Source organism: Condylostylus longicornis, unplaced genomic scaffold (assembly GCF_029603195.1).
Source record: "Condylostylus longicornis isolate FDR11 unplaced genomic scaffold, ASM2960319v2 ptg000081l, whole genome shotgun sequence".
In the NCBI taxonomy this organism is placed as follows: Eukaryota; Metazoa; Arthropoda; class Insecta; order Diptera; family Dolichopodidae; genus Condylostylus; species Condylostylus longicornis.
In genome coordinates, this window is record NW_026578049.1 from 888,092 (window position 1) to 959,385 (window position 71,294).

At 24.4% G+C, this 71,294-nt stretch overlaps 10 protein-coding genes across 11 annotated transcripts; 2 read left to right on the plus strand and 8 right to left on the minus strand.

Moving 5' to 3' along the window:
* Positions 1-18,148: 18,148 nt before the first annotated feature.
* On the plus strand, positions 18,149-21,714 carry LOC129613134 (coatomer subunit beta). Its single transcript, XM_055527083.1, has 8 exons — positions 18,149-18,647; positions 18,707-19,980; positions 20,039-20,168; positions 20,223-20,913; positions 20,973-21,109; positions 21,169-21,305; positions 21,378-21,483; positions 21,542-21,714. Exons 1-8 carry the CDS (start codon positions 18,330-18,332, stop codon positions 21,605-21,607), a joined length of 2,859 nt encoding a protein of 952 aa, XP_055383058.1. The 5' UTR covers positions 18,149-18,329; the 3' UTR covers positions 21,608-21,714.
* Positions 21,715-22,301: 587 nt separating this feature from the next.
* LOC129613120 (replication factor C subunit 3) lies at positions 22,302-23,567 on the plus strand. The gene is made up of 2 exons (XM_055527062.1): positions 22,302-22,474; positions 22,538-23,567. The coding sequence occupies exons 1-2, from the start codon at positions 22,415-22,417 to the stop codon at positions 23,546-23,548; spliced, it is 1,071 nt and encodes a 356-aa protein (XP_055383037.1). The 5' UTR covers positions 22,302-22,414; the 3' UTR covers positions 23,549-23,567.
* Positions 23,568-23,575: 8 nt separating this feature from the next.
* On the minus strand, positions 23,576-28,806 carry LOC129613118 (nuclear pore complex protein Nup160 homolog). Its single transcript, XM_055527061.1, has 16 exons — positions 28,632-28,806; positions 28,451-28,562; positions 28,083-28,390; positions 27,842-28,031; positions 27,602-27,786; positions 27,321-27,536; positions 26,539-27,260; positions 26,343-26,478; positions 25,991-26,282; positions 25,707-25,925; positions 25,534-25,652; positions 24,900-25,466; positions 24,323-24,844; positions 24,103-24,266; positions 23,811-24,044; positions 23,576-23,756 (listed from the first exon to the last, which is right to left on the minus strand). Exons 1-16 carry the CDS (start codon positions 28,714-28,716, stop codon positions 23,628-23,630), a joined length of 4,200 nt encoding a protein of 1,399 aa, XP_055383036.1. The 5' UTR covers positions 28,717-28,806; the 3' UTR covers positions 23,576-23,627.
* A 795-nt stretch (positions 28,807-29,601) lies between these two features.
* LOC129613282 (uncharacterized) lies at positions 29,602-41,297 on the minus strand. The gene is made up of 10 exons (XM_055527281.1): positions 41,072-41,297; positions 36,940-37,203; positions 36,108-36,242; positions 35,799-36,033; positions 35,473-35,753; positions 31,449-31,617; positions 31,055-31,215; positions 30,298-30,432; positions 30,007-30,220; positions 29,602-29,927 (listed from the first exon to the last, which is right to left on the minus strand). The coding sequence occupies exons 1-10, from the start codon at positions 41,081-41,083 to the stop codon at positions 29,608-29,610; spliced, it is 1,926 nt and encodes a 641-aa protein (XP_055383256.1). The 5' UTR covers positions 41,084-41,297; the 3' UTR covers positions 29,602-29,607.
* LOC129613226 (glycerol-3-phosphate phosphatase-like) lies at positions 35,365-35,911 on the minus strand. Its single transcript, XM_055527209.1, has one exon. The coding sequence runs from the start codon at positions 35,770-35,772 to the stop codon at positions 35,431-35,433; it is 342 nt and encodes a 113-aa protein (XP_055383184.1). The 5' UTR covers positions 35,773-35,911; the 3' UTR covers positions 35,365-35,430.
* A 3,319-nt stretch (positions 41,298-44,616) lies between the features above and the next one.
* On the minus strand, positions 44,617-46,907 carry LOC129613283 (uncharacterized). The gene is made up of 4 exons (XM_055527282.1): positions 46,766-46,907; positions 45,418-45,681; positions 44,872-45,372; positions 44,617-44,660 (listed from the first exon to the last, which is right to left on the minus strand). The coding sequence occupies exons 1-4, from the start codon at positions 46,905-46,907 to the stop codon at positions 44,617-44,619; spliced, it is 951 nt and encodes a 316-aa protein (XP_055383257.1).
* A 2,464-nt stretch (positions 46,908-49,371) lies between these two features.
* On the minus strand, positions 49,372-52,821 carry LOC129613215 (uncharacterized). The gene is made up of 3 exons (XM_055527193.1): positions 52,791-52,821; positions 51,605-51,878; positions 49,372-50,258 (listed from the first exon to the last, which is right to left on the minus strand). The coding sequence occupies exons 2-3, from the start codon at positions 51,699-51,701 to the stop codon at positions 49,435-49,437; spliced, it is 921 nt and encodes a 306-aa protein (XP_055383168.1). The 5' UTR covers positions 51,702-51,878; positions 52,791-52,821; the 3' UTR covers positions 49,372-49,434.
* A 1,698-nt stretch (positions 52,822-54,519) lies between these two features.
* LOC129613232 (protein 60A-like) lies at positions 54,520-58,402 on the minus strand. Its single transcript, XM_055527216.1, has 6 exons — positions 58,087-58,402; positions 55,862-56,037; positions 55,331-55,767; positions 55,106-55,267; positions 54,914-55,030; positions 54,520-54,804 (listed from the first exon to the last, which is right to left on the minus strand). Exons 1-6 carry the CDS (start codon positions 58,326-58,328, stop codon positions 54,664-54,666), a joined length of 1,275 nt encoding a protein of 424 aa, XP_055383191.1. The 5' UTR covers positions 58,329-58,402; the 3' UTR covers positions 54,520-54,663.
* A 1,019-nt stretch (positions 58,403-59,421) lies between these two features.
* Positions 59,422-64,647, minus strand: LOC129613213 (synaptic vesicle glycoprotein 2C-like). Of its 2 annotated transcripts, none has more exons than XM_055527190.1 (6): positions 64,504-64,647; positions 61,437-61,770; positions 61,161-61,360; positions 60,662-61,088; positions 60,169-60,431; positions 59,422-60,110 (listed from the first exon to the last, which is right to left on the minus strand). In XM_055527190.1, the coding sequence occupies exons 1-6, from the start codon at positions 64,550-64,552 to the stop codon at positions 59,761-59,763; spliced, it is 1,623 nt and encodes a 540-aa protein (XP_055383165.1). In that variant the 5' UTR covers positions 64,553-64,647; the 3' UTR covers positions 59,422-59,760. The 2 variants fall into 2 exon arrangements, with proteins under 2 accessions (XP_055383165.1, XP_055383166.1); XM_055527191.1 differs by having other exon boundaries at positions 64,460-64,596.
* Positions 64,648-66,238: 1,591 nt separating this feature from the next.
* LOC129613233 (synaptic vesicle glycoprotein 2B-like) lies at positions 66,239-70,611 on the minus strand. Its single transcript, XM_055527217.1, has 6 exons — positions 70,445-70,611; positions 67,846-68,203; positions 67,570-67,769; positions 66,989-67,412; positions 66,659-66,918; positions 66,239-66,578 (listed from the first exon to the last, which is right to left on the minus strand). The coding sequence occupies exons 1-6, from the start codon at positions 70,482-70,484 to the stop codon at positions 66,247-66,249; spliced, it is 1,614 nt and encodes a 537-aa protein (XP_055383192.1). The 5' UTR covers positions 70,485-70,611; the 3' UTR covers positions 66,239-66,246.
* Positions 70,612-71,294: the final 683 nt, after the last annotated feature.

Here is a 71,294-nt window from a genome sequence, read left to right on the forward strand (position 1 = left end):
AAAATATTTTTAAAATACTTAAAAATTAGGAAAAAACAAACGCTAATAAATTTTTATAAAGAGTTATAGCTTGTTATCCAAACACCATTTTTCTTTTAGTTCTTATATGCTATTCAGTCACAATAGAATTAAACAAATCTAGTAATTTTAATTTTTTTTGAAAATATTGCATATAAACGGGCTCCTCATGAACCTTTTGCTATGACATATACAAAAAAAAAATCGATTACTATAATAATTTTAAAATTTTAAAATAAAATTATCAATTTAATTTGCAATCAATATTTTATGTGCATTTTTATCTATTTATTGTGTATGTACAACTACTTTACATACATGTACGCAAAATACAAGTACGAATATATAAAAATAATTTCCTGACCTTTGGAGATCTATTATAACATATATATAATCACTATAATGATGTTAAAAAAACAAAATTTAATAATATTTCATTATTTGAGTCTAGTTAAAAATCAATCAACTATATTGCAATTAAATATACATTTATATGTATATGTATATAATATTTATTCACTTAATAAATTGCAAAGTTATATTTGAATTGTGGATTGAATTTGGTATACATACGATTATAATATAAGTTTTCTAACACGATGAAATATTTTCATTCTTAAATAATTGCTATAATTCTGTTATTTTAAAATTAATTGCAAATATTTTTAAATTTTATTAAATATTATTTTGTTTATTAAAAAGTTTTTGATACCCTTTATGACCGCCTTGGATTTCTTCATCATGCTCTGCTAATTAGTTTACAATTTAATAATAAAGATTTTGAAAAAACTCCAAAAATTGTATAAATTAAAAAATAGAAAATGCAAGTTTTTTAATTCACTTAATTTTACGTAAGATGCTTATAGTATGTGGGTATGTACAAACTGTTATAAATTAGTTGTAAAATATCATGATAATAAAAAATATTTTTTTTTTTATAAACTGAATTTATATTCCAAAATAAGAATGTATATGTTCACTTTACTATTCGCCTTACACTATATGTTATGTACTTTATACTCCAGAGTAAACTTAGTCTTATGATTCCGTTATAATTTTAAGATTTTAAAGGTATTTTTTATGTTTTAGAGAATTGTTGCTTTTTCAATTTTCATTTTCTCAACAAATTCGAATCAAAAATAACAAACATTAATTAAATTTAGGCAGAATTTAAATTATAAACATAAAATGAAAAAAAAAAACTGTAAAGTTGACTTAAGTATAGTGATCACATTCGTGAAATTTACTAATTGACCAAATTAGTAAGATTCACATTTATATATTATTGGAATTGGCCAGATTTTTTCTCAAAAATGTAATATACTTTACAACGTAAGCTTATATAAGTTTTTAAAAATCCCTTAATAGGGCTGTGAGTAGAGGAATTAAATTAAGCCCCAAATTTGATCAACTTGATCATAGATACATTAATTTTTAAATTGATTATTTTGTATTTACTTATACCGTATATGTGTATGTATATAAGGTATATTTTATTATAACTAATATAGACATAGGCTATTGATGATGAATTCAAAATTTAATTAATACAGGGTGATTTATCTACCATATTTCTCTTTTTAAAAAATTCATATAATGTTATACAACATGTTATATAACATGTATGTTAAATTCTATTTTTGTCACAATATTAATTTTCTATGGTCTTTCAGTCCTTATAAAAAAATTTAAAAAATTACATTGAATTTCAGATGAAACATTGTTTAAGAATAATTTTCAAAAGACAATAATAAAATTCTCGTTAATCATTATATTGTAACCTTTTTTACATCATACCGAAAAAAAAATTAAAATCTACGCGCTTTTCATTTAGTAACTTTAAACAAATTTTACAGCAATAATTATGAAATTACAATTTAAAAATTAAAAATATTAATAAATTTTTATTTTCTTTTTTTTTTGCATTATACTCTATAATTATGTTTTTTATTAAGTCAACCCAAATATACGTATGTATAAACCCTTCAGATACCTTAAATTTCTCATATTGTATAATATTTATCCAAAAATTTATATAATATGCAATAAAAACATTATGCAAATAAATATCCAAATAGATATCATTACAATATATGTACGTGTATATATATATTTATGTTAAAAATTACAAAATAAAAGAAAAAAAAAATAAATTATTAAATGAAAAGAGCAAATGGAAAAAAAAAGAAAAGATATGAAAATCTTGATTAAATGCTAAAATTACATTAAAAATACAAAAGATTTTTATTTCAATAAAATCATAAGAGTATAAATATGTGAATGTACATAAATTATATATTTTTTTTATATGTATATACATATACAAATATTCATTATTTAAAATAATTATTCAAGCATATATACATACAAAGTCTATCCTATTACAAAAGCATATATTGACAATATTTTAGAATTTTTACCGGGATACTAGAGTATAATGGTTATTTACTATTATATGCGGTGTATATTTTTATCTATATTTATATATATATATTTATATATTACAGTCTTGTACATGATGTGTATGCACACCTTTATTTCCAGTTTTCATATAGTTGCATAATATATGCAATAGCGCATATGTTCCTTTATAATACATTACGTAAATATATACATTATGTATATTTAATAATATTCATTCACGTATACGTCATTACTATGCACATACCATTTTACTCTTGCAATATGTACATTCATAAATAAAAAGAAGAAAAAAAAATTTTTTTTTTACATATTTGCTTTTGTTGTTTTCCTCTTCTTCTTTTCTATATAAATATTTTATATATATATATGCATATATAACAAAATTATTATCATCATGTGCACAAAAAAGTAAATGCATCCCGGTTTACTGTTACATTGACACAAGCTACATTTTATTTTTTATTATTCTTATTATTATAATTTTTTTTTTTTATTCATTTTCACAATTCTTATGTTATTCTTGGTATCCTTAAATGTATGTATACATCGCATATACAGTCTAGTTTCTATATTTTAAGCACAAACTCTAAAGTTTGTAGATGTGTATATGCTTATATAATGCAAAAAATTTGATATATCTTCATTAGTAACATATATATCTTATAATGTATATATATATAGATATTTAAGAATATATGTACTAGAATTTATTCTAGAAATTTTACATTGCCAAAAAACGAAACAGAAAGAACAAAAAACAAAATGATAAAAGTCAAAACTTAAATATTTGAAGTTAATGCAAAAATTTGTACCATTTTAGGAATTAAATAAGAGCACATAAAAATAATAAAATAAAAGAAAATGTATGTATGTATATATAAAAGAAAAAAGGATCCTCTTAGAATAAAAATTCCAGGAACTGAAAATGACGAAATTTTTTCATTCTTAAAATAACAAATTTGTATATAAATTATTGCAATATGTATATATGTGTAGGTGTGTGTGTGAAATGCAATATTTTTGTATACTCAACTTATATATTACAAATAAAATAGTAAAAGATTCATGACATTGTGAGAGTCAAATAGAAAAGTATATTAAATAAATTTTAAGAGATTAATTACGAATTTGTATTAAAAATCTGAATTTTTTTTTTTAATTTTAAAATTTTTTCTTATAAAAACTTGAAATTTGGCAATTCTTTTTTAAAGCAAAAAAGTTAAAAGTTGCAGTTTTAATAAAATTATAAAAATTTTTCTATTTAAAAGAAGTAAAAAAGGTAAGCGGTTAGTTATGAGAAACAATGGCATATAAAATAAAAGTTGATGAAGTAGATTTAAGAAATCTTAAACTTACAAATTATGTACACCCACGGTTCCATAATGCAGTCATATAATTTTAAATTTTTAATTTAAATTGAAATTTTTTTAAAATTTTTCATGTATTGCTTTCTATATAGAGTTTGATTATACATTCTTTATTACATTCATATTTTTTTTCAATTATTATTTGACTTTATTTAAAAGAAGCGAGAAATTAGCCTGCTATACTGCATATATGTTTTGAAGTTTTGTTTACTCAATGCGACATTTTTACATTTCCTATAAGTGCATGCTCTTTTGAGGGTATTCGGATAATAGAAACCAATAATTATGATGTCGTGTAATTTAACAGATGAAGAATATAGTTTTGGTTTCAAATGTTTTCCACACAAAGACTTCAATATTTGTTCTTCGATTCCTATCGAAACATTTTAATTTTTCAAAAATTTTTCATTAAATCTCAAAATAACATTTAATTGGAACTGATTTCACTTTATATAATTTTAAATCTGAATTAATGCTGTATTACGGTACGTAATTAAGTAAATAGAATTTATAATCTGAATTGTGTGGTAATATTAAAAAATACTTATTAATGTTACTAAAATTAACCTTCTTTTTCTCATTTTTTTTTCAAAATAATTAATAATCATCATATAAATTTGTAAAATCGTAAATTTCTCTATTGAAAAAATTTATTTTTATCTTACGTACCAGTATCAATAGTCTTTTTTAAAAAAAACTTAAATCAAATCAAAATATTTGTTTTTCAGAACATATTGTGTGCTAAATTTTCGTTAAAATTCCCATAGATAATCTAAAGGAAAAATTTTTAGAACATTTGACTTATATAATATTATAAAAAATATAAATATGCACTTTGAATTTTTTTTACAAAACAATATTTATACAATTTATAGTTCATGATACTGAAATTGCAAAAAGAAAATTAATAATAATAATAGTGATGAACAGAATAAACAATAGTAGCAGTAGTAGTAGTAGTACAATTGTATAGTAGTATTGTAGTAGAATAGTAATAGTAGTAGTGATTGTGCTAGATAAAATCTATATAGTATATAAATATTTGTTATTAAGTGTGTATAGTATGAATAATTGTTATAATAGTGGTAATATCAAAAAATCAAAAGATAAAAGTAAAAAAGGAAAATAAACAGGACTAGATACTCATCATTTTAAAATATTTTTTTTTCTCAATTTTCAATTTCTATTTGAAAAAAAAAAGTACATGAGAATATTTTTTCAGATTTTTTATTTATTTTTTAACAGTTGGTGAGGTTCATTTTTTTTTTGGTGTTTTATAACAGGAACTTGCATTGTAAAGCTACATAAAAAAAAATGATCAAAAACAAAAAAATAAAATTATAGGGAGAGGAGGAGTACAAATTTGTAATCACAATGATGGCGTGTTTTTCTTTTTTGCATTCCATTTTTATTTTTATTATTTTTTTTATTATTATAAAGGAAGCATGTAGAGAAAAATCTGTTCCGCTATACACATATTATATAATTCTTATATATGTACGAGTACATATAATTTTTAGAATTTCTATTTTACAATCATAAATATATATTTACATTTTAGTATTATAGTGAATTTGAACTTATAATTATTTCATTATATACGTAAGAATGTATATTTTTTTTATACTATATACTCTTGAATTTTATTTAAATATATGTAGAATATAATCTATATTAATTTATCGGATCATAATGTACAATAATAGAAAATCCCATAAATATAATTTATGTGTACATTTTACATTGGAGATTTTAATATGGGGATAATATACCAAATAATGCAAGTATGTAAACATATTTGTTTTTTTGGTTTTAAGGGTATGTGTACATAATATATACATATATATAGATAATGAACTGGAGAATTTAAGATAATAAAAAAATTTTTAAAGAGTATACGAGTACTAACGAAAACAAGTCAAAAATCATGGGGATGATATGTACATATTGATAAACAAATGTCAATAATTTAAATATCAATTTAATAAATATTCATCTATATACATTTATGGAAAAATTTAATATTTGACTAAAATCTGGTTCTTTCAAATAATTTTTATTTGATTGATTTGCATTTATGATGTACAATAGAGTATAAATTATATTGTTGTTGTCATGCAACGTGACGAGAAAAGTAACGTTTTTTATGCCCTGTTTTCTGTATCCCCTCCGTAAATCAGCATTCCATATTCATCGAGAAGTCGGGAATGCCTTTCCTATGCCCCCTGTAGTCCTTGAGTCGATAATTTTACATTATATTTATACATACTTACACGTTTTACATGTAACATTTTATATAATACTACATTTTTATTTAGAAGAGTAATTAAGTTTTTTTGATAAAAAATTAATAAAAATAATAAGACTTATTTAAAAATAGGCTATCAATTTTCATAAAATTCAAATTTACGTATCTACATACATTAATATATTTTGGTGCTATTAATTTAGTTTAATCTTAAAATTATTTTACATACCGAAATAGAATAAAAAATTGCCTGTTTATGGGCGTATGTCTAGCTATTAAAAGTCCCTTATTTTATAATATACAAAATGTGTGGGTATTTTCAATATTAATAATATAGTATAGAATGAAAAAAAATGTTATAAAAAACTACTTTTTTCTGGCGGACCAAAAAGAAAATAACAAATAATTTTTCTTGTAGTCTAGTCTGGATCGGATTATACACAAGGTTATTCAATGGCACGCGTGTCAAGATTGGCACATTTGAAATTTTCTATGGCAGGTGGGAAGCTTTTAACTGTTTATACCTTTATCACTTAATTTTTTGGTACACTGAAATGTCAAAATGAATACATTTCTACTAACATTTACTTTAAAATATTTCTATCGAAATAAAGTCGGACTTTCAATTCAATTTTATAACCGTCACCTGTCATCTGCCATATGCCAACAGTAATCGCTCATTTGTAACCTGTCAGCTGTCAACTGTCACTTGAAAACTGTCATCTGTTAATTGCAATTCATAATTTGAACTCTTATTTCATAAATTACTCTTTATTTTTGAATATATATTTTTGACCAGATTTTTTAAAAAGTAACTCTTGTAGAGCTACTTTTGTATGATAAGACCTTTTCTGTAATATAAGAAGAACTTTTCTTAAATCTCAATAGGATTGCAGCTATCATCAAAACTTTTCCAACAAGCCCTTTCCTAGTTCTGAGAAAGAGTTATAATAGTTTTAAAATTTCAAAAAAATTTAATTATATCTAATTTCCGGACAAACGAACTAGAATGGAAGTAAAAACAAATGTACTAAAAAAATAAAATTGCCTTTAATTTAAATACATACTCGTATTGTCATTTGTCAATGATTGGAAAATGTTATACACGTACTAATGGAAGTAAAAACAAATGTACTAAAAAAATAAAATTGCCTTTAATTTAAATACAGATTGTCATTTGTCAATGATTGGAAAATGTTATACACGTACTAATATATAAATATTAATATGTTAATAAATTAGAAAATATTTCAAACAAAAATAATATGTATGCACATATAATATTTTGAAATATTTATATAAAATTTTTATTTAATTGAATTTATGCATGTTTTATAAATGCATTTTAAATTTAATTTAATTAGCTGTTATATTAATAAGTACTTTTACGATAATTGTTTTAGAGATGATGAAACTCTCCTTTAAAATCTCATCGGATTTGTTATGTGACTTGTATACATATATATATATTATTTGTTATTTTTGTATGTGATATTATTATTGCCCTCAATTTTATAATATTTGCATGAAAATACCTTTTTTGCTGTTCAACTTAACTTAGCGAAGTTTTAGAAGAAATCAATAATTTTAAATATATATAGAATATAATACGCTTTTATTTGCTATTCGAAACTTATATGTTTTTGAATATATTATTTATGGATAATATCTTTTTTATAATTAATATTAGAAAGAAAACAAGAATCTCTTAATTTAACCATCATCTAACCATTATAAAATGGTACAATTTTTGTAACAGTCACATTTTATGATATATTTTATAATTAAAATAATAAATGTTTGTTTGATGATAACGATATACGGTAAGTAATACTCGTATGTATATACAGTATTCTCCAGCTTATGAATTAAATAATATTAGATGTGGTTCAGATAACCAAATTGTTAATATGTGTAAAAGGGGTAATAAAGAGTATTTTTTTATTTTAAACATGTTTTCGTATATTAAGTACAACATTCATTGTATACTTTTAAAGAATATGCTAAAATTTTGTATTGTGGTTATATAATAAGGTATGGGTTTGTATATTAGAGCAGTTAATACAAATAATTTTGTTATGTCCTATGGTTGCATGGTCGTATATCTGTGATTCCCTTGTATAATGATAATTGTATTGATGATGCCAATAGAAATGACATTTACATATAATATTGTACTAATTCAAATTAAATTGACAGACAAATATCTTTATACAGCTATAACCATAATTTTTTAAAATATATAAAAAAAACTACGGTATTTAACAAATTATATGAGTGGGGGAAAACATTAAAAAAATAAAATGATTAAAATCTTCCATTTTTCATTAATTTTAAAATTACAAAAATTAACTAAAGGAAACCTCATACGTATAAGAACAGATATATATATATGTACATACTGTTATATGAATATAGGCTTGTTTTGTTTACATAATTTTTGTATTAAAAGGGAAAGGAGATTTTAAAGACAATAGAGACGAAAAATAAAAATATTTGGAAAAAAGTAACATTCGTAAAAATGTTACCTTCCGTACCATATGAAAATCAAATAAAAAGAAGAATAAATTGGTAAAAGATTTAGATGTAAAGCCGTTGTTACACTACGTAGAATTTCGCATATAAATTTTAGTAGTGTGAGTCTTTGCTCTAATGGAACATATAGCATAATCCTTTGAATGAGTAGCAGGAATAAGTATGCGTACAGTCCTTTTACCTGTATATTATATTGTCAAATTTCAGAATAATTTCAATGAATTTTATTTATATATAAATAAAATTCATTGAACTGTTATTCATTATGAATTCAATTCATTCACTGTTATTCTATATGTACATCAGTACATATAGAATAACAGTGAATGACCTATATCTATTTGTATACAAAGTAGGATGAACAATCAATTGCCTAAATCAATAAGCTCCAATTAACTAAGAAAAATCTATAATTTTTTTTATATTGTATACATAAACCTGTTGTATATTTTAGAAGACCCGAAGGAAAATTACACCTCCTTAATTAAGAGTTAAGAACAGAATGTAATGTGCGTGGACAGCTAAAACACTGACATAACTATATACATACATATGTTAGATTTTATATTCAAATAAAGTTACAAATGAAATTATAAAAAAATTAAGAATTTGTGGTGTAAGTATTTCTTTCTTTCCAAGTATACGAATATCTTACATAAAAACTTAAATAAACAAATAAAATTGTTGAAATTTATTCATTTTTAAATGCATTGTTTAGAATTCTAATACATTATGTATGTATGTATGTTCATGCACATCAATATCTATACTTATAATAAAAAATTTAATACATATAGTAGATATACATGCATTCACACATATACAAAGTTTTTGCACCCCTTTTTATTTTGTTAACGCATTTTTTTTTTCATTTCATTTTTCCCTTTTCAAATGTCCTTTTAAATTTGAAAATATTTTTGGAAATTTAATGCATAACACAATAAATACGCTTAACAAGCGAATAGGTTTTCTACATAATAATAAGTATATATTATTTACTTATGTACATACATATGCATTTATGTACATATATATTATTTAATGCAAATGTTATTGACCTCGCGTATCGTATATAAACCGGTGTTTTTTTTAGTATTTTTCCAAAATAAATGGAAAAAAGGGCTTATTAACTAGTCTCCGTTCGTCCGTGTGTCTGTTTACAAAATTTTATAGAACATAATTTCTATATACGTACAAAAAAATTTTTACATTTCTTTCATTTGTAAAATTTGAATTTTCGACAATGCAACCTTTCCCAAATTTCTATTAGAGCAAAAAACTAATCGTACCTACATATATGCCATACCATCAAAAATATATTATATGTATTTATGTAACTCATTTACTTAACAGTTCGATTCAACCAATCTTGAATGTACTTAATATTTCATAATATATTTATTAATAAATTTTTATGGAATATTAAAATATTTTTATGGTAAAACTGAATTATGCACATGAGTTATACATAATTTTGTATAGAGCATTCTTTTCAAATAAAAGACTGTATCTAATCAACACCATGACCTAATCAACAGATGTGCCAAGTAGTAAGGATATCCTTACTACTGTGCCACTCTAATACATCTACAACAGCCTAAATAAAAAATATAAACTTATTATATCAAAATTGCATACGGGAACTGGAATCTACCAGAAAGAACGGTAATAATTACAAAAGCTACAAATTGAGCATATAAGAAAAGCCTCAATTAAATATCTTCTTGTTTCAACTAGGACTAAAAGCGTCAGATTTATACGAGTGTCGCTTATATACACATCCGACTGTATTTGTTACTATTTATTATTAAAAGTGAAATATGTACGCCTTTGTTTTCAATACAGTCGCCAATTTTATTTACTATATATTAAAAATTATTAAAATAAAATTATTAAATAATAGTATTTAATACTTCAAAATAAATTCTAAAAATTAAAAATGTTTTAACATGATCAGTTCAATTATCAAAATATGCAAATTAAATTATAAGTTTTTACTTTACACAAAAAAAAAATATTTTAAGATTTATAAAAGTTCTTTTTATTTCATTTATTAATTAATTACACTTTAATTTCCAATTCCAAACTTATTAAATTAAACTATAAGTTTTTACTTTACACAAAAAATATTTTAAGATTTATAAAAGTTCTTTTTATTTCATTTATTAATTAATTACACTTTAATTTCTAATTCCAAACTTATTAACTTTATTTTTAAATCTTTATTTTCTAAACGGCAAAACGATTTAATAACTAACGAGCTACTGAATTACCAACCAAGCCAAGCTGCTATTGAATTTACTCTATTTATAAGAAATAACTGTTTAGTAAGCAAAAAATTGTTTAGAATAATTCTCATGGGAAAGTTTTAATATTGTAATTTGAATATTTGGAACTTTGCTTTAGTTTTGTCTGTAAAAGTTCAATCACGTTGCAATTAAATGATTTCATATAGGAGTTTAATTGCAATGTTGAATTTTAATTTTAATTTAAAATAAATATTTTGTTTTTGTCAAATCACGTTGCGATTAAATGATTTAGAATAGGTTTAAGTAATAAAGTATGGAAATTTGATCGCAACGTTCGATTTAATTTTAGTTATAGTTAAATTTTATTTTTTGGTGTTCCGGGCGTAAGCGAATATATAACTCCCCCCTCGTTAAGCTGGAAGCTCTCCTGAGCTCCAGAGATTATATTTCCTTTACTATTATTTTCATTTGTATCGTTTGGCCGTTTTTTACATTTATAAAATTTTTTCATATAGTATTTTGTAATAAAAATTATTAAAAGCAATACAATAGAGATATTTGACAGTATTAAAATATAATGGTTTTTAATTTCAAATTTTACAAATTCTATTTCATTGTAATTTTCAATTTGCTTCAAATTAATATTTTCTAAATTTGGTATATAACTAACATTATAAGGTTCTAAATAGTTTGGTATTATTATGTGGTTGTTAATTTTTCTCTCTATGTTTTTGAATATTACGTCATCTATTTTTATAGTGCAATTATAATATGTAATTAAGTTAGTTTTAATTAGTTTGTATTGTATGTTATTACAAGTATTTTCTAACATTACATTATTTGCATTTTTTACTAAGATAATATTAGATGAAACTTCCACAATCTCAAAATTAATATTTTTCCTTTTTGTACAATTCTTAAAATTATTATTCATTAAATTTTTTATACAACCATTTATTACTTTTAGTTTATTTTCACAATTCTGTTTATTATTAAAGTAAATTTCATTTTTAAATTTCAATATATTAGTAGATTCAATGTTTATTTCCTCGAAATTTTTGTTAGGTACTGGAATAATTTTATATCCAACTGCAAGTTCCTTTGCAACGTTAGGAATCAAAATGGCAAAAATAATATTATTATCTAGACTAATAAGTGAACTTTTTATTTCTTTATATTTAAAAACATCGATTTCAAATTCATCAATTTCTTCATTGGATAAAATGGAGTGAGTCATGATACCATGTTTAGCGAAAAGAATGTTTTGTTGGACTTTGTCTATTTCTGAATTTAGTAAGTTAATATTTGTGTAACTAGAAAGAAACTGTAAACTTTTTATGCTTTTGCTAAAGGTGTTGTTTTGTTCTCTCAGTGTAATATTTAAAATTTCTTGGTTTTCGTTAATTCGTTTCTGTAGAATATTTAGGTTTTTCTGAAATTGGTCGTTTATTTTAATCTGTTTATTTATGGTCTGAATGGAGTTGTAATTTCCCTGTTCAATAAGTTTTATGTTTTCTACAATTTCAGTTTTGTCATCATCGTCTAAGTTTCCAAATAACCATTTTAAAATTTTGCCACCTAAATTAATGAGTCCTCGTTTTTGTCTGTGTGGTAGTAATGTTTTAATGTTATGTCGAGTTTTTTCGATTTGAATTTGTAATTGTTTTAATGTGGTATTGTCTTGGTTAAAAGTGTTGTAAATATTATTTTCAATTTGTGCTAAAGTATTTTCTAGTTCGCTAATATTTATAAAGTGAAGAATTTTAGAATAGTTTTGAATTATAGGAATTTCTTCCCGTTTGATTAGTTGGAATCCACCCTGATTTTCCAATACCTGAACGTCAATATTTGCAGAACAAGTATTTGAAGTGAGGAGTAAAATTAGTAGTGCTAATTTAAGTTTGTTGTGGTAGTGGTTGAGTGGAGTCTGTTTCTGGGTTACCTGAGGAAAATTTAAAATTTCTTTTTAATCTACTTGGGTGAATATTTCTATTCTGGTTATCTTTTAATTTACCGTTAATTAATTTAGATTTAATATACGTATATTTCTTTTTATGTTTATATCTTAGAGCTTCGGGATTTTTTACAAGAACTTTGTCTCCTTCTTTATAGTCAGGGTCTATCCTATCTTTGTTTAGTTTTTCAATCGTTTTAAGTTTATTTTCATCAATTAATTTTCTAATTTTTTCAATATCGGTTATTTCGTTATTTACAAAGTTTATAGGCTTAACTTTAGTTACAGAGTGAATGGAATTATTATATTTTTCGACTGCGAATAATATTTTTTCATACGGTGTTAAATGTGATTTTTGTGTATCTAAGATACGAAGGTGTTCGCTTAAAGTTCCGTGAGCTCGTTCGATTGTAGAATTTCCGGTATGGCTTCTGGGTGACGTAAAGTGAGCGTTTATATTTTCTGTTCTAAAGAAGTTTTTGATATTAAGACTATCGAACTCATTGTCGACAACGATTTTATCTGGCCTACCGAATAGTGCAAACCTGTTGCGAAGTGCTTGTATAATAGTAGTTGCATTTCGGTCATTAAGACGTTGGACCATTAAATGCTTTGAGAATTTGTCAATTATTGTAAGAAATATTTCCTTATAACAGAAAAATAAATCGACGTGTATTATTTTATTAGGAGAGCTCGGGGTTTCGGAAATTTCGAATCTATATTTATTTGGTTTGCGATCATATTTTGATTGATTACATATGTCGCAATTGTTTATATACTTATGAAATAGTTCCTTAAGTTTAGGGAAGAAAAACTCATCTTTCACTTCTGTATAATTTTCAACGATACCTCGATGGTTTGATTCTTTATGAATTTTTTCTATTAATTTTAAAGCCTCTTCTTCATTTTCTATGTCTATTGCTTTTTTAGTACATTTTATGAATTTCATTTTATTATTATTAGAAAAGAGTTCCGTGAGTTTCTGTTTTACTATATCAAATTTTTCATCATTTAATTCGGAATAGATAGCAGTTATTCCATTTCTAATGAATCGTCTAAGTATGTCATTTAAATAATGGCTATTATTGATTTCATTTTCACTAATAAAGATTTGTCTAAATTTTTTATATTTTATAATTATTTCCCTTTCTTTTTCTTTTGTCAAATAAAGCTGCGTCAAATATTTATTAATTATTATATCGGATGTTGGGAATTGATTTTCATGGCGACTATGGTTTGTTGTTATAACTGAATTATTAGAAGGTGTTTCGTTAGGGTCATCTATATGATTAATTTCATTATTTGTAGAATCCATTCTACTTAAAAAATCAGCAACACGATTTTCTTTTCCTTTTACATAGTCTATTTCGAAGTCGTATTCGTTTAATCTGATTCGCCATCTTTGTAGTTTGGCGTTCGGTTCTTTTAGTGAATGCAACCATTTTAAGGGTTGGTGGTCTGTTCTTATTAAAAATTTTGTACCATATAAGTATGGCCGAAAATATTTAGTGGCCCATACTATGGCAAGAAGTTCCTTCTCTATAGTAGAGTAATTGCATTCATGATTATTAAGGGTTCTGCTAGCGAAGCAGATTGGGTGGTTTTCTTGTGATAGGACCGCTCCAATTGCAAAGTTGGACGCGTCCGTTGTTAATACGAATTTCTTTTTAAAATCAGGGTAACGAAGTATAGGATAAGTTGTAATCAATTCTTTTAATTTTTGAAAGGAGTCTTTATATTGTATATCATTTTCATTGATTTTATTTCCCTTTTTCAAATATTTAGTCATAGGCTGAGCTACTTTCGCATAGTCCTTGATGAACTTGCGATAGTACCCCGTAATGCCTAGGAAACTTTTTATCTGCTTGGGAGTCTTAGGCAGTTTGATTTGTTTAATTACATTAATTTTATCTTCGTTTGGCTTTATTCCCTCTGGTGTTAATATGTGTCCTAAATACTCTGTCTCTTTAGAGAAAAATTTGCACTTATCCACTTGGATTTTTAGATTGAACTCTCTTAATTTTGAAAATATTTTATTAATAGCTGAGAGGTGTTCTTGTAGTGATGTAGAGAAAATAAGGATGTCATCTAGATAGACAACGCAAATTCGCCCGATAAAGTCCTTTAAAACGTAATTGATCATCCTTTGAAAAGTTGCCGGAGCATTCTTTAGTCCGAATGGCATCCGTACAAACTCAAAGTGACCTTGCGGTGTAGAAAACGCGGTCTTTAGACGATCTTTTTCATCCACCAATATCTGGTGAAACCCCTTTGCGAGGTCCAGAGTGGTGAAATATTGAGCCCGACCCAATTTATCAAATATAGAATCTATATTCGGTATCGGGAATTTGTCATCAACCGTAATTTCATTTAATTTACGGTAGTCGATGACAATGCGCCATTTTTGTTTCCCTGAGTAGTCCAATTTTTTGGGTACTACCCATATAGGGCTATTATAAGGGCTACTGGATGGTTGAATAATATTTTGCTCTAACATTTCCTGAACTTGCTTATTTACTTCCCCTTCATGTATTTTTGGAAACCGATATATTTTACTATAAATCGGTTGGGAAGTAGTTGTAATTATTTGATGTTTTACACTTCTGACACATGTTAATCGATCTCCCTCTTTATAGAAAAGATCCTTATTAGAGTTTAAAATATATTTTAATGATTTAGTTTCTTCTCTATTCATATTTTTATTTAATAATTTTTCAAATAATTCATTATGGTTGATTTGTAAAGGTTCTATTTGACAAGTGTTTTCAAAAGGACAAGCTGAATTAAATTTAATATTACGGTTGTTAATTTCTAACCGCTCCTTTGAAAGATTAATATTTGCTCCTATTGGTTTTAAAATATTTTGGCCTAAGAGAGCGTCAAAGTTTTTATTGCTAAGATCCATTACTTTCCAGGACATAGTTGAATTTTCATTGAACTCGTCAGGTACTTTTGTAGTTATTTCGTATTTAATGGCTTGGTTTCCTGCGAGTGTCTTTAATTGAATTGGATTTTCTAATTTGTTTTGTTTAGATCGATCAAAAATATTGCCGTTTATAATTGAAGTAACTGATCCTGTGTCGATCAGACAGGTCAGCCTTTTGCCTTCTATTGTTAAGTCTACTAAGGGTAATGTCGGATAGGGGGACCACAGTGAAAATTTTCTGTGGAACCCGAATCCACATCCATTGGAACTGGACTTGACCGATTTTCGTTATAAGATGGTCCTGGTAGATTATTACCTGTACCACCAAACTGTTGGTTGGGCCTAAAATTCCTAAACTTTTCGTTAGTAGTGTAGTTTCTGTCCATTGGTCTATTTGTGTAAGTGTTTCTTATGTTGTTATTGTAATTGTTATTGTTGAAAGTTCTATTTGCGTTTCTATAGTTATTTCTGGAATTTGTATTATTATTACTATGTCTAGAATTTATGTTATGGTTATTTCTGTAATTTGTATGATTATTGTTCCTATACTGAGAGTTGGTGTTTGGAACCTTGCTGTCGGATATATTGGTTTCTAATAAGCTTCTATAAGCGTCTTCTAATGTTGTTACATTTTTAGTTCTAAGGTACATTGAGTCTACTCTATTTAATTTATTCAAAAATTTTTCTAATATTGAATTTTCATTATTAATTGGATTAAATTCTGAAGATTTATTGTCATCCAAATCATATTTTAAATTTAACAAATTTAATATGGAATTTAATTTAACATAAAGATCACTTACATTTCTAAAAATTATACAGTCTGCTTCTTCTTTTAATTTCAAATAAGATTTCTGTACTCCGAAGGTAGCTTTCAGTTGTTGTTTTACTTCGTCCCAAGTTTTTTCCTGAATTCTCCGGATTGCTGCCGCTGCAGGACCCTGGATCTTGCTGTACAAAATTCTGTATAGATAGTTTTTTGCATCGGCATCCGCTGCTAAGGCAATTAAACTTTCGACTTCTTCGATGAAGGATTTTAGACTGTAGGCGTCTTGTCCAGTAAAAATTGGTACTGAACGAGCTTCGCCTATCAAGTCTTTTAATGTAATTGCAGCAAGTGACATGTTAAAATTTTTTTGTATATTTTTTAGATTATCAAAGTATTTTTCTTTTTCACTTTTCTTCATAAATGTTAAAAAAAAAAAAAAAAAATATTTTGGTTTTTTTTTTCCTTTTTTTTTTTTTTTTTTTTTTCTTTTTATAATTTTTGTTTTATCAATTTAATTAGTTGTAAAATTTGATTTGATTAAAGATCTTTTAATAGATATTTTATTTGTGTTTTACTTATAATTTTTTGTTCGTTTATTTACCGAATTAACTTTTTGAAAAAAGTTCTCCGCCTTTACACAACTAAACTTTTATCACTCAGTTCACCACAAAATTTTTTTTTTATTATTATTATTTAATTTTGCTTAATGGTTTGAGCATTACACTATTTTATTTTCTAGTTTTTTGTTCATTTAAATTGACTTAAGAAAAATGTTAGTGTTTTCTTTTTTTTTGTTTAGATTTTTTTTTGTTTTTATAGACGGAGTCGGTATCCTACCGACTGCGCCAATTAAATTATAAGTTTTTACTTTACACAAAAAAAAAATATTTTAAGATTTATAAAAGTTCTTTTTATTTCATTTATTAATTAATTACACTTTAATTTCCAATTCCAAACTTATTAAATTAAACTATAAGTTTTTACTTTACACAAAAAATATTTTAAGATTTATAAAAGTTCTTTTTATTTCATTTATTAATTAATTACACTTTAATTTCTAATTCCAAACTTATTAACTTTATTTTTAAATCTTTATTTTCTAAACGGCAAAACGATTTAATAACTAACGAGCTACTGAATTACCAACCAAGCCAAGCTGCTATTGAATTTACTCTATTTATAAGAAATAACTGTTTAGTAAGCAAAAAATTGTTTAGAATAATTCTCATGGGAAAGTTTTAATATTGTAATTTGAATATTTGGAACTTTGCTTTAGTTTTGTCTGTAAAAGTTCAATCACGTTGCAATTAAATGATTTCATATAGGAGTTTAATTGCAATGTTGAATTTTAATTTTAATTTAAAATAAATATTTTGTTTTTGTCAAATCACGTTGCGATTAAATGATTTAGAATAGGTTTAAGTAATAAAGTATGGAAATTTGATCGCAACGTTCGATTTAATTTTAGTTATAGTTAAATTTTATTTTTTGGTGTTCCGGGCGTAAGCGAATATATAACTTGCACCCGTAAAATTTTCTTATATTCGCTCATAGATGTCGCTAAAATTATGAAAATAAATTAATAGATTTGCTTATCCCTGCGTATAATTTGTTGACATTTCCAACAACAATATAATGACGGACGCTGACACGTCAACTTGTCAGCAATTAAATTGGTACGATATATCTGAGGAAACTTTAAATATTCCAATTTAATTTTGCTTTAGTAACTATAAAGAAATAATTTTAAAGTAAATAAGGGTTCGTATTTTGGACAAAAATTTAAGTTAAACTTGTGATTTATATATTTTGACGAAGTACGTGTAACATCGAAAAGAAATGGCTTTAGCAGATGGGCCATGTTATACCATTATAAATGGTGGTTTTTCGGCACCGTTCAATGAAATGCAATTGAAACAAGATTTAGAGAAAGGAGATATAAACTTAAAAATAGATACATTAAAAAAGGTTATTCAATTGCTATTAAACGGGGAACGGTTGAAAGGGTTGTTGATGACCATTATCCGGTTTATATTACCACTGCAAAATCATACCATCAAAAAGTTGCTTTTGATTTATTGGGAAATCGTTCCCAAAACGACAGATGATGGAAAGCTGAAACAAGAAATGATTTTGGTTTGTGATGCATACAGAAAGGTAAATTATCATTGGTACAAAATTTCTTATATTAAAAAATCTGCATTGCATAATTTTAGGATCTGCAACATCCAAATGAATTTCTCAGAGGATCAACACTTCGTTTTTTGTGTAAACTAAAGGAACCTGAACTTCTTGAGCCTCTCATGCCTGCTATCACAGCTTGTTTAGATCATAGACATTCTTACGTACGAAGAAATGCTGTTTTAGCGATTTTTACCATTTATAAAAATTTTGAATGGTTAGTACCAGATGCTCCAGAATTAATTGCAAATTTTCTCGATACACAACAAGATATGTCTTGTAAGAGAAATGCTTTTCTTATGTTACTTCATGCTGATCAAGAACGAGCTCTTAATTATTTGGCGTCCTGCCTAGATCAAGTTAATAATTTTGGTGACATTCTTCAACTGGTTATTGTAGAACTTATTTATAAAGTTTGTCATGCAAACCCATCAGAACGTTCGCGTTTTATACGTTGTATTTACAATTTGCTAAATTCTTCGTCAAATGCTGTTCGTTATGAAGCAGCAGGTACATTAATTACTTTATCTGCAGCACCAACGGCAATCAAAGCAGCGGCTGGATGTTATATAGAGTTAATTGTTAAGGAAAGCGATAATAATGTAAAATTAATAGTCCTTGACCGTTTAATAGCTATGAAAGAAAATGAAAATACTGAAAGAGTTATGCAAGATTTAGTAATGGATATATTACGTGTATTAGCCGCTCCTGATATTGAAGTGAGAAAAAAAACCTTGGAACTAGCTATGGATTTGGTATCTTCCCGAAATATAGAGGAAATGGTTTTGGTTTTAAAAAAAGAAGTCACAAAAACCCATAATGTTGAACATGAAGATACTGGAAAATATAGACAACTTTTAGTTAGAACCTTACATAGTTGTTCTATTAAATTTCCTGATGTGGCTGCTGCAGTTATTCCAGTTTTAGTTGAATTTTTATCAGACACCAATGAAGCAGCAGCAGCTGATGTGCTAGTTTTTGTTCGAGAGGCTATACAGAAGTTCAGTTCTCTTAGGCCACTAATTATAGAAAAACTAATTGAAGCTTTCCCAATGATCAAATCATCAAAAACTCATAGAGCCGCTTTCTGGATTTTGGGAGAGTATATTGATTCAGCCAATCAAATACAAGAGTTTTTAAATGTTTTGAATAGTACTTTGGGAGAAATACCAATGGTTGAGGCGGAGCAGAGAATTTTAGCTGGAGATCAAGTTGAACAAGAACACAAAGCAGATAAAGAAAACATTCCAAGCAATAAAGTGACATCTGATGGTACATATGCAACACAGAGTGCGTTTAGTGTAGCACCGTAAGTTGCTTAAAATAACATTTTACATTTTCAGAATTTAACTAAACAAAATTTTTAGCGTTGTCAAAAAAGAAAAGCGTCCGCCATTAAGACAATATCTTATGGATGGGGATTTTTTTATTGGAGCTGCTCTTGCTGCAACTATGACAAAATTAGTGTTGCGTTATATTGAACTTGAGTCTGACGTGGTAAATTAAAAATATAAACATCATTTCAATTATAATTTTAAAAAAATTTTATAGAAAGAACAGAATCGTATTTGCACTCAAACTATGCTTGTTATGAGCTCTATTTTACATTTGGGAAAATCTGGTTTCCCAGCGAAACCCATTACTAATGACGATACAGATCGCATATTTTTCTGTTTGAAAACTTTAAGCGAACGCACACCAGATGCCGTCGAAATATTTCGCGATAAATGCAGGGAAGCACTTGGAAAAATGTTAGATGCTCACCAAGCGGAAGAAGCCCAAACACAAAAGGATAAACAAAAATTGAGTGCAAAAGTACAGCCAGATGACCCAGTTCTTTTCCCTCAATTATCTGCAAATAATTGGCAGAGCCAGCTTGGAGAAAATGTTTTTGAATCTAGTTTGAATCAAGCATTAGCTGGAACTAAATCAGCAAATTTGTCTGATGTTGCTTCACCAAATAACAAATTAAATAAAGTAACACAACTAACGGGTTTTTCGGATCCTGTATATGCAGAAGCCTATGTTAATGTCAATCAATACGATATAGTCCTTGATGTTTTGGTTGTAAATCAAACTAGCGATACTTTACAAAATTGTACGTTGGAATTAGCCACATTAGGTGACTTAAAATTAGTTGAGAGACCACATCCAGTTGTATTAGCCCCCCACGATTTTTGTAATATTAAAGCGAATGTAAAAGTTTCTTCCACCGAAAATGGAATTATTTTTGGAAGCATAGGTATATTTTGTAAGAAAATACTTGCTCTTAATTCTGACTCAAATTTTTTTCGTTTTTAGTATACGATACAAATACAACATCAAATGTAGTTGTTCTAAATACAATTCATATCGATATAATGGATTATATAATTCCTGCAACTTGCACAGATACAGAATTTAGGCAAATGTGGCAAGATTTTGAATGGGAAAATAAGGTAATTTTTAAAGAAGCGAATTTGGGCATTTTATTAAACAAAAAAAAAATTGATATTAGGTTACAGTTAATACGACCTTTACGGATCTTCATGAATATTTAAAACATTTATTAAAATGCACTAATATGAAATGTTTGACGCCGGAGAAAGCTTTGTCAGGTAATTGTGGATTTATGGCTGCAAATATGTATGCTAGGTAAGTTATTCACTTCTAAGGAATAGATCTAAAAAATATTTGAATAATAAATGTATAACGATTCTTTTGAAGATCTATTTTTGGCGAAAACGCTCTTGCTAATTTAAGTATTGAAAAGCCAATGGATGACCCAGATGCTAAAGTAACAGGCCATATCCGTATTCGTGCTAAGAGTCAAGTAAAAACTATTTTGCTCGATTAAATAAGTTTTAGTTTAAAATTCATTTTAATTTTAGGGAATGGCACTTAGTTTAGGGGATAAAATAAGTTCATCTCAAAAGCAAACTGTTCAAGCTGCTTAAATTGAAAGTTTACTATATTCTAATTATTTTTTCCTATTATGTATTTGTTCTTTATATGATTATGAATAAAACTATATAACATTCAAAAAATTCTTGTTGATCTTCAAGACTGCTGCAATGCTTGTTGCTGCTGTACATCACGTTACTCCCGAAATTTCTGGGCTCAAATAATTTCAAAATTGAAAATAATTTTTAAAATGTGATTTAAAATAAAATATTGACTTGACCCTTTTCAGATAAGTATAACTCCACGTTTCAATAAAACAAAAAATAATCTGAATATTTTGCTTCTATTTTTAGTTATTTTTACAGCACAATTCCCAATTTCCATTAAATTTCTGAAAAATTAAACAAAGACGCGAAATTTTCCGTCCTTTTATTTTTTATTAGTACTGTTGCAGTCTTAAATTGTTCCTTGTACTACAAGTTTAAAATGGCGTTAGGTTTTATATTTTTTTTAAACAAAGCTTAAAATGTTAATACGGTAAAAACAATCGTCAAATTAATAAAATTTAGATTCCAATAATTCCAATAATATAAAAAAAGAATCCAATTCTAAAGAAATATTACGTGCACAACCCTATCGACTACTGTTTTCTGAAAGTTTTATTTCTTAAGAAGGCAAGTCTTTATTAAGGTGCTCAATTTTGATACTTTCTCTTTAATTTCGTTCTTTCTGCTATCATGTGTCATTATTTGTCAATATTAACATTGTTGATTATTTATTCTAGTGAGAAGTGAGGTGATGCGGTCTTTGCGCCAATAATCAATATTCAAAAAGTTACTGTTTTATAAAAAAAAAAAATAATGTCGTTATGGGTTGATAAGTATCGTCCAAAAGAGCTGATGAAGCTAGATTATCATAAAGTATGTATTTGAAATTCGTAATATACGTATGTACATATATTAAATTAGATGTCTAATTATTAGGAACAAGCGGAACAACTAAGAAATTTATGTCATCAAGGGGATTTTCCTCATTTAATGTTTTATGGCCCATCAGGTGCCGGAAAAAAAACTCGCATAATGTGTTTGCTTCGAGAATTATATGGTCCTGGAGTAGAACGTCTTCGGAGCGAAACAATGCAATTTACAACACCATCAAATCGCAAAATTGATATTATGACTACGAGCAGTAATTACCATTTAGAAGTCAATCCTTCTGATGTTGGAATATACGATCGTGTTGTAGTCGTAGACTTAATTAAGCAAATTGCTCAAACTCATCAAATTGATCCAAATGGGCAACGTGAATTTAAGGTGATTGTTCTATCTGAAGTTGATGAGCTCACTAAAGATGCTCAACATGCCTTACGTAGAACGATGGAAAAATATGTAGCAACATGCCGTATAGTTTTTTCGGTAAATTCAACATCTCGAGTCATTCCAGCAATCAAAAGTAGGTGCTTAGGTATTAGAATAGCAGCCCCAAAAATTTCCGAAATTATTACTATACTTCAAAATGTATGTAAAAAAGAAGGTCTCACATTACCCGAAAGTTTTGCTGAGCGTTTGGCTATTAAATCCGAAAGAAATTTAAGGCGAGCTATTTTAATGTTAGAGGCTTGCAAAGTTCAACAATATCCATTCACCGCAAATCAAGATATTGTAGAGTTAGATTGGCAAGTTTATTTAAAAGAAACGGCTAATCAAATAATACAAGAGCAGACACCACAAAAGTTAGAAAAAGTACGTGAAAGATTGTATGAGCTTTTATCTCAAGGTATACCACCCGACACTATATTTAAAGGTCTGGTAGAAAATTTGGTGAAAAATTGTGATATGTCACTCAAAGCAAAAATTTTAGAAGGTGCAACATTATATGAATATCGGATGCTTTCAGGATCTAAACATATATTTCATTTGGAAGCGTTTGTTGCATATTTTATGAATATATATAAAAAATTCTTGTGTGAAGCTATAATTTTGGATGATTTTTAAATTAAATATTAATTAAATGTTAAAAAAAGTTTTTTTATTTATAACCATTAGTTCTTAAACACTAAAAATTTGTAATAATTTATGCAATTTTCAAGCGTTCTTTTTTATTTTGTGCAACTAATTGAATTGCTAGACGAATTTTATCTTCAGATGCTCTGCCAGCAGTTTGAACGTATTCTTCAATCAGTTCCTCTAATTCCAAATGAGCCTAAGAAACAAAATTGTCTCATTTCAATAGATTCAAAAATAAAATAAAAGTTACGTGTCTATATTCGTCATCTGTGTCGAAATTAATACGCAAGCCATACAGTAGAAGATCAATTGGATACAATGGAATACATAAAGACGGGGTATTGGCCGCTAGTGGATGTTTAATATTAAAGTATTCATGACCAGAACCTAACGCAGCTCTTATTAATTCTTTTGTTAATTCGGCAGCTTCCAGCAACCTTGAATGGTTGACAAATAATCTTAATAGTTCCGCTACATTGTCGTGCTAAAAATTGCAACTGTCAGAAATTGGAAAAATTTTGAAAATTGAAATCTATGTCCACCTTATATGAGTTATATAACCATCGAGGTAAAAAAACTTGCAGGTTCAATAATTTATTTACGACCGCTTTTCGAATAGCTGTGAAACCTGTTAATTCGTGATCTTCAATTTGTTTTTGAAGCAACGCCCAAGCCGTGTCTGCCGCATTGTTTTTGTGAGGTAAATCTAAAAATATAAAAATAATACTATACTATTTAGCTTTTACCGGCTTAATTATTTACCGGCTAAATCATTTTCCTGCAACCAGGTCCATGGCTGAGAAGGTCCTTCTTCAGCAGTTCTAACACATGCGGCTGTTAAGCTTTCAAAAGCTGGACATAAATTCAAATCAAAACCTTTCAACAATTTTATAGCTGAAGTATAATGCCCAGCGTTCAATAACATTTGTGATAATTCTTTAACTCCAAGTTTTATTAAAGAAGTACCAACTTCTTGACGATGTTTAGATAAAATTAAACAAGCCTCAGTGTGTAGCAATTCTTTGCGAATATCTTTAATTTCATAGACTGTAACTTTTGACTTTCCATCGTCATCTGGCTCAGAATGTGTTTCATCAGTTTCCATTGCATCTGGATCTTCGGGTTCGTCACTCAAAATAGGTCTTACGATCCACTGGAAACGTTCATCTACCAAATACAGGGTGTTTAAGCACATCAATAGGCTATCATATCTTTTTTGAATTGATTCAGAACAATCGCTTTCAAGTTGTAGACGTAATGCTTGTTCGTACATACAAGATGAGGCTAAAATTTTCTTTGTATAGGTATTTCGTTATTCAAATTTTTTGTCTTACATTACCTTTTCTCATATTGTCCTTGTTTACGTAAAAAGCATACAAGAAGTTATAAACTTCATTTTCTTCTATAGCCATAGAACGAGCCCTTGACTCCAGTATATTTTCAAATTCCTCTTGAAGCCCAGCATATTCAAAGTGCAAAAGTAAATCAAGACGTTTTTTGTTGAACAAAGAAACTACTAATTGCCTTAAACAATCTTTCCTTCTTGATGGTTCTGCATTAAAAATAAGCGAATGGTAGGCTTCCTCATAGTGCTCTAAAACTAGGTGACTATTAAAAACAATTGATTGGAACATCGGTAATTGGGAATCGTTTTTGTCCAATATTCCAATTGCGACTTGTGCCATAGCTATTATATTATCGAGAGAATTATGCTGCTCGAATAATTGAATTACTTTAAGGTAATATTTAGCTAAAGCTTCGTTCAATGTTAAATTTGTTGCATTCTTAAGAATTCGTTCAATTAAGAATTGTTCTGTATGAACTCCATTTGCCGATTGTAAAAATAAATCATAAGCCTTATGTACTTCACCATTGTCCAAAAGAGACACGGCCAAAATGAATTGTCCTAAAATAAATTTTCGAAATTGTGAATATCGTTTATTTAAACATGTAAAATTATGTTTTTTTTTTACTTGAGGAGTTATTCCACTCGCACCATTTATTAAGTAAACGTACATATTCTTGAATGACAATATGTTGACAACTTCCAAAAAGCCATTCCCCAAATACAAAGTTTCCAGATACGGGCCATCTAGTTATTTAAAGGAATATTCTAAGAACTATATAAAATTTATTTTCAACTTACATTAATTGACTTATAATAGTCACTAGAGGAATTAGCGTATATTGCCATTGCAAATCTTGCAGAGTTTTAAAAGGTCCTTCTGAAAATAATGCTAATGCTGTATACAAGCCTTTTGAACTTAAAAATACTCTTAATAATGGGGCAGAATGTATTTGTGCGCTTAAATTCGGTCTTGTTTCTGTTAGTTGTAACAAATTCAGGCGTTGAATGCTACTTTCCCTGAAATCAAATTATAATTTTTAAAATAAAATATTTCACATTTGTTTAACTAGACTGATTATTACAAAGAGGAAGAGTGATTCAAATTAACAGGCCTTTCGCAAATCCAGATCATGACATAATATGATTGAACAAATACTACCGCCTCTGGCATAAATTTCGAGCGAATTGTTTCTAAAACATCCGAAGCAAGCGAAATGGTATCAATCAAAATTTGTTGCAATATTAGCAAATTTCTACACAAAGCATATCTTATCAAAGAGGTCTGTCGGACTGATTCAGATAATATTGAAATTCCAATATTACTCCCAAATAAATTTCCAATTATAAATAAAAACCGTGACGATTCTGCCAAATCTGAAAATTATGAAGACCTTGTTTTGCCTTATTAAAATCATATAATTTCATTTATTTTACGTGAATGGGTTTGCATCGCTTCGGGGTTTCCATAATCCATTCTTAAACTGTTTAACAAAGTTAACATTGCTGAACATATATCACTAACAGATTGTAATTGTTGTCTCAAATTTATCAAGAAATTTCTAGGAAATATCTAAAATGAAAAATAACAATAAGAAAATCTGAAAATTTAAAGGTGAAATTTGCTTATTACTTCTTTGCAGTTTCCGGCTGATAATATCTCGTTGACTAGATCTGCAATCACTACATCCGGCATTTCAAGTTGCTGTAACTTTTTATCGAAATCTAATTTGACATCTTCTGGTAACCATTGTTCTATTTGCGATAGTATTTTCACCAGATTTATTAAGTCTTCTCCAGCTCTCTTATTTCCATCGAAATGCGTAAAAACAAAATTACTTAGCTCAATATTTTCTCCAACAATCATTAAATGTTCTAACGTCTCGCAAGGTCTTAATAAAGAAAAGGTGTTTTTCTTTACAACACAAACAACATCTATACTAGCTAATAATACTAATCCAATTGGTTGACTTGCTTTCATATGATATTGTTCACAACATGAATAAAATTTTTCCCAAAATCTTGTTGCAATTTCTACGTACTCGTCATCAGCAATTTCATATTCTTTAATTTCATTTTGAATTTCTGCTTCAACAGCTTGACATACACGGTCTTTCAGTATATGCATAGAAATATTCGGATCGAATAAGTTATTAGAACGGCGGAACATTACCAATGCTTTTAAGATTACTGAACGATCAAATTTTCCTGGATGAAAAATATAAGAGCAGTAAGCTTGCCGGGGATCAACATTTGGGTCAATACAATAGCGATCTGGAGGTGGCTCCATTGCAGCTGATATCCAACTTAAACTGTGGCCAGGTGTAAGTGAAAAATTTGAAATATTAAATTCTCCTAGAAAATTAAAAAGCCAAATTAACTATGATAAGAAATTTTATGAACTGTTTATTTTACCTTGTGCATTGCACCAAAGGGCCCATATTTTATTTTCTGATACTTCAAAATCTGCTAAATCAGATTGAGGTGCTGGAATAACTTTTGTTTTTTGTAATGTGTAATGTGTACTTCCTTCTGATAAAATTTTAATGCAAACAAACTCGGAATTCATTGAATGGGACAGAAATGCGCACAAGTTGCGGTCGTTAATTTTTCTTAAGGCATTGGTTTGTGCTGATTAAAAGGAGGAAATATATTTTTTTCTCTGTTAAAATACAATTTTTTAAAATGCTGCTTACGTCCTTGTAACCTGTCTTCTGAACCATCACGGATTAAATTTACAACTGAAACACACTGCGCACTGGCAGTAGTCCACATTTTTAAATGATCATCTCTATATAAGGCCATGAGGAAAGTTTGTCCGTTGACGGTAGAGAACACCATAGAAGTAGCAAATTCTGAGTCGATGGACCCCGATTTCCCACTATAATTTTTTTTTTTTTAATTTGAGAATTTTTAATTATATTTTTATATTTTACCCTAGTGCTCCACGAATATTTGAAAATATTCTTGGCATTATATGAGTTTCTTTCAAGACACTTGTAACAGTTAATCCATTTTGGCAGTTCATTGTAAATAAAGCCAGATTATTTTGATAAGCTAAACTGAAAAAAGCTTCCTGTCCGTTCGTTGATAAATAACATGCTGCTGCATGAGGAACTGGATTATCTAAAATAAAAAATGTTTAATTTCTATTACTCTTTTAAAAAAATTATTTACTTGATGATATATTCTGACCAATAACATAATAAGTTGAAGGATCTTTGACTGAATTTGTATTAGCTTCACGAAATATAGAATAACACTTTGTTTCACTAGATTCTTTATGACCGAAAGCATTTGGATGTGTAAAATTTATTTTATGTAAACTTGACACAGTTGTAACTAATATAGTAACAAATTTATCATATTCTGTTATATAAACTGATAAAACTGGAGAATCAGTAAATTTGTATCGTAAGTTGTTATCAAACAAATTAAAATCTAAACTAATTTCTGATAATTCTAAGACATCATGATATGTACGCCTAAAATTTATTTAATCTTCCTTAATTAATGTATGTATTTCATAACACAAAAATATTTACCAATAAATAAAACGATTTCTATTATGGGTCTCTTTTGAATATATATCTTTATAGCAATACCCTCCAGATTTTTCAGCGACTTTAATATCTTGTAGTGTACTATGTGTACCGCCTAAAATTGTTTAATTTAGAAATATACATGCATACATATATAGCAATTTATTTTTTAGAATTATTTTACCTGTATTTAAAGAAACTTCAGTCCATTTTTCTATAGTTGACAAATCTGGTAGTACTTCCCTATAACTTAAATTAAATTCTTCCATACTTTTGATTCTTTTTATTTTTAAAAAATTTCTATATTATTATTTTTTTTGAGCCGCTCTGTTTCTGTTGCTCTTTTTTATAAAAATGAATTCGACATAACCTTAAAACTAATGAAACTCTCTTAACCCTGTAAACAATAAACTCGAAATCAAAACTAAAATCTATTTGTTTTGCATGGATGAGTAATAATATTCTTATGAGTCAAATTTAAATTTAGTACAAAATCATTTTCATGCAAAAAACTAACTGAAAATTAGTACTAATTAATTATCTTACATAATATTATTTAAAAGTTAAAGGAGCGTGTACATTAAAAAAAGCTTTTCGTTTTGATATTACTGATTTTCGTACTAGTATCTTATTTATTGGGATTTAAATAGAACTTTAAATTAAGATTTTGAAAATTTGCATGTATTTCGAATATGAATAATTCAAAATATAATGACAACAAATTTGGGACGCAAACCGAATCTTTATACTATATATTTTATTAGAATATAATTTAGTACTATCGCTAAATATTAAACTTACTAACATTACTTGATCGTAAATTTTGAAATTAACTTTTTTAATTGTTTTTTAATTATAATGTATAATGTACAAGGATATTACTGTATATTTATAAAAAACAATTATATAATTTAGTTATATAATTCATAAAGATAGTAAATTTTAAAAAATTAAAAGTGTATGATCTCTAATCAATAACACATTTTTTTCGAAAAACTAAATTTAAAGGATGTATTTCGAAAATGTGATATAAAAAGAGTTTTTTATTTATTCCAGTCTTTTTTTATGTATAAAATTGTATAAAGTTTTACTTATATTACTAAAAATTAATGTATTATGTAAAATTGTAATGCAATAGAAAGTTGAAAAAAAAAACTTGTTTATAAATTTATGTCATTGAAAAATCTCACAAGATCCATAATACTATTGGCATAAAAATCAGGTATCAATTTACTGAATTTTGGATTCTCAAAATCTTCTAATTTTGTACATCCACTTAATACTAACATTGTTTGAAATCCATTAACTTTACCAAATCCAATATCTTGTTCTATCATATCACCGACCATTAATACTCTCTTAGGTTCTTCAATTTTATAATTTTCAATAATCATTTGTCCAAAATCTTTTCCAGGTTTACCAAACATTATTGGTGTTTTTTTATTAGCTTCTGCTATAAGATTTACAAATGATCCGGGACCTATTTTTTTTTTTTTTATTAAATTATATAAAAATGATTCAATTAATTAAAAATTAATTTTTTGATCAATAAATTATACCAATAAACGTTGCTCCATCAACATGATAGAATTTATCATTGAAACCTGTTAAAAATAAACATTCTGGATCCTTATATAAATACATTTGAGCTCGGGTTAATTTAACTGATGAAACATTTAAATCAACGTCGACAACAACTGCTTTTACAGGTTCTGGATCATTTGATGTCAATTCCATTAAAACACTTAAGTGTTCTTTTGGTAAAACATCCGGCTAAAAAATAAAAGTTGATTTATCTCACTCTAAATGAACTTAAGAAAAAAAAAATAATTATGATAAAAGTAATTTACTCCATCAATAACACGAAATCCAGCTGCTTTCATTTCTTTTATAAATGTTTTCGTTCCAATGCAATATATTAATCCATCAAAATTAATTTTTCTCAAATATGAAATAATTGTTTTTCTTGGATGAAAAAGATCTTCCTAAAAATCATAGCCGGTTATTAAGTTTTTATTGTAACATTTATATATAATAATTTCCCTTAATTATTTATTTAAAAATATTTTTGTATTAAATTAAAAAATCTCTAAAGTGTAACTCTTATATTTCTATTATAATATAAATTTTTATTTTCATACATATATTAATGCCCCTCATACATGCGCTAAAATTATATTATTTATTGCTGGGAAATCATTTACATACTTTGTAAAAAATTATTTGATTTTAATTAATAATGTATTAACAAAATAAATATAAAACACTCATGTTTTTATCGGAGGGCATATATACAATTTATTACGATAAGGAACAAAGTATGTTCATAATCGTATTTAACATTTTATTAAATTATCTTCAAATATTGTCTAGTTCTAGTACAATAGGATATTGCATATTTCTTGGAATTATCAACTAATGTTATCTACATTATTCATGTGCATATAGTGTATAACATTTTATTATGATTTATACTTTTAGTACTGAATTTTTAAAGGGATTTGCATTAAAATAAATATACATATAGTATACTTAACATACTTTTATTTCAATTTTTTTAATGTTATTTGCCAAATTTTGTAATTTGTAATCTATTTAAATTTTTACCTTTTTATAATCGATTCCAGCAACACGAAAATATTCATCATATTCGTCATCACTTCTCATACTATTATTTGAAACAAAAACGCAATGTTTACCAGCTTTTTCGAGTAATTTTATTGCTTCACCTGAACCTTCTAAGGGTTGTAAATATCGCCAAAGAACATCTTAAATTTTAATAGAAAAATTATTATGAATATGTGCTAATTCTGTTATATAAATATTTAACTGATTTTGTTATAATTATATTATTATTTTTCAATAGATTTTAATATAAAAGTTTGGCGTATTTGTCAATTACAATAATTAATTAATTTTACAAACAATAACTACTAATTTCTTAATAGTATAATAATTCTAAAGTATGCAACACATAATTTTTCAAAACTGTTATACTAACCATCACAATCTGTTATAAAAGTATCAAACGAATCTAAAAATTTTCTTTTTTCTTCGGTAGTCAGATCTAAAAGATATTTTGGTGTTTTTTGAACGTCCGGTTTCATTATTTTATATAAACGATGCCAAAACAAATTTAAATATTTTCTCTGAAAACACCAAAAGAAAAAAAAAATTATAACAAATTTAGGTTATTTTTCCCTTTTTTTATTATTATTATTATTACTTTAATTTTTATGAGAAAATTCATACAAAAATTCTAAATTAGAATTTATTTTAAAAGATTTGACCTTAACACTGAGACTTCTTTTTATATACTAGTGGAATCTTTTATTTATTATTCTTGTATGGCAATGAAATATTGATAATTTTGAAATTTCAATGCGATGTGAGTGGCCCAAGCTCTTCATTATGTTTAATATGTAAAAGAAAGAAAAAAGAAAAAAAATTATAAAAACGAGAGACAAAATTACAAAAAAAAAAATAAATAAATTTTTTTTTTAGTATCTTTTTTAGAAGTGCGTGAGCGAAACGTACATAATATAATCTATAGAATATTGTTGAGGTAAGTGTAAAAATTTACCAAGTATCGATTAGAAAATACACATTGCTCTTGCTTATATTAAATATATACTATATATTATATAGATTTTTATATATTATATATTTATATAGTGGACACACACACCTGCAAATAAGTAATATATATGTGTGTAAAATGTGAATACATATGTTCAGTCATAGATAAGATTTTTAAATAAAAATATATATCTACATATTATATACTTTAGAAACATATTATTTTTGTTATTTTCTCATTTTGCAGCCTTAATAAAATACCATTCTAAAAAATTTAAAATACAAAATTTTACAATAGAGTGAAAAGTGTGTATGTATACCTAAATAATATTACAATTGTACTAAAAGTTTATACTTTGGTAACTGGAACAATTTCGTTGCAAATAGTTTAAAATACACTTGAAATTTTATTTTCAGTTCAAAATAATTTTACCAATTCTAAATATTGAGCAACATTATTACACACACAATTATCAAATATATATATAATATCAAAAGTTAAAGCTTGAAATTCTTAATAAAATTATTAACGAAATTAAAGTTATAGAAATTGATTGCAAATTGCATAAAATAATTAATTTTAAATTAGACTGAGTTAATTTATTTTTTAATACATGTGTTAAAAATCATCGAAAGACAAAGATAGGCGAACTCAATCTGTCATCAGACCTATCAATAGTGGGAACTTTAATTCAATCTAAAACACACCTGAATGGTAAAAATCTCCTAAAACTAGTCAAATTGAATAAACATTAGTTTTGCTCTATCGTGTTTTTGTGTCTATATTCCGTGAAGAAGGCACGAAAGTGCTACCACAGCAGACTGTGTTAATAAAATAAATAAGAAGAAATCTGAAAACTTTATCGATTATGCTTTGCAATATATTGGTAATACAATGTGTTGAAATTTTAGAATTCATTAGTGTAATTTATAAAATAATATTATATGTGGTTAATTTCTCTCTTTAAATCCGTATTACAATAATAATAACGAAAATGTTATACTTTGAACGATTTCTCTAAGTAGGTATATGATAACAAATGAAATTATAACAAACAAGTTAGCAACGTTGTTTTAAATTTTATAGTAGTAATTTTATATTAATAAACTGTTCTACCGTTATAAAGTGTTCTTCTAAAGGGGGTGTTAAAAATTTGTATCTGTGTTTTTTTTTTTAAATATTTAAGTATACGAAAAAGAATTGATAATAGAAAGTAAAAATAAATTACGAGTTTGTTGTTTGTATTGATTCCATATAAAAAAATTTTTCTTTTTTGTTATTTAGTTTTTTTTTTTTTTTTAAAGAGAAAGAGAAAATAATAATATAAACATGACTTTGTAAATATCAAAAAATTATTCATCAAAAAAAAAAAAAAAAGGAAAAAAATTAAAAAATTAAATTAATTTTTTTTCCCAATTTAAGAAATGAAAAGTTATTGACCATTATTATTTGTGTATATTTATATAGAATAAAAATAAATATTGTTAGAATGAAGATCAAAAACTGAAAACTTTTAGACAAGGAAAAAGCACGAAGTTGAAGAAAGTCAATATAAAAATTATTATTGTATATTAGTTTTGATAATTGTTGAATATTTTTGTTTTAATCTTGAGCCTATATACAAAGCACATACCCAGTAAATATCATAATAAATTAAATCACTTATGAAATTGTGAATAATTTGAATAATTTTAAAATAACATTATAAATCTTTTACACAACACATCTGCAATAATTGGTGATCACGAATTTCTTGGATATTATTATAGGTGTACCATATGTTTTGAATATTACAATAGCTACACTTATTTCAATTTTTTATTATAAAATTTAAATTAAATGTCTGTGAAATCAGAATTCAAATCACGTGAACTGATTCCTTTTATTCATCAAAACTTTTTATTATTTATTATATAAGGTTTTTGTTATATTTCAAAAAAGCGATATAAGAGTATATTTTTTATTTTAATATTATTGTAATTTAAAAGATATTCATATATTGTATATACATATATACATACCTACAGTAAATGACATAGAGAATTGTCTGGCTGTACATATGTATGAATATTATTAGCGATTTGTGTGTCTATGTAAATAGATTTTTCGACAATCAAAGTTAGTTAATTCACTGCTCATATTAGATAATATTAATAAGATATTGAAAAATTTATTACATATATGTAGATGAAAATATTTTTCTTGATTTTTCATTATATACTTACATAATATGTAGATTCGTTATACAATGTCGATCGCAAAAATCATTTAATAAAAATTAAAATTTCTTATATATTTTTGTTTTATTTTTTATTTATTTGTAGTTTTTAGCACTTATAATGTAACAACTCCTAAATACTCATAATATAAATGTATTTTGTCCTCATTTTTACTATTTATTATGAATTAAATTTATTTACTCACATTTATTTTTTCAATTCACAAAACCCAAAAAAAAAATTTGGAATTAAAATTATTTTTCAAACCAAAAAATTTAACAATAATTAAGAATAAATTTTTTTTTTCTACAAGTGTGTGTTTACATTCATGTGTGTCTAGACATGGCATTATACCAAGAATGAATGAAAAGATATATACACACATACATATCTACATATATATTTTGCTTACATTCATACATTTGCGTACAATATGTGCACAAGCTGTTTTTAAAATGAGAAAAGAATTGTAATAAATGAAAACAAAAAAAAAATAAAATACATCATGTATGTGGGCATGTATACCTGGTCTGTTCTTATAATATCCTTTCCGGAATTTATTTCTGAAAATTTAGAGATTCTTTTTATTGTTTACACAAAGTGTTTTCGGAATAATGCAGAATGCAATAATTTTATAACGTGTGCATATTAATCAAACCATTATCTTTAGAACCAGAAAAACCAGATTTTGTTCAAATGCAAATAATACATACACAAAATTTTAAAAAATCCTTTTAGATTTCATGTACATATTTATAAATATAAGTGTATGTAGTAAAGAAATGAATACATATATATAAAACAATATGCAATAGCAGATGCATTTTAAAAAGTGCATTTGATTGAAACTGTGTAACAAAATAGTTCTAATTTGATTTTCGAATTATTTATTTCAGAATTAAATACGCTGCCTTGTGCGTTAGTATAATGCAACAATATGCGAAAGATGCATTTTATTTATTACGCAAGCTATGAAACAAAATTCATAATAATACAAAGGCCAAATCAACAAAAGTTAACAAAAAGGACGATATAATAGAATTAGTTGGAAAACTTAGCGTGCATACGCATCAAAAATCGAGAGTCACAAAAATTTCTGTCCAATAATACACAATAAACAGATTTTCATTTTACAATTTATACTGAAATATTTTATAAAATTAACTTAAATACAAAAATACTGTTTAGATTTTATTTAAATTTTCAAATAAAATTTTCATTTCAGCCATACTATTTGCATAATAATCAGGTAGATTTTCAGCATTTTCAGGTTTTTTAAAATCTTCTAATTTTGCATCCCCTGTTAATACAATAAGAGTTTGATAACCACATAATTTACCAAATGCTACATCTTGATCTAATGTATCACCAATCATTAATGTTCTTTTTGGATCTTTTATTTTTAATTGATCTTGAATAACATAACATAAATCTTTACCGGGTTTTCCTAATACTATTGGTTCTTTATTACTAACTTTTTGGACAATTTCTGCATAATAACCTGGGCCTAAAAAAAATTTAAACATTTTTTTTTTGACTTAAGAAACTTAGTATAAAAAATTCAATAGAAACAAACCAATCAAACTAATCGGAGGTTTAATAGGCAGTAATTTATCAGTAGCTCCAACTATAAATATACATTCAGGGTGACGTAAATATACTTGTGCTTTTGCTAATTTACAACCAGACACATTAAAATCACTATCCATAATAACAGCTCGTACTGGATCTTGAGCAAATATTCGATTTACAAATACTGTAAGACTTTCTTCTAAAATTTCATTTGGCTATAAATTTTTTAAAAATAAAAAATAAATTAAAAATAAAAATATAATTAAACTTAATATATAAAATAACTTACACCATCCATCACAGAAAATCCGGCATCAGTTAGTGCTTTTTTAAAAAATTTTGATCCAATTAAATAAATGAGCCCATTGAAATTGATTTTCTTTAAATAATCGACAGTTGTTCGACTTGGATGAAAAATGTCATCCTAAAAAAAATTTTAATTCATAATTATTATAGGTAATAAAAATATTTTATATAATGTATTTGTATATTTTTGGCAGCTACTCTAATAATTAGAAGTTATTAAAACTTTGAAAAGGTATTTGACACTGTCAGATATGAAAGTATATGGAGGACGTAAGCTAGTAGGGGAGTAAAACAAAAAATCATTCACATCATATAGCCTCTGTATAATTAGTTAGGAAGATAACAAGGAAGATAAATGTTGACGAATATAACAAGGAAGATAAGGTTGCCAAAATTTGGCGCCTGCGAAATATTTTAAGAATAAAAAGTGTTTGAGCGATATGAAGAAAAAAAAATTCAAAGTTTGAGCGATATGAGAGAAAATTACATATTTTGAAATTGAATTAATTGAAAACCATTTAGCACCCAATTATATTATATTGCAACCATTATATTGCACCCAATTAAATAAAATGCTTGTACATCTTGGAGACTTTGAAGTGTGGCCTTCTTCAATTATAGCAATTAAAAAATTCTAATGTCAATTTTAAAAATTTAAAATTACAACTAAATATTTTTTAATTTGCACGAAATAATTATTTAATTTAGTAAATCAACTTAAATATTTATCAACATGAAATTAAGTTTCAAGTAAAATACAATAAATGCGCGAATATTGCAGTTTTATGTGATTTTATTAAATCCATTTTACTTACTCTATCTATATCAATATTCATTTCTTTGAATTTCGCCTTTAAATCATCTTCTGGTCGTACACTATTATTTGAAACGAATGCTACTTTTTTACCTATTCTTTTGAAATTATTAATTGTATCACTGGCACCAGGAAAAACTGTTCTTATCCATAAAACTCCATCAATATCAGTAAGAACAAAATCGAATGAATCCAAAAATTTTTTCTTTTCATCTGTTGTCATAGTTAAAATATTTTTTGGACCCTTGTCATGACATGAAGATTCCTGTATTTAAAGAAATATTTATGTATTTGTAATTTGAAATGGTATCATAAATTATAAAAGCTACATGCAACATTATAAAAGCTATTGCAACATAAATTTACACAATATTTGAATTTTGAGTAAAGAAAAGCCGAATTGCAACAAGATTTATGATAATTTATGACATAGAATAGCAAATAGTCAGTCAATGATGCGAAATTAATGTTTTCTTTAGATTTAGAAACTTAATACGTAAATAGTAGCCATTATTAGCTGGGTAAGTTAAGCTGCTTATAAATACAAAACTCTTTTACATTTATATAACAAAACAAACATGAATGAAATTATTTGACAAAGTTTTTGTGCCGCCACCATAATAAAATTTTAATAATTTTGTAAAAACATAAACTATGCAAATCAAATTTGGGCCCTGTTATTTAATAGTCTGTCATAACTGCTATATTTTATCATAAATTTTAAAAAATGCTGGCTACTAATTAATTGCACAAGAATAAATTAAAGACATAATTTTTTTAACATATCCGATAATTGCAAAATTCATGTAACCTAAAATTTGACCTATAAATAAAAAATATGATAAAATTTTAAATCGCAGACACATTTTCAAACCACATTAAACTCTTGACAACTTCTTCGGCTTAAAATGTGTAACGTTCAAAATGATTCGGTAGACATAATTAAAGAGCCTCATTTAGTTGCATTAAAAACTCAATAAACCGGGATAATGTTAAATCCCATTAAAGTTAACAAAAATAAAAACAAATATTACTGATGCATTCCTTGTTTTTATATTTTTTGTCAGACTTTCCATTCATTTTTAAATAAATGAATTTTGAAGATAAGAATATAAAATATTTATATAACCTTTGACCAACAATAAAATTATAATTAAGATTATTTGTAATTAAAAACTACTTATTTGTGACTTTAAAGATTGATATAATGAAAAAAAAAAGCAAAAATTTGTTCAACAGTAGCTATTTTTATAAAATAAATGATTAATCTGCTAATTCAGCTGTAGCTGTAACGCATTTTTTAAAAATATTTGTTGGTCTTCATTACCCAGTTTAAAATTTAGAACAATTTTTTATTAATAAATCAAAGCCTTTGTGTTATAAAATAGACGATACAAACCATTTAAAAGAAACTCAAAGTGGTGTTATATTTCGTTGGAAGTCTTTTAAAATTGTTCATTGACTTAAAGCTTGTACATACCACAATTCTATAGTATAATAATTATCCATACAGCTTGTTAAAACGTTTTATAAGATTGAAATCGCTGTCTACAAATTATTATATAGTTACAAATTTATGTTATACACAACTATTATAATTATAATATTATGCCCATATTTCCATTTTCAATCATGTCTTTGTAATTTTTTTTTATTAGAATGCAATTGTGAAAATAATTTGTAATGCACGTTCCTAGAGTTGAATTATCTTTTAATTTAATAATATAATAAAATATAATATGACATATATAAAGATTTTATTGCAAATATATTCATATAATTTTAAATATAACAATAGAAAAAATATTAATGTTGTTCGAGTATTACAAAAATTTTGTATTTTCGGAGAAAAAAAAAATATGCACTTGTAGAGGATTAACAATTTCTTTATTAATATTACGGAAATGATAACTAGTTTCCCTACAAAATGGAACATAATATGTTCCGTTATATTTTAATATTTTGCACCTAAATTAGAAAAGTTTGTGAAACACTTGTGTTAAAGTGTTTCACAAAGTGAAAAGTTTGTCATGAACTTTGCATATTGTTTATTTTTTGTTTTTACTCGTATTCTAGCGATAAGAAATAACATTTTCAGACTTTGTATTTAATAGAAGAGTGAATATAATTAAATTGATGTATGCACAGACATTCATATGTACATATATATATATTTTCCATTAATTTAAGTATATTAAACTTAAATATTAAATGCGGTATTAGCAAAAACTAAAATAGATAAGATTAATTAAATGTTGATAACAGTTTTGTTTTTGATAAGAAGAGAGAATTACGAGGGCATACTCTGTACAAATTATAATTTGACGTTATCATTATTTTGTGTGCATACAAAATTTTCGGTATATTTAAATTTACACAAATTTTGGTAAATATACACAAATATATTATGTATGTATGTATGTTAGTAGGTATATTTTTGTTTATTTAAATTTGAGATTATTATCGTTTAAAAGAAAACGTGTTTTTTAAAACAAAAAAAAATTTTGTTCAACAAAATTTTAATTGTTATTTTTTCTCTTTTTTTATAAATTTCAAATCAATTGTACCAATTGTACAAACAATATTAAGTATAATGTGAAATTAAAAATATTGCAGGTATACATGTATTTACATTATTGATGTACATACATCAATAATGTACATACATATTGATGTATGTAGATTGATTTAGAATTTTTTAAAAATTTTTTTATTATATTAAATAAAAATTACGTTTTTATTATGAAAATGTTTTTTATATTTAGATTATAATATACAGTTGAACCTGGATAAGAGGAATGAGGATCAAATATTTTCCTTTCTTTTGTATAGTTCTTATTTATTTAGTTTTAGCACCGAGTTAAACCCTATTTAGTAAAGAGAAAATAGAAAGTATTACAATTGAACAAAAACGAATTCCTTGTACAGAATATGGTTAGCTTGTTATAAAAAATTCAATAGATCTTGAAAATAATTCTCTCTAATAATTGATGTTTCTCTTTTATGCAGGGTCAGTTCTATTTATTTCCACATAATCATGTTTATGCGAAAGCTATATTCAAAAAATCATTACTATTTTTAATTATTTATTACGAATTTTATTTTATTTTAATTATTTATTACGAATTAAATTAATATAATTCTATAATTAAGAAAATTCAAGGATATTTCATATATTTTTTATACATACATCTCAATATATTGAAATAATTTTCATAATTTATAATTAAATAAAAAAATTTCAAAAACTCAGAGAAAAAAGTGTTATAATCTATTCAATTCTGTAACCATATAATTCATTTCTATATTATTTTGTACCAAAATTGGATGATAATTTTAAATTAGAATTTTTTAAAATTGTTTAAAGAAACTGTTCTCATTTTAAAACAAATTGTTAAAATTTGTTTTTGTTCAAAAAATTTAATTTTTAAGTTAAAAACGTCATTATTTGTGTTATGAAATATTTATTATTCAAAATGACAGGTGAAATAATGTAAGGTATAATGCTTAAAGCCAATTCTCCCGTATAGGCATGATTAATTGAATTGAAACCAAATATAGAAAATATAAAATAAAATTATTAATAGAAATTTTAAAATTAATTAAATCTGATTATATAAGTTTTAATAAAGGGCTCGAATTTCAATAAATGTTTACAGAATTTTTCTGTATTAAAAATCAAATCAGCTTTCGTATATATGTACACACTTACTTTATTACTATAATTTTCGATTTAAGAAACTCATAATCCGTTTATTGTTCATGAATCTAATTATATAATATTATTGAAATCATTAATATAAAATTTACAATAAACAAATTAACTGTTATACCTTCATCTTACCTTTTCATTATTAGTAATTGAACAAATACTATTATGATGATGATTAATTTTTGAATGACAGCAATTAATAAATGAATTTAATGTAAAAAGAATATAAAATATTATGATAAGAAAATATGACACATGATTTTTTTTATTTAAAAACATTTTACTAATAAAAAATATTTACGTAAAAAATTTCTTATGATTTTTATATAATATGATTCACAATATTATTCACAATTGTATAAGTAAAATAGTTGACAAAATTTTTTATGCAAAATTAAATTATTTTTTATTTTTCTCTTACATTTTGTGCCATTTTTTGAAATAAAACTATTAAGCAATGTTTTTAATTTTAACCCTTTATTTTACAAATTTCAAAAAATTTTTTTTCACTAAATTTTATTTAAATAAAATATTAAAAACTCCTTGATGATTAAAATATTTGTTTCGTAATTTATAAAAATAAAATAAATTTCCCTTATTTTTTTATTAATTTTTTAATTTTAAGAAAATTTCTTTTTAATCTAAACACCTTGAAGGAATTGAATGTAATGAATTCAATAAGAATTTTATTGATAAAATGAGTGTTGTTTTTTTTATTCTACACCTGATGTTTTTTTTTAACTCATTTACACTTGTTTTTGTATGATAAAATATAAAGTAAGTAGGTAAATATTAAATTACAATAAATTGTACATATATATGTATTATTTTTATTTATTTATATTATGTAAGCACACGATTACGCAGAGTAAATGAAAATGATTGCGCACGTCTTTATATTACAATAATATAGAAAAGAAATGAGATCGGAGTTAAAAAACAAAGTAAAAAAAATTCGAGCTTCTTTAATAGAAATTTTTTTTTTTTTTTATAGGATATTTATATATTTTCCAAATGTGTATGTATATACATGTGTTATCTACATATGTTGTCGTTTCATAATATTTGAAGGGTTAAGTTTTAAAAAGTGTATAATTATAATGATTTTCCACTTGAAATGTAAATGAATTCTGTAAAATAAATTTTTTTTGTGTAGAACTTGTTTGGCTAAGCTTTTTGATAGTCCGAGCGATTTTTCGGAATTTTAAATTTTTCGCCAGTTACAGTTTAAATACATAAAAAAAAGCTATGCTGAAAAAGTATTTATGAAATGAGTCACATATCGTTCCTAGTTTGGACTGGAATGAAATTTTTCAAAACTTTGTGCTTAGTCTTTCATATAGTATATTGTGAATAAGATACATTTTGAAAAATATATGAAACAATAATAATTTTTTAAAATATAATTACAGAGAAATGAAAATGGAGCTTGGGTATCTAATGGATCATTTTTTGATGCTCTGCAAAAATAAAATAAACATAACTTTTTCGAGAAAATGATCTTTTTCGCTAAAATTTCGCTAGCTTCAACTACTTTGAATCTGTTATGGATATTTGTCAGAATAAATTTATTGAAGAAACAAACAAGATTGACAATATACTATGCCATATAGACTAATGTTAAACAAAATCTAAATTTCCCGTAATTCTAAATCGAAGAGCTTCAATATGTAATACTACTATTAATAATACCGAGACTAAAATAAGAGGAGAATTAGAATTGGCAGCTAATTACATCCTATAGTCATCAACTCATTTCATTTCAAACCATTCATAAATTGGATTAAGTAGTCCTTTAATTGTAATGTACAACTTAATATACATATAAAATCGAAAATAATTTCTGATTAGGATTCACTTTTATACTCTTATCTTTGTACACTATATTTACAGTTTATTTTTTCTCCATATTTTGTATAATTACGAGTTTTTTTTTGTAAATGTGTATATTACGTATAAGAATTTAAGATATTTATAAAATATATATGAAAAGATGACATAGTATTGAATTAGAATTATTTTTATTATATGATTGCTATTATTGTTTTTATTTTATATTAGTTAAGACTGTTTAGTTTAGAGTGATGTTATCATAAACCTACTTATAACATACATACATACGTAATATGTGAAAGAGACTGAAAAGAAAAGTTTCTTTGTCTTCTTTAATTGCTTCATTTCAGTAAATTTTTCTCATTTTTTCTTCTGTTTTGATATCAATTTAATAATATTAAAGCGAATTTTATTGAAGTCAAACATATATTGCATACGTTCTCCTACACATGTACATACATACGAGTATATCCATTTAGACATATCGTATATATTTCATATTTTAAATAAGATTATGTTTTTGTTGAGCACGCAAAAATATGATGAGGGAAAATGTATTTAAACTATGCCGATCCGATTTTGACCAAAAATTGAAAATTCAAATCGGTCTTGATGACTAATATTCAAAGCATATACACACAAAATGTTGGTCTACAAGACTTTATTGGTTATTATTATAATACCAAAAATTTTTTAAAAATGATTTTAACAGAACCACATATATTTTTGTTGAATTGTCCCAATGACTAACATGGAATTCGCGATATTCAAAATTCACCTACTTAATTTAAGTGAATTTCGCAGAATACTGTAATCATTCTATATAGTAAAAAGTGACATATTTAATTTTAAAAATTTCACCTAATATTTTATGGGACAAAATGAGAAATCGAAATGAAAATAGAAGTTAAAATCTTATATAGTTAGAAAAATCATACATAAATCTTCATAGAAAATATACAAGAACATAACCCACTCTGTAAAAATTTATTTGTATAAATACAACACTGTTTAATAGAGTTCACACATACAATATGCTAAGTAATATACCCGCACTAAATTATAAATAATTTAATAAACTAATATTTTTACAGTGTAATTAAGATCTTTAGGTCAATTAAAATTATATTTTGCTTTACAATTATCAAACATGTGCAAGACAATGTAAACAAATACTTTAGATACATAATTAGAATAACGAACCGACTTCAAATTTATATTAAAATTTATTATGTAAAAATAAAAAAATCATAGACCTCCTACAAATTTTCTACAACGCAAGGAATTACGTATATTTTAGATTGCAGACTTCAATAAAACATTAAATTGACAATAAATTAAAATTATAATAATTAAATTTTATTTAAGACTGTAAAAATTATGTTAAAATTATCATTGCGATGACAAGAAACAGAAAAGAAAACAGTTGACCAATTTCCGGATTTCTTATATAAGCAATTTACATATTTTGTTTTGTGTGGTTTTTTTTCGCGATAATTATATAAGAGCGTTGACTGCATATTTTTACTTACATATGGTTTACATATTCTGTTTTAATTTTCAAGATGGTTTCTATTTTGTTTGAACGGTGTTAAGAGATGAATTAAAAACAAATTTTTGAGAGAAAACATTTAAAGCGTGTCGACGTTTTCTTATTGCAGTTATAAAAATTCATGTTACAATTTTTTGTTTTTTTTTTATTATTTTACAAAATCTACCAGATTTATTACTATGGGTATGTGTAGCGTGTAATGAAAACAAATTTAAGAATATTATCTACATATCGAATTATTGCAAGCTATATATGTATATATGCATTATTCCAAAATACATAATAGGATTAAATATATAATATGCTACAAAAATATGATCTATATAAATTTATTAATGCGGAAATTAAACTGGTTCTACACTATATATTAATGAATCTAATGCGCACATAATAAATTCAAGATTATCGGTCTTATACATATGGAATATGTGTGTAGGTCAATTGAAGTATTGTATTTCAATAAAAGTGATATACAATAAATAATATTATTGTAATTATTAATAGTAGATTTTTCAATTTTGTATATGAACGAACGTTGCAAAAGGCCCCAATTTTCTTAATAATGAAATCTTCACAGAGTTTCATGAAATTAAATTATCCTTATCATTATTTAATGCTAATACTCCTATGAAAAACAGATTTCGTTACATTTAATATCAATTTATTTTAATCATACAAATTTATACGAATAAAAAATAATTTTATACGATCTTTATAAATTATTTTAAAATTTGGTTTATCTGTACAAAATTCAAACTTATATGTTTATTTAATTTAATAGTTTTGAGGATAAAAGTATTTAATAACTTCTCATTAAAAATTTCAATTTTTCAAATCATTAAAAAATTCAACAAAATCTACAATACTATTAGCAAAATAATGTGGTTGTTTTACTTCCGGCAATTGTTGAACATCAGCTTTATTTGAAGCACCTGATAGAACTAATAATGCTTGAAAATCATTATTTAATGCAAATCCAATATCTTGAACCAAATTATCACCAATAAATAGAACACGTTTTGGATCAATAATATTAAAACGTTCAAATAAATATTCAGCTAAAAGAACACCTGGTTTTCCTAAAACATATGGTCTTTTATTAGATAATTTTCTTAATAAATTTATAAATATTTCTGGTCCAATAACATTTAAATCTTCTTTTAATGGTATTACATAATCACATGCACCAACCATAAATAAACAATTCGGTTCTTGTAAATATTTATTTGCTCTATCTAATTTCGCAACATTTAAATTTAAATCAATATCAAAAATAACAGCACCAACTTCATCTTTTACTGGTAAATCATTGACAAATTGTTGTACATTTTCATATATTTTATTTTCAATATTTAATACTTTAAATCCAGATTTTTCCAAACATTCATTGAAATATTTATCAGCGATTGTGTATATCGGTTTTCTCATATCAATTTTTTTCAAATAATTTATGACTGATTTAATTGGTGTTACAACTTCTATTTCAGAAATATTTTTCACATTGATTTGTGTTAACTTATCATAATATTCATTTTCGGAACGTAAACAGTTATTAGAAACTAGATGACAAGTTTTACCAGCATCTTTAAGAAGATTTAATGCTAATCCAGAATTTTTTATTTGATCATTTACATGCCAAAGAACACCTGTGAAGTAAAAGAACAATTAATATTATATTTTATTTTTCGTTATAAATATAGTTGAAAGTATTTATGTAAGTATATACATAGCTATAATTAAGTTTAAAATTACATTTATATTAAAGTAATTTCTATTTAAAAATAAATTTTAAAATTCGTTTAATATTCATATGAATTCGAATTATTTGTGTTCATACAATATACATAGGAAATTATACAACTATAATATAGTTCGCACTTATACTATACACAAAATTTTTAGTAAATTTATAGTACATAAATCAATTTGCATAAAATAAAAATTTGCATATATTTGGGCGAACGTAAAACAAAATATTTTACTAAACAGACAAGGTTTCACCTTTTGTTTGAAATTCTATAAATACACTTTTGAAATTAAATTTGCATATTTAAAAATAAAAGATTTTTATATCACTTACATCTTGTGTAGGTGTTAAATACGTTCCTGTTACAAATTGCGTATCAAAAAAGATAAAATTTTCGCACTAATTTATTGAGCTAAAAGCTAAGAGGAAGTTAAAATTAGCATAATTTTTTGACGGAGATGAAAACAATAAAAACCATTATTTTTCTGTTTAAGGAATTTCTTATTCCTAAGAAGAACAAACTTTTATAAATCAAAATTCTTGGTAATTGTTTAAACGAATTTAATAATACGGCAAATAATTCAGTAAAATATTGTCATTGTTGTACAAGTACTTATGATAGCTGCGTAACCGTCATAAAACTAAAAGTTTTAAAACGCTTCCTTTTCAAATTTCACTTGAAAAATTTTATTAATTTAAAACTTATGATCTCTTATATATATACATTATTTTGTAGAAAGTTTTTGTACGGTACGGATATCACAGATTTAACATGATGATCTCTTTTTTTTCTGTCATTTTTAATATTTTAGATAAATTTCACATGTCGTAAAATGCGATTAATTTAAGTATAATTAATTATTTACAAATATCCCTTTAAAATTATTTAAATATAAATCCCTTTAAAATTTACACTAATTAATTAACTTGTGATATATTGCACTTTAAATCAACAAATGGTTATTATGTAAAAGAACGCTTACCGTCACAATCTGATAACACCATGTCAAATGAATCCAAAAATTTTTGTTTCTCTCTTTTATCTAATTCCAAAATATTTCTTAATTTTTTATCATACGTTTTACTTCTTAAATATGTCACAAATCTTCTTGACACAGATATCATTGAAATTATGTAATTAAAAAAAACAATCAGAAATAGAACTTAAAAAATTCGCAAGCAAAAACTTCTACTTTAATGAAGAATGAAATTTAAATGTTTCTTCAAGAAAACTCCTTTTTGCACTGCCTGTGCTTACTTATGAACGGGGATATTAAATACAAAAAAAGACTACTTCTTTCTAAGGTTTTGACAATTCTTCAATTTTTATATAATTTATTTTTTTGGTGAATTAATTATTTAAATTTTTATATGTTATTAAAAGACAAAATAATTTAACAACATACTAAGAAATTTTAATTACAGAAGATATAAATGACAGTTTCATAGTCGAAAATTTTGTAATGTTGCTGATTGGCAATTAAGGTTTGGGCTGTTAACCATTATTAATTTATCATTACTAATGTTATCGTCAAAATTGTCAAATTTATTTTAATATCATTAATGATTGGCATTTAAAAAAATTTATTCATGTCGCAGGAATAATTACAAATAATCCAAACTATGAACTTTTCTTTTCTTTGAATGCCTCCCTGTTTATGGTGGAAGATTTTAGTATGCACTCGTATGTCGAACATAAAGTATACAAAAATTTTCCCAATTTATACTTTGTAGTCGTGCAGAATTTATTTTTAATTCTTTACCGCATAGATTGAAAGAAAACATGCACAGATTTTCCTCGAAATTGAGTTCCACATATAGATCTCAACGAATAAGTGCTAATTACTTTAATTGCGCAATATAATTTTCAAAAAAGAATTGACAAACAATATTTTTTTTAATACTTACATTGGTTTCTAATATATAATTTGGTTTCGAAAATCCTTTAACTTTATGTACTGTGTGATTTCATAACGTACGATGAGACAAGAAACTTTTATTTTACCATTTTTGGACAAAATGTCCTCAAAGGACGATGAAACTTTCTTAAATCAATGAAGTTATCAACCTACTGTTTGCTATAATTCTCATATTTTTTCGTTAAATGAATTACGTAAAATTCTTTTTTTATGGTTACTACCATAAAATATATGTGATCGGAAACTATTCATTATACAAAATTTAATTCATAAAATTAGCATTTTGGCATGGCATGAGCGGCCAAATTACATGTAGTATTACAAAGGTGATTCTGGCGAAAAAACATACTTTAAGATATTTAGCGAAAAAACGTAAGCTACAAATAATTAATTTTTTATTATGACTTTTTTTTTAGAAAAAATTTGTATCGCCTTCCTTGCTGTGGAAATAACATTTACGACACGGTTGCTTGTGAATTTATTATACAAAAGTGATTGAAATTTTAGTACAGATTAAAATTTTTTTTTAAATAATTAAAACAAAAGTTAAATTAGATTCGAGCTTATTATTTGAACTTATTAGTTCTTGTGATTTGTTTTAATTTACATAGCATTCAACTAAGGTGTAAGTTACAATCATAAAAAAATTACAAAGAAATTACTATAAAATATTTATGTAAATACTTGTAAATTTGATCACTATATATACAATTTAATTAGCTCGGTAATAGAATACGTTACACGTGACCGTGTTCATTTGTTTGTTTGAAAATGCAATAAAGGTAAACATAATAGATTAAAAAAAATTAAAAAGCAAATACAATTTTTTTTACTAATATATTTATATTAAGCTTATTCAAAATATGTTTGTTTAGTATGTACATATGTATGTTATTAAGTAATTTAAAAAAAAAACTGGAATTTATAGAAAAAATGAAATCAATTGATTTGCTATTTGAGTGGAATAAAAATTTCATAAAATTTTCTACTCGCGTAAATAATTCAACAAAATGAGTGGCACAATTTTTTCTAAATACATAGAAATAGAACATATTAAAATGGACTTAAGAGACGAGAATAGCAGAACTGTATACTGATATTTCAAAAACTTGCAAATTAAATTGAAGGCTTAAATTTAGCCAAATAAACAAATTGTTTCTTAGCATTTTCGTATAGCTTTACAAAATAACAAATTTACTCCTTCACATATGATGTCTATTATGCCATATAATATACACAACATAAAATGTACAGAGCATGTTTATATTATATTTACTCTATTCTACACACACACATTATATGCTTATTCCATTTGTAATAAATTTTTTTTTCATCAATTAAATTTAAATTAAGTCAATTTTATACTCGATTTAAGTATATGAACTTTAGGCAATATAATTTACTTAAATTTGTTTGAATTTTTTATTCGGGAAATACCCGGGTAGTACTCTCTCAACTTTTACTGTTAGCCTTAAATTGTGTTTCATGACTTGCAAACGTAATAATTTTACTAAATACTATGAAATATTAAAAATGAAATCAATTAATTAATAACAATAAAAAATTTTGTTTTATAAAATCTACATTTTGATCATATTTCCTGATTTTGGACGAGAACTATATTGTGTTTAATTCAAACTTATTTGGTATATTAGGCATACATAATTTTATAATATTATTACAATTGCAATTTCATTATTATTTTGCGATTAATATAATATTAAAAAAAAACTTCAATTTTTCAAATCATTAAAAAATTCAACAAAATCTACAATACTATTAGCAAAATAATGTGGTTGTTTTACTTCCGGTAATTGTTGAACATCAGCTTTATTTGAAGCACCTGATAGAACTAATAATGCTTGAAAATCATTATTTAATGCAAATCCAATATCTTGAACCAAATTATCACCAATAAATAGAACACGTTTTGGATCAATAATATTAAAACGTTCAAATAAATAATCAGCTAAAAGAACACCTGGTTTTCCTAAAACATATGGTGTTTTATTAGATAATTTTCTTAATAAATTTATAAATATTTCTGGTCCAATAACATTTAAATCTTCTTTTAATGGCATTACAGCATCACATGCACCAACCATAAATATACAATTTGGATCTTGTAAATATTTATTTGCTCTATCTAATTTTGTAACATTTAAATTTAAATCAATATCAAAAATAACAGCACCAACTTCATCTTTTACTGGTAAATCATTGGCAAATTGTTGTACATTTTCATATATTTTATTTTCAATATTTAATACTTTAAATCCAGATTTTTCCAAACATTCATTGAAATATTTATCAGCGATTGTGTATACCGGTTTTCTCATATTAATCTTTTTTAAATAATTTATGACTGATTTAATTGGTGTTACAACTTCTATTTCAGAAATATTTTTCACATTCATTTGTGTTAACTTATCATAATATTCATTTTCGGAACGTAAACAATTATTAGAAACTAGATGACAAGTTTTACCAGCATCTTTAAGAAGATTTAATGCTAATCCAGAATTTTTTATTGGACCAATTATTAACCAAAGAACACCTGCAAATTGATGAGAGAAATATTGATGTAAGTATATTAAGAACACAATTAGCATAGTACAAATATTTTTTGTTTTATTTTAGTTGTTATTTTAAACAAAATGAAAATCTTTATTTTCGCTTTTAATGGACAGATAAGCACAAATACTTTATCTGCAGTTAAAATAAATATTTTACTCATTTTCATTAGAAGGAAAATCAACATTAGAAAAATTTGCATACGGTTAGGCGTACATAATATACGTTCATTGCGTCAAACTAGATTTATCATATGCTTAATTCTGCAAAAATTACTTTGAAATGAGGAAATTTATATTTGCATATTTATTAAGTTTTAATAACAAATTGTTTAAGCATAAAAACCTTTTCCAACTCTAGAATTGGAATTTATTTACCCTTATTTATTACAAAACTGGAATTGTTATTCAATCATTTAATTGTGTAAACCAAAATATTAAACAAATGTAAATAAAGTTTATCAATCATTTTTATAGAACGAAAATAAAATATACCCAATCGAGATTTATTATTCATAAACTTTTACGATTATATATCCTCTAATTTCCAATAAATTTTCCAATAAGTTGTACTAACGTATAAAAAACAAAATCTATATCATTTATTAAAAGTATGTGACAGTGATGTAAGCATTTTAATATTGAACTACTCTAGAAATGTATTAAAACTTATTTATTCTAACGCAGCTTAAAACTCAAGTTTTTAAGTTGAATTTACATTTTGTAAACTTCTCAATATATTGAATATGAAAATAATCATTGAACTTATGTTCAAGAATTTACATAAAATTTGAACTTTCTTAAAGATGAATTGTATTCACTTATTTTCCAACATGAATTAATTCCCTATAAATTACATGATTGTATATAAAAACCCCATGATTCAGCAACAGTCATATAAGAGAAATGAATAGATTGACACTAAAAAATTTATTGTAGTTAAGCAGCAGATTTTTATACCTAACACAATTTATGTCAATGAAATATGACTTCTGAATTAAGTAAAAATTTCTTTTGAAAAATTGTAAATTCGAAAAGTATTTATTGATAACTTTTTAACTACCACGATTCGAAATTATAAGTAATATTTAATTGACACATAATTTAGCAACTATAACTCTTAAACTGAATTGAATATTTTAGTACAGTATAGCCTGCGATTTCGAAGTTGGAATTGATTGCTATGTCCAAAATTATTTACTTTAAATTATTCTCTAACTTGAGCCATTAACAACTTCCCAATACACAAAATATTTCATTTTTATTTATAATTTCAAAATTATTCACCTCATTTGCATATTTTAAATGCAAGAAACTGAAATTTACTTACCGTCACAATCTGATAAGACAATATCAAATGAATCCAAAAATTTTTGTTTTTCTTCTTTATTTAATTCTAAAATATTTTTAAATTTTTGATTGTTCATTTTATTTTTCAAATATAATATTATTGAAATTTTTGACAACAAAATTATTTGTCAACACAAATTTTAATTTTGAAAAATTGACAACTTAAAAAAAACACACGTCCTACTTCAATGAAGAATGAAATACAAATGCTTTTTCAAGAAGACTCCTTTTTGAATACTATCCACATTTGCTAGCTTTAAGACAGTGGGATATTAAAACACATACACATTAACAAATAAAAAATTATCCGGCATATGGAGCTTTGTAGAATTTTGCTTTTTATTATATTTTTTTTTTGTTTTGCATTTATCATTTAGATTTTCTTATTGTTATTGATAACACTATAGAAAAATCAACTGCATTAGGTACTATAGGCAGTTTCATATAGTTCAAAATTGTGTAATAATAATTATTGTAAAAATTTAAACTATGATTTGAGTTCATGTTTTAAAGTAAATTTTATAATATGGTAAGTGTAGTTTAAATAATCATTTATGTCAAAAATTTTAAGGAAATTATAAGACTGCAAATATTGTTCAAAAAATTTGTTTGATGAGAGCTAGATGGCTTTCTGTTTTTTAATCAAGCAAAATATATGGACGTTTGTAAATCAATCTGTTAATCAAACTTTCTTCAAACTTTAAAGAATTCATATAAATTCCTATATTTTGATAATATTGGCCGTTAGTTAGCCTCCACATTGTGTTTTTAGCATTAACTCACGGTCTATACTTGCTAATATAAATTATAATTAAAATTTCATGCTTGATTTAAACTCATACATAATGTAATTGTAAATGAAAAAATGTCCAGTTGGAAACTAAAATTTAACATAGAATATTTTTTTTACCAAGTTTATATACGTATTTCTTAACACGTGCAATCTACATGTAGCACGTGTATTTATTTCAGAAAATAATATTAAATGTATGCGAATGTGTACGTATATGTGTTTTCATTTATATAATATTAAATTTCGTTTTAAAATTCTTAAAGATTACTATAGTTTACTAAAAGTTTTTTCTCCGAATTTAATAAAAAATTAAAAAATATTTATGTACTAAAATATAAATTTATGATTTATACCATATATTATGTACTCGTACCTATGTATGTTGATAGGATATTATTTTGATGAAAGCAGGAAACAAGGTTAAGTTCAAGTATTACCATACCATACAATCTATTTTCCAATCAATGTGTAACTGTATATGATTTGTAAAAAAAGTTGAACAATTTCCGAACTTGTACACTAAAAATGCATATACTTATAGTATTCTTTCATGAGAATTCTATTTCGTAATATGTATGTCCGAAATATTCGACTGGTTATTCACTTTTAAGTTGTTATTAGAAAGAAACTATAATATATTGCCCGTTAGAACTCAAATAATATGATCACTGTGAATAAATTTATTTAGTTGCAAAATACACGTGAGAACATAATTTGTTAAATTCAAATTGCATAAGGTAAACATTGATATTAAAATTTACAACCATAAAATAAAAATAAAAAATTTGCCATTATAAAAAATAATTTTTTTTCCGGAAAACTAAGTGATTCATTCATTTTTTTCTTTTTGTATTAACACCTTTTCAGCTTATTCAAATGTAAATGTACTATGTATATTTGAAAGTATGCATACATAATATCGAAACTATTAGAACTTATTAAAATAAAAAAAAAAACAAACAATGTATTGAATGTATGAGTGAAGAATAAATTTTAGTAAACTTTTTTCGGTTTACGTCATTAAAGAAATTTCTTTTCATATTTATAACTATAATTCTGTTTTAATTCATATGAAAATTATTATAAATGAAAGCTTTAACTTGACGTATAAATAATTTCAAAAAGGTGAGTTAAAAAAACCTTTGATTTTATTTTCAATTTTAGATTTTTAGTTAAGATTTACAGAAATAAAATAAATTTAAATGTTTATGTCGAAGAATATTATGAATTATAAGTGTAATGTATTAATTATTTACATAAAGTTTTTGAATGTAGCACTGGAAAATTTTATGATTTTCTACGGAGACTAAACAATTTACTTATATAGAATAAAAATATGAGTGATATGATGTGCTTTACTTGAATTGTAGGTCTTTCTCGTATGTAATTTTGAATTAAATTTAAATAATGCTAAATTGATACTTGAAATAATTATTGGGCTATTAACAGCTATGTTAAGTAATAAAGGAAAGAAAATTACATACAATTATATACAAAAAAAGAGAATATTATTTTTAGTGAGAGAAAAATATGGTCATACTTATTTTTATAATAATGTAATGAAATGTATTCTCTTTTTTATTATTATTTTAGTCTATGGCATCTTAAAACAGTATTTATGTATATTTAAGTAAAGTGACATGTACAAGTATAAAAAAATATTAATTTAATTGAGAATTTTTCGATTCCATTCGAAAACCAAATGTAAAAGAAAAATAGAGGGAAATTCCCGAGAAAAATACTTTTTGTTATACATAATTGCTTTTAAAATTTTACATGTTAGGTTTTATTTTTGACAATTGGTAATTTTCTGTTTCCCACATTTTAGTTTATTAAATATGGTTTTAATAATGTACATATATGTAAAGTCACATATAGTGTGATTACTGACACAATATTTATCTACTCTATTATAATATAATAGAGCTTTGATCGCGAATATCTTGAATTTTTCTCTTACCATTTACATATAGGGAATTTAATTGAAAATTAATGCGGAATAAAAAAAATATAACTTTGAAATATTTTAAATTATAAAGATCAAACATTACGAATAATTTATTTTAAATCTTTGCATTCTACTATTAATTAGATTTTGAATTCTTTGTGGTTTTTTGATCCGAGATGCAACTAAATACCGGCAATAGTCAGAAAAATTTCTGTCAGGAAATTGCCACAACATTTTTAATTATTTTTATTGTCTATTTTTATATCAGTGCATTTTAATATTCTTTTACATATTTTTTTTATTGACAACCACATCTTTTAACAACCATATTATTAACTTTTTTTAAAACTACATTACTATCATCAACAAAGTATAAAATTTGAATTGCTCCTAATTTTAATGGTGCACATAAGGGTTTTGGTACTCCACCAACCATTAACTGAAATAAAAAATTTAACCATTTTAATAAACTAAAATAATCCTTAATATATATGTTATAGGGTATATAAGTATTGAAATTAAATTTGAACATTTAATTAAAAACTAACATGTACTAGAGCTTGAACAATTGCATGGCTTGTTGCATTCATATGTGCATTTAATGGAAAAACACATTCTCCTTTACAATAGTATGCTTCATAACCTTCCGGTGCAATTATATTATCCTAAAATCATTGAAAATGCAATATTTAAACAATAAATTAAATCTAATGTTAATCTGAGAAATTAAATTTTTTTACAGCACTTGGAAGCTCATCGAAGGATACATGTAAAAAATGTAATTTACATTCTCTTTCTGTATGTAAATCCTGTTGTCGGCCAATATTTGAAAATGGATTTTTTGGTTTATAACTAAAAGAATCACGTTTAATCCGATGAAGACTTCTTGGGATTTTATTAATCTGAAAAAACCCATAATTTTTAAATTTTAAATTGGAATATTTTACAATATATTTTAAATTTACCTCTGGTCCTTTAAAATATCCAACTAAAAAAGTTTGATATTCTTCATCACCATGTACATTAACATATCCAATATCAGAAAGTTTAATTTCATGCCTTGGTCTGCCATCTTCATGTGCACTTATATATAAACCATTATTTTCTTTTGGATTTTTTAACCATTTATCTAATACATCTGTAACATTCATTTCAAGCCATCCATGATATTCGGTTGTAGTATTAACAGAAGAAACAATTTCTAATTCTTTTTGTCCATCAGCTTTAACAATTGAATAAACTGTAATTATAATATGTTTTTTTAATCCATTCAAATTGCCAAGTTTTGAATTTTGAAATATTCTTAATTCAGCCATCATTAAAATTGCATCTCGTGATACTTCTGATACATCAAACCATAATTTACGTCCGTGCTCATGTCGTACTTCAGCTATATGATGATCTGAAATTCGAATTAAAAAATTGCTAATTCTTGTTTCTGTTGTAGGATTATGCTTTTTAATTAATTTGAAAGACAAGAATGTATATGGGTTCACCTTTATGTAAAAATGCCATTATAATATCAGATTTCCGGAATGCTTTCTCATCAATATCAGTTATTAAATTCGTGTTATCGGGAAAAACTTCCCTTTTTGATCGTCGAAAATATACACTATTCTCTTTATTCATTAATTTATCATAAACATTAAGTAAAAATTGAGGTGCAGAGTTTCTATATAAAAGAGAAAAAAATTATTCATAAGTTTAGAAGTTTCATTTTTTTCTAATTGTTATTTAATTTCTTAATACAAATTTGAAAATTCTGAAAACATTTCCTCTCTGGAATAATTTATAGTCTTAATTTCAAATATTTATAAATCTGATTATTAATCTGACAGTTTCTGTTATTGCTCAATTTGAATTAAATTTTCTTAACATATCTAGATTCCAGAAGTTGGTATGCCTGATTTCTTGAAACAAGCTTCCTAAATGTATGCAATTTTTTAATACTTTAATGTAGAATTTCAATGAGAGTAAAATCAAAACTTATTTGGCAACCGATTTTGTTGCAATTTTGTTTAAATCAGTTTAAATCAAAAGTATAAAAAGAAAAACCGTTTGTAACTGCAGTTTCTACTTAGAATTACAAGCATACCATGCTCAATGAGCATTTTTTAACACACATTAATTTTTATGATTTGGTTAAACTTCCGATAATTGTCAATATTATTAAAACTCCTTTAGAAATGCATGAAATACTGATAAAGAATCATTGCTTACAAATTTTTTATCATAATTTTTTTATTGGATTAGTTCTCTTCCATATAAATTGAAGTTATAATTTTACAATTTTCATAACATAGTTTTCCTCATGTAATGACATTGAAGCTTAAATTCTACTTTATCTAACCATAGATTCTATTGCTACAATAATTTTTAAGTATATCTCAATAAATTAACTTCAAAATCTAACCGGTGTATTGATGACAAAATGTCTAATAAAATTATAATAATTTAATAAATGTACACGTGAATTTTATAAAAACAAATAAATTAGAAAAAAAATACTAAACTCATAATTCTTTTAAAAGCTTTGTAGATGTCACTATAATAAATATTCAGACAATTTTATCGACAGTCTTTGTCTATATATGAAAAATTAATGAATCAATTTTTAATTCTACGAGTACATAAATAATTTTAAATTATAAGCCCATTCAGAAATGTTTTTAGATAATATCAATTTGTATTTGTATAAGTAGGTAATATTGTTTTTTTTTCGCTTTATTTATACAAACTAAACTATATTTATAAATTCACAAAAGATTAATTTAGTTGCGATAAAAATAATTTATTTTGTTTGCAATAATAACCTGTTTCAATAATATTTTTATTATCGATTTTATTAATGAATTTAATATATATTTGTGCGGTTTCATTGAAAAAAAATAAGAAAGAAATAAAAATGTCATTTAATAATAATATTTATTTATTCTCTATCAAATTTAAATTTAAATTAAAGTAAACCTAAACTAATATTTCTATATTGATTGCAATGATTTTCATCTAGTGTAATTTAATACCATAAAATATAATATTATATTTTATATTGTGTATACTTATAAACAACACAAAAGGTTTTGATTCAATGGAACACTTGTTCTTAAAATATAATTTTTCTGTTAAGCATGTGGCAATAATTTACTATAGTTTAATTAATTTATCATATCAAAAATCCATGATTTATCATATCAAAATTTTTTAGTCAAAAAACACCATGTTTTCCCATAATTAATTACATATTTTGCTCATATACAACTGCAATGCGCTTAAATTGATTGTCACTTTCATATTGCTGAAGAGAGTGTATTCAATTTATGTATTCAAATATTTGGCACATAATTTCAGGATATCCACTTAATTAGTATTTATTTGTGTAAATTTTATTAACTGTTAATCAATCTATTTAAAATTTGTCCTTATCACAAAATTAAATTTACGAATAATTCAATTAGAATATGAATCAAATATATTAACAACAATTTACAAGATCCTGTTTTTATATCGTAAAACATATTGTGGCGCAATAAACTCTCTGAATGAATATTATGACACAGCCTGATTTTTAATAAGTAAAAGCTTAAAATGTCATAATTCATCCTAATCCCATAGTTTATTAAACTCTTAAGAAAACGTTTTACAATATAAAACCGATTTTGAAATATTGTTGCTTGCGCTACTTCTGCTCTCAACCTTTTATAATTATTATGTCAAAATTTACCTTAATGACATTAAATGACCGGGATTTCTTTTTGATGGTAAACCAATAAGATTCATAATATCATTTTCAACACGATTCATTTCATATTTATCCAAATATCGATGTAATATTGTACGATCAATACCATTGTCATAATAAATACCAGATGAAGAATGATGACATTTTACAAAATAACAACAATTATTAATTATACAAATTGTAATAAAAATTAAATACTTTAATAAATTTTTAAAAATTTTCATATTTTTTGTTTTCACATATATGTATACATATATATATATATATATAGATATTTTATTTAATATTATAATTTAATTAAAAACAAAAACAAATTTTGATTTTAAGACAGAATTAATTAAAAACCGTGATCGCGTTTTTATTCTTATTTTTTTATTAAATTTCTTTTATAATTTTCTATGTAAATTTTTGACGTGTTTTCTACTAAATTCCAGAATTGACTGAACAGAAATAAAAAAACTAATATATTTATTTATAATTTTTAATTTTATTCTAATTAATTTTATAAGCTTAAGAAAATATATAGAACTTTTAATTCTATACAATTATATATATATTTATATTACAAATTATATTATTTTCAGCTAATATATAAGAGGTAATAAAGGTATATAAGAGTATATATGTAGATATATACAGTTAGTATTTATAAATTTATTAAGTTATAAGTTCAGATGAAATCTGGAATCAAGTATACGCTCTACAGTTTATTCTTATATTAAGTAATATATTATAAATGTACGAGTACGAGTATGTATAATATAAAAATATAATGTTAACCACAAAAATGAAAAAACTCATGCATATGTAGCTACAATTTATATTATATCTGTATATGTATTAATATACGATATTATATTATTAAATAATTAAAATTTGATTTAATTTACCTATGTATTATAGATATTTTATATTTTATTGTAATATATTAAATAATATTAACACAAAATTTAAATATTTCAGATATTAGTCTTAATTAATGTTGTTCAACTTTGTTGCTACAAGTGTATCACAAAGTGTCAATAATTAAAACAAAATGTAAATAATTGCCGGGCAATTTCTAATTTAATGTCTTCGCAATTTTCATAAAAAGCATTTATATTGAGAAGACTGTTGATGAGTTGCTGCTACAATTTTTGAGACAAAACGACTATGAGCTTCAATTTGAAAATGATTGAGAACCAGTGGTATAAATAGAATAGTGTAGCTTTCTTTATAATCTAATTTCAAGCTGGTACTTAAAAACAATCTAGAACATTTTAAATTTCACCTTTACTTTCACTCTATAGAAATGTTATAGAAAGCTACATAGAGGCTTATTTTAGAATATTTATTTTAAGGTTGTATGTTTTTTAATTCATTAATATTATTCTACTTTTTAATTTGATATTAAAATTTTTTTCAGCTCCTCCTAGTCTATGGAATATTCCTTATTCCAAAGATAATCCAGGATTTTCTTTTATGCGAAGCATTCATTGTTGAAATTTCAAATTGAAGAAAAAATCCGAATATCCATGCAATATTAAAAGGAAATAACTTAGTACAACAATTTTTATTTCTTATAAAACTACATTTTAATTAATTCTAATTAGAAAATAAATTAAATACATATTTAAAAATATATATATGTACATATATAATAAAATATTTCAATAATTATTTAATTACATTTTCTTTTTGTTTTTTATCATTTGGTAAGAAATTCCATAAAACAAATAATAAACAAACCATTGAACCTAATAATATAAATAAAAATTCACATTGATAATTTAAAATGATTCCAGTAACATTACTACCAACAAATGAACCTAAACGTGCCATCATTGTTATTAAACAAAGTGCCATACCACTAATATTTGTTGGATAATAAGCAACTGTTATTGATGTTATAAGACCAGCATTATCAGCATAAAGCATATAGAAAAATAATAATATAATATTAAAAGCAAAACCTCTAGCCCATATTAAACCAAGAATTGGTGGTCCACATAATGTCATCCAAATTACTAAAATAAAATTCAAAATTTTATTATTATATATGAAAAAATTTGTGTATCCATTTACATAATAATCTTCTTTTTCCAACAAAATCAATAATGAAAGCAAAAACGAAGTAGACAAATCCAAAACCAATTCCAGCAATTATTAAAATTTCTAAAACTAGAACATCAACACGCCTTGATGGTGAACATTCTGAATTATAATCATCATAAATTGAAAGATTTCCTGAAATTTGACGCAATTCCTCAGTATATAATCGAAATGATTCGCATAAAGTTAAATTTGTATCTGAATATTCAACCAATGGTTTAATCATTCCGGGTATCCTATGTGTACATATGTATGTATATAAAAAAAAAGTAAATAAAAATTTAGCATGAAACAAAATTTAAATATTTTTGTTGACATTCAAATCAAAATAGTATTTATTAGAATTAAATTCAAGCAGACTTTTGAACTAAAATAAAAAAATTCTTTCTCATTAACAAAAAAGGTATTTTTAGTGGGAAAATTTTCTATTTTTAGATTAAAATGACATTTATTTACGCACGCTTACCACATAAAGCTGCCATGGCAAACAAAAAATATAACAAATTGACAAATGCTTAAATTAATTGTTGTCCAACGTCTCTGTTTATCAAAAAGTGGTTTTGTTTGGGCCCACATTATTTTTAATGCTTCATGAACATTTTTTACTTTACTTAAATCACTAGCTAAATCTTCATTACAAATTACATAAGAAACTGGAAATGTATTTGGATTTTTTCCCGTATTAAATTTATAAACTTTTCTTAAAACATCAATTGCTTCATCTTGCTTCCCTTGTACAAGTAAAAATTTTGGACTTTCTGGGAAAAATGGTAATGTAATACAAGCAACCAGTGTCGGTATTGAATTTATTAATAAAAGTACCCTCCATGATGAAAATTTAATTGAACCTAGATAAATATTATATTCTTGTGGTAGAATACCGATTCCAGTTGCTGAAATTTAAAAAAAAAATATAAATCTCAAATTATATAAAAAAAATTTTATTTGCATATGTGCATAGTTACCAGGAAAATAAGTAGCACCGATAGCAAAAAATATTATTAAAAATGTAACAAATTTTGTTTTAGTTTTACTACTATGAAATTCTCCCAAATAACTAAATGAACACGATTGGCAAGCATTCATAAAAAATCCAACTAAAAATCTTATTATAATTAACGTCCAAATTGTATTTGCAAATACTGATAAAAATGAGCATATCGACCTATGTATACGGATTAAAATATTAATGTTAAAAAATAACAATATCATTTTTCCAACCATTTAATGATTTAACTTACGCTAAAAATACAGAATATTTTAAAGTTTTATTTCTTCCACATGTATCCGATAAAAGTCCCATTGTATGAGCACTAAAAACAACACCTAAAAAACCGGCTGATGCTAAATATCCTTGCTCTTGTAATGTTAAATTTAAATCACATTTTACTGAAACTAATATTATGCTAACACCCATTGTTTCAGTCATAAATGCTGATACACAAATTCCACATATTAATAAATGAATATAATGAAATTTTCCAACACCAACTAAACTGACAGCCTCATCAAATGTGTGTTTTAAGGTTTGTGGTTCTTGTTTTACATTATTTTCATTGAATTCTATTTTGTAAACTGAATTGAAAGAAAAGAAATTTTTTTAATCATATTTAGTATAACTAATATGATTTTAATAATTGAAAATTTAAAAATTTAATATTTTAGTTTTGCAGTAAACATAAAGGATATCAGGAGTGTATAAACTTTGCTCCTTTAATACCAAATAAAGTTTTCGATAATAGCTCTCAAATTAGAGATGTCAGGAGTGTATAAACTTTGCTCCTTTAATACCAAATAAAATTTTCGATAATAGCTCTCAAATTAGAGATGTTAAGACCAATATCTAACTTACATTTTAAGTTATCATTTATTTAATATTATTTAATATTAATTTACTGAAATTATTAATGTTAAATAATATTTACTATCTCAGATTTCAAAGTTTCTTGTTTTCTTGCAAAGCATTGTCATTAATTTTAATGGAATTGTTTTTTATTTTAACTACATTTTTTATTGATTTACTGTGGGATGTAAATTAAATATAATATTTTTTATTTATTTATTAACTCTTTAAAGTATTTTGCAATATCATTCAGTAATCAAAATTTAAGCCCTTCACAAAAAGAATAAAATTTTTTTCTCAACTGCATAATACATAATGTATACCAGTGAGTGTAGTTATTTATTTTACAAAATGAGCACATTTAACTTATCTTCTATTTATCTTAATTATTTTTATTTAAATTAATAGTTTCAGTTTTTATTTATATTTAAAAAATACAAACAATTAAATTAAGTAACAGTAAAAGAAAAAAATATTTTATAAATATTTACTTAAATTTTAGGCGCTTTATTTGAAATATGTAGAAATGATGGCTAAACCATGTAGCTTGTGTTATATTATAAAAATAATATAAATATTAAAATATTTTTAATATTTTTATATTAAACAATATAAATATATTGTTATATTGTTTAATGTTATATTTGTTTGTTTAAATTTACATAAGATTTTGCAAAATATAATTAAAATTTATAATGCGATTATTAAACTTAAGATTTATAAACATAATGTAAGAATTTTTGACATTATTAATCTTTTGTTTGTAAAATATTATTGACATATTTACGATATCGAGATAAAATACAAAAAAATCGAACAATATTCTGTCAAAAGAATTTGAATCGAAAGAGTATTTGAATAGAGTTTGAATAGAAAGAACGAGAGGTTATACGATAAGAAATTCGAATATTTTATTTGATTGCATCGCAATATTAAAGATGTTAATCACTTCTCCTACTTCCTTTTATAATGAATATGGTGTTTAATAATGTTTTTTATTTCTCCACTGAATTTATTCTAGTACATTATTATATTATGTATTATAACGCATACAGTTCATAATATTCAAGAGAACTAAAGTGTATTTGTTTATTTTCCGTATCAAACTAAATTTTCCGAATCAAACTAAATTAGCATATTACTATTTATATATTATTATATCATATAAAAAAACTCAAGAGAATATTTGAGAGAGAATTTGACACTCTGAAATTTTCACTTGTTTTGAAAATTGCATTTGAAATTTGCAGTTTTTAATATACTTATTTATAATTCTTTGTTTTTGTGCCAAAATTTGCCATCTAATGAGGAACATGTATGTATGTTACATATGTTAATTGTTAATGATATACAAACGCATTTATACAGTTTTTGAACGTCATAATATTTGCGATGAAAATTGAGAACTAAGTTCAAGGTTTGTTTTTTTTTTCTTCTTCCATCTATATTATTTTTGATTTGTTAGCATTCAAAAAGTTTAGTAATACGTATTTATCTTGAATTCTCTATTTACATTTTGTTTGTTTCAAAAGTTTTTAAAGAAAAATGCTTAATTTCTAAAAAAATATTAAAATTAGGTAGGTTTTCAAAATAGTTATAGGATTACAGGAAAATTAAAATAATTTGATTCGAAAGTTTATAAAAGCGCATAATTTATTTTTATTTAAAATTGCCACTGAGAAATGAAAAAAAGTGACATATGAAACAGTTTTGCAGAACGTTATTTTGTTTATAAAAATAAATAGTGCAGAGATTGTATATTGCATTTATATATACATAAATATGAGTTTATTCATATGTATGAAAACTGCTAAAATACATATATAATTACAAAACAATTTCTGCTACAATATACAACTGCCAAAGATCGATTTAATCAAAAGTCTAATAGAAAACAGTCTGCTACATACTAAAAATACTCTTGAGTACTAAAACGAACACCTTATTCATGAAAGCAAATTATAATTGTATTTTACTGTTACTCTTGTTTATATGTGCACATATATGTATATGAGTTCAAAGTACACACAGTTTTTTGTTTAATTATAAAATCGCAGCATATTTATATTTGCGCAAGTATCGAACTTCTCAAAATTAATGACACACTTATAAAAGCTTAAATTATCCATATTTTGTTTTTTTTTGCGAATTCTTTAAACTATCACTCAAAATTCTTTTAGTACAAACATTCTAAAAAAATTTTATTTCAATATTTATTTAATTTATTTTTAAATACACCTTATATTCCTTCCTAAAAATTTTCGCATTTTTAGATCTTACTTATATACTGCTGTAGTTTATATCTTTTATTACTAAATTCAAAAATTATCAATACATTTTAAAGCATATGAAAACTCTGAATCAAATATTTTATTTTTATTCATATATATATATTTCATATTATTACATAACAAAAATTACCAATTAATTCGAAAATTAAATTAAGGACATAATTTTTCCCTTACTTTGCTTATTCTTATCCAAACTATCATCATTATATCCTTCGTTATCCATTTTCAGAAATATTATTTTCTATTTTATTTTTAATATTCTCTTAATTCTTGTATTGTTCCATTAATATATTAATTTTATACCGTACCGAGTCAAAATCAAATTTGAACTAATTGAAATTTTTCAGTTCTCCTCCTTCTAATATAAATTTTTATTTATTAAAAATACATTTATAAGTACATATACAAGAATCTAAGAAAATTATGCATTAAATATCTATATATACGTACATACATATACAAAAATTATATATATCATGTGTATCTCATTATTACATATTATTTATATGATATTTAAACAGCTTTAATTTTAAATATTATTTTATTATAATTATATTATATGTATTTTACTTTTATGATACTTAAAGAGTATACAATTATTTTTATTTGCAAATAAACTAAATTTTTATCTTACTCATTTAATATTATAAAATCTAAGTTAAAGAGATGGATTAATTCTCAATGAACTCAAAATAACCAAAACAAATTGTTTTATATAAGCGCATACATAATTTATTACGTATATATGCATGTATGTAACATATATACTTCATTGCCTATTCTGATAACGAACCCTTGACTATCTATATAAAATATTATTATTATTATAAATTATAAATTTTTCTTAATTAAAAATTAATTTAACGTTATGATTTTTAAGTTTATATAAAGATGATGGACGATATTTCTTAAGATAACTTTCTTTTTAACAAAAATGACCAAGAACAAAAATATTGCATAAAATGAGGATGAGACTTTTGGATTTCAATCCTTGAATGAGTTAGGAACTTTCTTTTTTCCTTTGTATACGTGATATTTTATCCTACAGCACGAATAGAAGATTACACGCCGTAATTTAAAATAAAGGATTTTTGTTGCATTCTGTGGAGGAATAAAGGATTTTGTAGTTTTCCTGTTTCAAACTTGGAATATAAAAGTTCCCAGGATAAACTCTTTATATTTTGGAGAAAATTTTGTTTTGAGTAAAAATTGTTTTTCTCTTAAAAACTGTCATGAAATTATAAAACTCTCTTAACTAAATGTTTTAAGTTTTCATTATTATTCAGAAACATTTAATTTCTCTCATAAAATATTCTTAAAATAAATGGAAAATTGAGAAAATTTTTTATTTCTATTGCATTTATATACTGGTATTTGTGTACAAGTTCAAGTAGCTCTACATATTATATACATATTTTGTATTTTTTAATAGCTATAAGTTTTTACATAAAAACTTTTATTTGAAAGAAAAAGTAGATGTTTTTTTAGGGAATATTTACATACATATATACTTTTAGAGAATATTACATGTATACCTAACATTGGGAAATTCAATTTTATCAGCAAATATTTAAAAATATTTTATCAACTAAATAAATTTTAATATTATTAATTAAATTCTGTTTGTGAACTCATTCTTAAGTAATGGACATAAAATATTCCAGTTATAATTAGGGACACATTAAAATTTGAGTATTTCACTCTGGCTTCTAATTTCTGCATACTAATTTATCTAATTTTGCTAATTTATGATTAATATCTTCTAATATACACTAAGAAAATTGAAAGTGGAATATAAAGGGTATTAATTTTTTATTAAAGGGTTTAAATTTTAATAATTTTGATTATTAAAATTTTCTTTATATATGTATATCTAGTAAATTAAAACTATAACAACTTGTTTCTGTTATTGTATAATTATGTTTTATTTGTATTTGGTAATAAAAATGCTAATGGTATCATTAAAATAATGAGAGCACCATACATCATGTATAAAAATTCACAATTTGAATTCAAAATTAATCCAATAATATTACTACCGACTATTGCACCAATTCTACCAATCATCATTATTAGACACATTCCCATTGCATTTATATTTGTTGGATAATATTCCATTGAAATTGTATTTGTAATACCACCACAATTACCAACAGCCATTGTTAATGTTATTAATATTAAATTTACATAAAATATATTTGTCCAATATAATGCTATTGATCCAGCTCCTGCTATCGTTAAAAATATAACTATTTGAAAAAGAAATAAAATATTAATTAATAAATATATTGGCAGATATAAGATTTTTAAAATAAAATTTATTGCATACTTATTAAACGTCTTTTTCCTGTATAAACGATCACCCATGAGAAAATTAAATATAATATTGTGTATGCAATACCCATCATTATTAAAACTTGATACATATAAATATCAATATTATCTTCACATGCCATTTCTAATTCATCAATATCTGTTGTCACATTATAATTCATTGTTTCTGTTACTTTTTTCAATTCTCTTACGGATTCACAAATTGTAAAATCGGTATCAGCATAATGTACCATTGCATTTAACATAACTGGAAACCTAAAATTTATTTTCATCAATTCAATTCATTCATTTTAGTATTAAAAACTTTAATAGATATAAAACTTACCACATAAATGTTCCTTGTGCGATCATAAATATATTAAACATAATAAAAAATATATTTAATGTATGAAAAATCCTTTCTCTATTGAACAGTGGTACAGTTTGACTCCAAATTAATTTTAAAGCATCACAAACTGTTTTAACATTACTAAAATTGGCTCCAACAACATCTAAATAAACTTTTTCAACAGGATATGTACTTGGATCCATATTTGTATTCATTTTATAACATTTTTTCATTACCTCGATAGCCTCATCATGTCGACCTTGTGCTAAAAGATATTTTGGACTTTCAGGAAAACAAAGAACACCTATTAATGCTAAAACAGTTGGAATTGCATTGCATAGAGTTAAAAAACGCCATGATGAAAATTTCATTGATCCTAAATATAATTCTAATTTCATCGGTAGAATTATAGTAGCCAAAGCTGTAAAACAATAAAATATTAAAACAAAAACATAAAATCAAAAATAAGTTTTTTCTTAAAAAAAAATTGCATACATTTGGGAGATCAACAAAATAGTATTTTTGTGTACTAATAATTTAAAAAAAAAAACATTTCTGTATCAAAATTTTTTATTTACCTGGAAGAACTACTAATCCAAGTGGTAGAAAACATGAAAGCATTGTTACATTTCTTAAACGTGTTTTTTTCCCATGAAATTCTCCCATATAACTGAAAACACATGCTTGACATCCAGATATAAAAAATCCTACTAAAAATCTAAGTATTATAAGCATCCATACTGTAGTAGAAAATACTGATGCAGCTGATGATATAATACTATAATTATATAAAGTATTTTATAATCTTAATGATTTTACGAAATAAATAATATTTATATGAATTGTATACTAACCTAAATATTAATGCAAATTTCAAAATTTTTGATCTTCCCACAGTATCTGCGAGAAATCCAAGTGCATGTGAACTACATACAACACCTAAAAATCCGGATGAAGCTAAAATTCCTTGTTCATATATTGTAAAATCCATATCACATTTTGCTAATTCTATAACTAAACTTACACCCATTATTTCAACCATAGTAGCCATAAAACATAATCCAGATGTTAATAACAATAGTCTATGAAATTTTCCACTTCCTGTTAGTGTAATAGCTTCTTCAAAACTATAGCTTTTTATTTCAATTATATCACCATTTTTTTCGTGTCCATTTGTTATTATTTCAATATCTTTTTCATTTTTTTCTTTAGCTAAAAAAAATATTTAAAAAATTAAAATTAATTGTACATAAAATTATTTTTAAGGTTTTAATTAAAATCTTAATTCTTAATTTAAAAACACATAAGGTCAAGAGGTCTCATACGAACGGTCTAAATTTATTTTTAATGATGTTTTTGAAAATTTTAATTTGTTTTCGAATATTAATAGTTTTTGAATAAATTAATAATACTTAATAGGAAATATGCTAAACTTTCATAAATTCCAATAAAAATATCAATTTCCACTATTTCCTATAGCTATACAATGCTCTTCATGTTTATTTTTTAAGTCACGACAACCGCTTCAATTAAGAATCAAAAGCTGTACAAAAATGAATCGAATTTAAAAAAAATCGAATTTGTTAATTAGATTAAAGCGTCATTTCGGCGTCTTTTTTTTTTAAATAATCACAAATGTCATATACCATTAAATTCGAATTTTTTATAACAGATCGCTTGAATAAAAGTTGAAATTTACATTTTATTTATTTCTCTACAAAATTTGTTATCGCAGTTACATGACAAACATTATATTTTTAAAATTTATTTTTAGTACATGTGCAGTTTAAGTATGAATTCAATGTAAATTATTTGTAAATTAAATGAATACGCTCGCGGTTTGTACTAAAGAATTTTAAGGTTATGAATGTCAGCCATAAATCTCTTTTAAATTTGTTTTTTTTTTTTGTGTAAAAATTAAGCAAGTTGTTTTTTATTAATCAAATAAAATAAGTAAATTTGTATAGTTATGATCTAGGTAAAAATAGATTAAGATTAAATAATATATATTGGGTACTATTAAAATAGGTTTGTTACATTCAAAGATTTCCAAAATTTTTATTTTTTAATTATAACCTCAATTGGGTCAAGGTAAGGTAACTAGTATTTAGTTTTGTTTTTGTTGTTTAAATAAGACACACTTATTATTTTTTTATTATATTTGAATTTATGTTTGAATATTTTGAATATTATGTTTACATAGTTATGTTTGCTACATAAGGTATTTAAAGAAAAATCAACTTATGTTGTAATTTTAGAATTTTTTTTAAGATATTTATGTGGTTGGTATTATTTTTATCTTGAAAAATGTTTGTTTTATAAAAACAAAATGTAAATGACTTATGTTTTACGAAAAATATGATTTAATTTTATCTTTTGTGTATTTTAAAATTAAACTTAGAAAGTATAAGTCAAGTTCACATATAGAAACAGTAGAATTCATAAAGGTATATACATATGTATATATTACGTATATAAGACAATAATAATAAATTATTTTTTGAAGATATAAAGTGGGGGATATTATCAGCTTTTAATTAATTCTTCTCTATATTAGGTAAATTTTTGGCGAAAACAATTTCCTAGGAATTAACAGCGCTTTACTGTTCTAGTTTACGGAAACTCTAATAAAACATTTCAACTGGAAACAAAATTTAATCTAAATTATTCATTTAATACAAAAAATTATAAAGTTATTCCTTCAATAACTGAAATTAGAGCTATTTTTTGACATCGAGCCTTCAGACTATTATTTTAAAAATTTTACGGAAAAAAATTATTTTTTTAACAGGAAAAAATCATTTGAATCAGTTTCAAATATTATATAACAATTATTATTTTAAAGAAAAACTTCAGAGAGTTAAATCTTTGTATAATTTCGAAAGAAAATTTATATTTTTGTAAAAAGTTTATATAATTTAATTATTGTAAGCTTATCGTCTCATTTAATCTTTACATTGTATATTGTTATTGAAATTACGAACTGTAAAAGTATATTTATTTGTATAAAATAATTAGCAGGGCTTGATAGTTTTTGTAAACCTCATAAATGCTATTATCACTTTAAAATTTTAATAAAACAAATTATTTATGTACTCAGTTTAATTTTTACAATATTATCACTACAAATTTTTAATTACGAATAGTAATTTTTAATAACAAAAGAAAAACTTGTACAAATAATTTTCTATATTCATGTTGTAATTATTATCATTTTAATTGTTTTGTAATACATATATTACTTAATTATTATATGAAAGTTATACAACATTAAAATTTATGCAAAAATATGTTCAACAAATAAATAAATATATTTAAGATTTTTTTCAAAAAATATATTTAATATCACAATATAGAATATAAGATTTCAAATTATAAATATTTCGGGGTCACGAGATCTTGCAGTAGTACAGTAGTACTTAACATAGTTTGTTCCTTCAAATGCATACTTACAATTTGATAATTCAATGTCTTCAAAAGCTAAATTTTCCATTTTCTTTTCCTGTTTTTTTTTTTTATTTTTTTTTTGTCTCTAATTTATTTAAAATTCTTTTCCTAAATATTTAATAAAAAATTTCAGTATAAGTAAATTTTGTTCTATTTAAATTTATTTAATTTAAATGTCTTTCTTTTTTTTTAACCTAATTGCAATGACTTTCTAAAACAGAATGATTAAGAAATTAATTTTCAAATGGAGAAAATTAACTTGAAAAAAAAAAGTAAAATTTTATTTATATAGTGAGAAATTAGATTAAAACACTTGTAAATCTAAATGATGTATAACTAAGTAAATAATTTTCATAATTATTTATTTAATTATTTTTTTTGTTTTTTTTATTTCATTTATTAAATTACACTGACCGCACATTTACTAAAATTTTAAGTAACATTATAGAAGAAATTAAAAGTTTAAAACTTATTTTTATATTATGTTGCAAGTTAGGTATCATTGCAGCGCAGCTATATTGAATATGGATTTATTTTAGAATAACTTAAAATAACTTAAATTAGTTGACTTGCCCATTGAATTTCGAAATATAACTAAAAATGATCAAGATCTATGAAATTAAAAATTAAAAGCTTCTATCGAGGCAAACCTTGGAAATAACATCATTTTCCAGATCTAAGCTTTTTCAGTTTACTTCAAATATTACGTAGTTGATTATAGAACAAAAAAAAATAGAAATAGCATTTTACAAAATTTTGAAGATATTATCAAACTGAATTTTGACTCTCAATTTTTAAAAGAATTGGATTATTTAATTTATTATTAATTTTATTAATCTTACAATGGCAATACTCC

What these genes read in the sequence shown, in the direction of transcription:
- LOC129613134 (XM_055527083.1), top strand. Translation starts at nt 18,330, where the DNA reads ATGGCTTTAGCAGATGGGCCATGTTATACCATTATAAATGGTGGTTTT. An exon ending in ATTTTGAATGGGAAAATAAG is followed by an intron (nt 21,110 to 21,168) that starts GTAATTTTTAAA and finishes AATTGATATTAG; the next exon opens with GTTACAGTTAATACGACCTT. An exon ending in GTATTCGTGCTAAGAGTCAA is followed by an intron (nt 21,484 to 21,541) that starts GTAAAAACTATT and finishes TTTTAATTTTAG; the next exon opens with GGAATGGCACTTAGTTTAGG.
- LOC129613120 (XM_055527062.1), top strand. Translation starts at nt 22,415, where the DNA reads ATGTCGTTATGGGTTGATAAGTATCGTCCAAAAGAGCTGATGAAGCTA. An exon ending in TGAAGCTAGATTATCATAAA is followed by an intron (nt 22,475 to 22,537) that starts GTATGTATTTGA and finishes TCTAATTATTAG; the next exon opens with GAACAAGCGGAACAACTAAG.
- LOC129613118 (XM_055527061.1), bottom strand. Translation starts at nt 28,716, where the DNA reads ATGGAAGAATTTAATTTAAGTTATAGGGAAGTACTACCAGATTTGTCA. An exon ending in TGAAGTTTCTTTAAATACAG is followed by an intron (nt 28,563 to 28,631) that starts GTAAAATAATTC and finishes AAACAATTTTAG; the next exon opens with GCGGTACACATAGTACACTA. An exon ending in GGTTATATAACTCATATAAG is followed by an intron (nt 24,045 to 24,102) that starts GTGGACATAGAT and finishes TGCAATTTTTAG; the next exon opens with CACGACAATGTAGCGGAACT.
- LOC129613226 (XM_055527209.1), bottom strand. Translation starts at nt 35,772, where the DNA reads ATGTTTAAATTTTTTTTAGGCCCAGGTTATTATGCAGAAATTGTCCAA.
- LOC129613282 (XM_055527281.1), bottom strand. An exon ending in TGAATATTGATATAGATAGA is followed by an intron (nt 36,243 to 36,939) that starts GTAAGTAAAATG and finishes AATTTTTTTTAG; the next exon opens with GATGACATTTTTCATCCAAG. An exon ending in TTTTATAACAGATTGTGATG is followed by an intron (nt 31,216 to 31,448) that starts GTTAGTATAACA and finishes TTAAAATTTAAG; the next exon opens with ATGTTCTTTGGCGATATTTA.
- LOC129613283 (XM_055527282.1), bottom strand. Translation starts at nt 46,907, where the DNA reads ATGATATCTGTGTCAAGAAGATTTGTGACATATTTAAGAAGTAAAACG. An exon ending in GGTGTTATCAGATTGTGACG is followed by an intron (nt 45,682 to 46,765) that starts GTAAGCGTTCTT and finishes TTTACTTCACAG; the next exon opens with GTGTTCTTTGGCATGTAAAT. An exon ending in TGATAAATATTTCAATGAAT is followed by an intron (nt 45,373 to 45,417) that starts GTTTGGAAAAAT and finishes TTGAAAATAAAA; the next exon opens with TATATGAAAATGTACAACAA.
- LOC129613215 (XM_055527193.1), bottom strand. Translation starts at nt 51,701, where the DNA reads ATGAACAATCAAAAATTTAAAAATATTTTAGAATTAAATAAAGAAGAA. An exon ending in TGTCTTATCAGATTGTGACG is followed by an intron (nt 50,259 to 51,604) that starts GTAAGTAAATTT and finishes ATCAATTTGCAG; the next exon opens with GTGTTCTTTGGTTAATAATT.
- LOC129613232 (XM_055527216.1), bottom strand. Translation starts at nt 58,328, where the DNA reads ATGAAAATTTTTAAAAATTTATTAAAGTATTTAATTTTTATTACAATT. An exon ending in AATGGCATTTTTACATAAAG is followed by an intron (nt 55,768 to 55,861) that starts GTGAACCCATAT and finishes TTCGAATTTCAG; the next exon opens with ATCATCATATAGCTGAAGTA. An exon ending in TCGATGAGCTTCCAAGTGCT is followed by an intron (nt 55,031 to 55,105) that starts GTAAAAAAATTT and finishes CAATGATTTTAG; the next exon opens with GATAATATAATTGCACCGGA.
- LOC129613213 (XM_055527190.1), bottom strand. Translation starts at nt 64,552, where the DNA reads ATGGATAACGAAGGATATAATGATGATAGTTTGGATAAGAATAAGCAA. An exon ending in TTTGGATAAGAATAAGCAAA is followed by an intron (nt 61,771 to 64,503) that starts GTAAGGGAAAAA and finishes CTTTCAATTCAG; the next exon opens with TTTACAAAATAGAATTCAAT. An exon ending in TGCCATGGCAGCTTTATGTG is followed by an intron (nt 60,432 to 60,661) that starts GTAAGCGTGCGT and finishes ATGTACACATAG; the next exon opens with GATACCCGGAATGATTAAAC.
- LOC129613233 (XM_055527217.1), bottom strand. Translation starts at nt 70,484, where the DNA reads ATGGAAAATTTAGCTTTTGAAGACATTGAATTATCAAATT. An exon ending in AGACATTGAATTATCAAATT is followed by an intron (nt 68,204 to 70,444) that starts GTAAGTATGCAT and finishes TATTTTTTTTAG; the next exon opens with CTAAAGAAAAAAATGAAAAA. An exon ending in AAATTTGCATTAATATTTAG is followed by an intron (nt 67,770 to 67,845) that starts GTTAGTATACAA and finishes ATATAATTATAG; the next exon opens with TATTATATCATCAGCTGCAT.